Raw genomic sequence first — 51,736 nt, 5'->3', positions numbered from 1 at the left:
TCTCGTTTTTAGATTATATTAATTATTTTAATATATTTCATTGCATCTTTACTTTTTAACGAGTTCCTATTTTTTTAAACGCTCTTACAATGATAGAAGTTTATAATTATTGTGTGATATCTTACATACGAGGGCACATGTGAAGCAGAATCTACATTCGAATCATCTGAAATCCATTCCATCCAGATTTTGTTTTTTATTGGTCAGCTGTGTTGTTCAAGACCCTCATTTAATCCATAACATGCATAAATTACTTTGCTCCTGATAAGAAAGCTTAATCATTAAGGATGTACTCCTCTGAGAAGCCACAAATTTCCAGAATTAAACTTTTTTCTTAATCTATTTTTTGGGTTTATATAACTGTAAAAAAATAATTGGTGAAGAAAAATTATATGGTGGTGCATTTCTTTTTTTGCTCCGACCCTCTAAAAATACCCAATTTTGATGATTTTTCCATTTTTCATCAATTTTTACCTATTTTAGGGTTATTATCGTGAAAAAAAAATCACAGTTCCAGAATTAAACTTTTTTTCATACTTTCAATTAAGATGAGGTGGACCAATCTGAATACATTTAACTTAGGTAGGTGAAAATATGTGAACGTTTTGTCATATTTTGAAGCTTTTTTGTGTCAAATTTAACATGCTGTCAATTTTGTAAATTTGTGATTTTTCTAAGTATTTTAAGAACATTATGCATATTATTTCGATTTTTTTTGTTATAAATGGTTATAATATATCTAAAAAATTTAAAATTTAAAAATTTAAAAAGACCAGAATGATATGGGATGTATACATGATTCTAGTAAAATCATTTTTTGTATCCATCAGCCATTTTCTCAAAATTTTGGTTAAAAAGTCTGACTAGATTGGTCATAAAATTTGAAAACTGGATTACTCAAAAAAACTATTCATTGTAAATACACAATTTTTTCACGGAGTAATGTTTAATTATGATGTTTTTGAAATTCATTGATATTTTTCACTTATATCACATGTTTTTGAAATAATCCCAGGACGAGATTTCAACGAGACTGAAACGTCAGAAGAATACATTCTTAAGTTGTGTAAGTGAGAACATGATAACAATCCCAAATTGAAGGAAACGAGATTCGTAATTGTCACTGTGGTATGGTAAAATCTTTAAATAAGAACATAAAGTTAGTTGATAGTCTTGTCCAATTGGATAAGTCATCAAAAAAAGAGTTGAAAGACATATTAGGGACAATCAAACTCATCAGTTGGAATATAAAGGAATACGTTTTCATGACAAATGATAGACAAGACTGGTATTGGTACAAATATAGAAAAAATAAAAGCACAAAGAACTACATTTAAATCCAAAGCAAGGTCATCACGAAAACATAACTAGGGATGATATCATGTGTACCGTAAGAGGTAAAGCGATCCTAATGCAGGAATGGAGAACATTTGTTTTAACACTAAGACATTTCCTTAAAGCTTTCCATTTTTTCTTAAATCAGCAAAATTATAGATACTAGTAGTAGCATGTACTTAAAATGTTTTAACATCATTCGTTTTTGTTCCATTTCGACTTGGCAGAATGCGAACTGAACTTTCCAACGATTTGGAAAATACAATTAACCACAAAAAGACAAAACTATAACAACCTGTTCAACTTGATGCCTACCTTCTGTTTCAAGTTTTTGAAAGCGCACTGAAAAAAAAATCAGCGATTATGATTTTCAATAAAGGTCAAGAATTTACAGGTAGTTTCCGGACATGCAGTTCAGAACAAATTCGATTTGTTTGTAAATTAATTCAATAATATAAAAAAATATTTGTTGTTCTGTGGGCGTCAGGAACTTGAACCAAAGAGAGACGAAAGGTACCAAAAGGGCTTTTCAACTGTTACTTTGAACAATGTTGAATATAAAATGACAACGTTATGGCTAAACAAGAAAAACACAAACAAACAAACAATAGTACACAAAACACAACATAGAAAATTGAGGACTGCAATTTGAATAGGGATTTTCCGTTCTGAATTTTCTTAGGATCTCTGTATATTTGTTATCCTACTTTTCATGAATTTAATCATCATAAAGTTCTTTAAGATTGAAAAAAAATGAACCGTTAACACTAGATGTAGTTGACGTATTGTGTATTGTGTCAGAGAAAGTAACTTGCCATTAAACGTTCTCAACTTCAAATATGCACGAGATGTTTTTGCAGTTTCTATAATGAGCTGAAAGGGAGTTCAAATAATATGTTCCAGCGGTTACAATTTATTTGTAACCAAACAAGAAAGTAGCCGTTTTATCTGTTGTTCTTATCATGTTTAATTTTCAAAGATCTCTAAGGTGGTAGGATATAATAATATATACCAGTGTTTAAATAGCTTTGTTCATTATTTGCTGCTTCAGTTGTGCTTATTTCAGAGCTGTGTAGCAGCTGCTTACGGAAACGATTAAGGTAATATCGTCATGGTTTTTAGCTGCTTCATGCTCTATTCGCGCCTATTTTTCTACTTTTCATATCATAATACATCTGTAAATAAGATAAGAATCATATAGCCTCTTGTTGGCATATCAAGCGTTTCATATCTCTTATATTTTGCGCAACCGATGCCGGATAAGTACATATTCTCAGGTTGTCTGCATGTTGATATTGTAAAATATCAGCTGCTAGTGACAATATAAAGTTTTTTGTCGAGTAAGCACAGCGAACGAGATCAAGAAGCCTCCATATTAAGTCGATCCGCTGATATTTTACAATAAAGTTGTACAGATAACCTCATAATCGATTTATCAGTCTGTATTTGTGTCTTTTGGAAGTGTTTTCTTAGTTTAACACGCAACCGGATGATGACTTCGAGCCGTGGTATAGAATTTTATTAAGAGCTGAGCAGAGTGATACAGATAGTGGGACGACCGATAATCATATATCGTATAACTAGAGACTTCGTTTTAGCGAGACAGCAAGGGCAATAGTCCATTTGCCAATTTTCGATTTTATTCTGTTATTGCACACTTTTTAAACAAATTACTTTCCTTTGTCAATCTTAGACAGGTTCTATACCGGACAATATTGGATTTTGCCAATTCAAAGTACGATGAATTGAAAATGATGTATGGGCGGTTTAACTAATTTTTCGTGAAAAATAATTTCTGATGTCGTAAGTATTTAGCTAAACATAAAATAATGTAATTAAAAGATTTCAAAACCTTAACGATTACTCACATTACGCACAGGTAAATTTGCTCTTTTTGCGTGCTCTTTATCGTTAATAAAAAAAAATGTTCCTCATTAGGCAGACAACTGACAAAAATATGGTATCTAATTACAGGGTCAATAACGGGAATTGGCAAATGGACTATTGTCACTTTAAATTTCGGACTACCGAGATTTTAGAATATTTTTTTTATTTCAATATATTTTGTCAAAAAAAATTGGATTGAGTAAGTAATAATAATAAGAAGAAAAACACATATTCACATATTTTCATTACAAACGTATTAACTAGTATTCGAGAGGTCTTTATCCCAGTGATCAAGGTGCTATTGTATCAATTCATTTTGAAACGTCATAAAGAAATGCGTCATTTCGGTGGTTCGCAATAAGTATCTGGTTATTTGTTCGATCAAAGGACAAAAGATTGTGGAAAATGAAGACCATCTGTCTTTGACAGCAACAATCTGTGCTTGGTTCCATCTGATGAAATTACAATGACATTGCGAGAAGAATAGCCAGATACATTTACACGACCGTGATTGTCAACTGTAATACCTCGAGCGCATTCAATAAATCCTTCAAGTTCTAATTTCCATTTCAATGTCCCTTGAAGATTAGAACATGATACTGAGTTATCTTTGTTTATGAAATAAAGATTATCTGACCACATGGCAATACTGCTATATTCAGACAATGGACCGTTAACTAACTGAGATACATCTGAAGATCTGAAGCATGCTGTTTTATTTTGTCGAAAGTGGTTTGGCAATCTGCAATATTCTTTTCTTCCTTTTGTATAGATGATATTACATGGTTTATTTTCTTACTTTCTGTTTCCTCAGCAGCATACAACTCTTTCATCAGACTTTCTTGCAGCTTATCAAGATGAGTGTTAATCAATATTCGTGTCTGCTGAACTTCCTTTTCTATTTGTGTCCTGTTCTCCTCCAGATTTCGTATATTTTCTTTCCTATTTATTCTTATCCTCTGCAAATTTTTTGAAAGTTCTGCCAATATCTGTTCTATCTCTAAAAATGCATTTGATGATTTGACATTTTGAATGACGTCATCTAGTGAATCGATCTCTTTGCAATCATTATGGGTTTCAACAACACATCGTCTACAACATGGAGTATCATGCTTCTTGCAAAATATTTGATATTTTTCATTGTGCTTTGGACATATTTGAGTAATTTCCAATATATTGGAAGGTAAGTTCTGGTAATCATAGATTAGAACAATACTATGGTTTCTGCTCCCCTTAGAAGCTGCATGATGCACTTTACATTCCTCACAAAGTCCTTCGTCACATTCTGAACACCAGACTACTGATGCTTTGTTGATGTGCTGATAATCGCATACTCAACAGACAGTATATTTACTTGACATGCTACAAAAAAAGAATTTTAAACAGTTTGCTTTTATGTAAATTTGCTTTTAAAGTTTTACATAGGTCATCATGGTCATACTGTTATTAAATATGATGGTTTTTGTTTTTCAATTTATAAAACATTCACAATGTACAGATAAATAACAGTTTTTCTTGTCCATAACAACTAGAATAATATATTTCTTATAATAGAACAACAAAGGATATGTGTAATCTATCCATGAAGCAAAATCAGTACATGAACACCAAAAAACACGGAGCAAAACAATTGACCTCATTACAAGTTTAAGACGGCCCCTAGCACCGGTTTGAGCGGAATTTCTTTGCAAAAATATTTTGGATAGACTTTGTAAGATGTAACACCACCTAATCGGACCCTGTCAAAAAAGAACATACAGGAAAGTAGAACATATTTAAAACAAAATAGTTCATGCAAATGAAGGTTATTTTAGATATCATGTTTATCAGTCGTTCATGTCTTAAACGAACATGTATTTCCTTGCTACAAATGGGCCGAATAAATTTTCCCTAGACAGTAGACGTTTTCTCCGTTTTAAAGCAAAACTTTTAGGCAAAATTACTAGTGGATTGCCTTCTGGAACTTAGTTTAGTTTAAGAATATTTATTTATAGTGGATTGGGAAACTAGCTATTACAACTTATATTAATCCCTTTCCACTTTGCTGGTGCGAGTGCTGCCTCGAAGTGGCGTTAGCCTGCTCTTTGTCGAAATCTACAAGGGTGTCTTTTATGTGCAAGATATATTTCTGTTTCATAACACGGGTCAGCCATTTATCGCCCCTTCCGACGGACTATCGTCGTTTCTCAAGAGCATGCTAGCAAATAGTGTCAAGGAAGAGCTGAAAATTCAGTCCCTGGTTCGATCCCCGTTCATGATGAAATGTCTCGCATGCTTAACTGATCATGACAAAATTTATGTTGAAAGTCTTACCATTTTAGCTTTACTACACTCTCGAGAGTCCTGCTGTATGCAAAATATAAACACAGCAAAGACTGACAAACTTGACCTTGCTCTGATATTTTTTATAATTTTCCGGACGTATACATTCTAAGCAGGAAGAAAAAACATAACGTCAAACGCTGACAGAAAATATAGGAGTCCTCGACTCAAAATATTTATAATAATTAACTAGTGTGACTACAACATGCATTTATTTGCATATTAGAATTTAATATATTTCCGTTTGGTCCGTACAAAAATACAAGAATGTTATTTAATAAGCTCCATCTGCCCCTTATAGTACGGTGACCAAGTAAGGAAAGTCGCTTATTTAAGGATTTTTAAAAACATCCATAAAGCATCTGTTGAGGATCAATTGAATTGATGGAGGTATGAAATGACAACAAACCTCCAATTTGTTTCAAAGAAACTCATCATATGAGGGCAATAACTTCTTCTAGGAAAATTTATTGTTTCAGTCTTATAACCTTTTTGAAGTTGCTCTGAAAAGTTTCACTAGTCAGTGTTTCTGTGAATTTATTCACAATCTATTTACTATAGAAATGAAATATGTGGGCTTATTTTTGCACTTGGAACTTCAAGAAAAGGACTTTTACATGTATATAGATTGTCCTTAATTTTTTCCAGTTTTTAATAAGGTACATACTGCTCTTGGCAGATGAAATAGACCTTTATCTTAATTAAATAGGATTGCTAGTAGTCCAGCATGTTGATAGGTGGATAGGTCTTTCCCAGTACTCCATTTTTCTCCAACATTGATAAATAGGTGCACAAAGAGAGCAGCAAACAACCATATTGAAATTTTTGCAAATTGAACTGGGAGAGTAAGCAGGTAAGAAGGCATCTAATCAGAAACAAATGAAATTGCTCTGTATAAAACACGCACAAGGACACACTTAGGCATACAAGTGTTGTGTAAGTTAAGACTATGAAGTCCAATAAATTTGAACCAGATGCTCTGCAGGGTGCAGGTTTATACGACTGCAGAGGTCGAAACCCTGAACAGTTGGGGCAAAAATGGACACAACATTCAAGCTTGATACAGCTCTGAATTTGGATTGTGATTAAATAGTTCACACAACATAGGTTTCTGACACAGAATGATTGGAACTTAAAAACTTAAAATTTTCAAATTGGACATTTACCTATTATTGTCCATTATCCAAAATCTAAATACATGGTAAGATTCAGCATATCATAGAACCCCAAGAATTCAATTTTTGAGGAAATCAAATAATGTTCAATTTTGGACCCTACCAATTTGATAGCCGGGCCAAAATATAAAAATCTAAATATATGGTTAGATTCAGCATATTGAAGAACCCATTATATTCAGTTTTTGTTGAAATCAAACAAAGTTTAATTTTGGACCCTGATTTGGACCAACTTGAAAACTGGGTCCATGATAAAAAATCTAAGTACATGTTTAGATTCAGCATATCAAAGAACCCCAAGAAATCAATTTTTGTTAAAATCAAACTAAGTTTAATTTTGGACCCTTTGGACCTTTATGTAGAACAATTTGAAAACGGGACCAAAAATTAAGAATCTTAAAACAGTTAGATTTGGCATATATCAAAGATTCCCAATAATTCAGTTTCTGATGAAATCAAACAAAGTTTAATTTTGGACCCTTTTGGACCCTAATTCCTAAACTGTTGGGACCAAAACTCCCCAAATCAATCCCAACTTTCCTTTTGTGGTCAAAATCCTTGTTTTAAATTTCATAGATTTCTATTTACTTATACTTAAGTTAGAGTGCGAAAAACCAAATGTCTTCGGACAACGCCGCCAATGTCATACCAATATACGACCAAAATTTTTTTAATTTTTGCGGTCGTATAAAAAGCAGAAAATTTCAAATTTAAAATACACTCACCCATCCCAACAAGTGTTATATTTGTAGTAATGTGATCCAATTGTACTACAGCTACTGTATGGCGTTTAAAATAAATAATTTTAATTCAATAACTCTGGAATGACAGTACAAATTTAATTTCATAGAACAGATTGTTGTTTTTTTTCCCCTTTTCTTCAAAACTTTTAATGAATTTCTAGAAGAAAAGAAAGCTTGAGGGCAAATGCAATGTCATTTAGGATCAACTTTTAATTTATTTCCAAGGTTCAAAACTCTTTCAAACATATTTGATCAGCATGCACTTATTTTCCATATTTTCCAAAAGATTGGTGATACAAAACTTTGATAAAAAAAACTTTCAATAACTGCACACGAGAGTTTTTTAGAAATTAATATTTCCTAAGATAACGATGACAGCGGACAATGGAAGCCAAATGATAGAATAAGAAGTCAAGTGAGCTTAAAATGAAAATCCTGTTTTGACCTGACTTACTCATGATATAGTATGAGTTTTGCTCATTTTTGAAGGTCATACAGTGATTTACAGTAGCTTATATCTTAACAGTTTAGTGTCTGGTGGACATTGTCTCATTAGCAATCGCACCACAATTTTTAATTTTTATATTTATATGATATTTATATGTTCATATTAACTTCTATTTATCCAACATATTGGATTGCACTCATATTATCAGTAAGATAAATGCTTTTCATACACTTTTGCTTTTCCACATCACTGATATTAATTATAAACTTTAAGAAGGGGAGTTAAAACTCACAAACAGTTTGTTACATATTTACTTCCAAGAAAATAGCATAACAGGCTACAACAATGAAGTAATACATCTAAACATTACATTAATGTTTTACATTGTTCTTCATTTTCACATTTCGTTTTCAGTTTGGATGATAACAGTTTCAACAAGTGAATAACTTCTTTGAATTACACTGGTATCCTATAACAGATGAAATCAGCAGAGTAAACCTATCTGATAATGATACTGTACTCTGATACAGTCATATTAAAATGAAAAACATGATTCAAAAGTTCATTTTTCTAAAATGAAAAACATGATTTTAAAGTTCATCTTATCTACAATAATGTGGTAGAAAGTTAACTTTGGTCAATTGTTCAATAAATAATTATTACTGACATCAACATGTACAAGTTTCTTCAATAAATAATTATTACTGACATCAACATGTACAAGTTTCACAACTAAGTGTTGATTTCCCTTTCATTTTGTTCAATCTGATCCTGATTCTGATCCTGATCCTTTGTGAGATGACTCTGGTGTTGCTAAGATCTCCTCATCAGACGGCAGCTGTAACAAAATAAAAAAAAACTGTTATTATACAACAAAAATTTTACATTAGATTATTCCAAATAGATGATGGAAAGCTGCTTAATGTCAATTCTAATACGACATGCTTCTATCACTTTGTAAACAACACCGTGATAAAATACTCTATATATCTATATTTAGCGCAGACTCTGAAATCTACATAATAGTATGTTACAAAATACCTCTTACAGATAAAATTAAAATTGAGAATGGAAATGAGGAATGTGCCAAAGAGACAACAACCCGACCATAGAAAAAAAAAACAACAGCAGAAGGTCACCAACAGGTCTTCAATGTAGCGAAAAATTCCTGCACCCGGAGGCGTCCTTCAGCTGGCCCCTAAACAAATATATACTAGTTCAGTGATAATGAACGCCATACTAATTTCCAAATTGTACACAAGAAACTAAAATTAAAATAATACAAGACTAACAAAGGCCAAAACCCATTTGCAAATGCTATGCCTATTTTATCGTTTTAAAAATTGCAATTGAAAACAGACTACATCAATTCTATTTGTATTCAGATGTATAACAAACATAATTAATGCACAAGAACTCGGAGAAATCAACAAAATGAAAATAAAATAAAATTCCCAAAAAATCCATTCATGCTTTTGACGCATTTAAGTAATTTCAAAACATGACGTCAAACAAATGAAAACGCTAAACGCTGAATGTTTTTTTTGTTATGTAAACCATGAAGTTTGTATATTATTGCATTAAAATGAACTTTTGAGGTAGGGTTAGCTTTATTTTCTATCTTTTGCATTAAGTGCATATTTACTGATTTCAGCAAGTCAACATGGCGGCTTCTTATATTAGTTACGAAATGTCACCTTTCATTTGACAATAGATTACGAAAAGAATATGTAAATCAAAGGGGCAAATGTTGAGTTTGAGAATTAAAAGAATTATTTACATTTTTTCTAGCGGTTATTTACAAAATAATTCATGCGAGCTACATATTTTTATAATGTTTTAGCTTTATCTTACAGGGAGTAAAAAGGAACAGCCACATACATGGCAAACCCCAACCTCGCTTCAGTTTTTTTATGACAGTATTTGTCCTTTTAAAATCCAAGAAATCTATAGTTTTCTAAATTATTTCTTAAACATATCTTACATTAAACTATCCTATGTCATATCTCCACTCATTACATATTAAATAGAACATGTAAAGCATTTTAAGGGTGTACTTATAAATTATATGTAACAGAGAAGCGTCTATGTGAACAAAAATTTCCAAGGAGAAACTAATTTTAGAGTGGCATACGGGCCAAAAATTTGCAGAATCTGTAATTCAAAACAGAAGCAGGAAAATCCAAAGAACTAGGAAATCAAATTGGTGTGGCGTCAGATCAAAAATCTAAATCTAATTTGCACAACTTCATGCACTGTAGAAGAATCTGTGCAAGTTTGGTTGAAATCTATCTTTCAGGAGTTGCAAATTAACAGAGCTGCCTAAAATAACTGAAGACCACATAAGTTATCCCTGTGTCGTCCCCCCCTCCAAAATAATAGAAAAAAAAACATTACCTCTCCTGCACTACTAGACTTCTCTTCTTCACTTTCTTTTTTCTTTTGTTCCTTCTTTCCCTTTTCCTTTCCTTTTTTCTTTCCTTCCTTGGGCTTTGATTTTTCTTTCTTTATTTTTTTCTTCAGTGGGGCATCCGAGTCTGAGCTGGAATCACTTGAGATGTATTCTTTGCTCTTATAATTCCCTCCCGCTCCAGCTTTAGTATCAACTGCCTTCTTTGGACTGGATTTCTGAGATTTCTTCTTTTTACTACTACTTGATCTGTTAAAAAAATAGAGGCAGATTTAAAAACAATTTTTGCTTGATTCTCACTCCTAGATATTCATTTCAAGTGTTTTATTGTCCTGTGATGATTTATCTAAATAAAAAAAATGAATTTTTTTTAACTGAATTAAACAGGAATTAACTCAATATCGTAAAAATTAAATCACATTCAACATGTTAAAGTCTAAAATCACAAACGCAATAATAAATGCACGCAATAATTTGGGAATTTACAGTCATTGACAGTAGGTAAGGAATTTATCTTATTTTACAACTTTTTTTACATCGAGTCTATGGGAGAGAAATTCTCACTTTAACAGTGCTTATTGAAAATTGACCAAAAAAACTTTAAGGTAGGCTATTTCTAAGTTTAAAATAAAGGATAGGCAGGGAAATGGGAAACACACATATTTTAATATTTTGCCAGATTGAAATTGTACAGAATGCCCAGTGATGTGGTTTCCATTTGTGAAATGCAACTGACAATTTATCAATTACTTAATACACTTTGGAAACTTTCCCGGAATACTCATATTGTAGAACTTACAGTCTGCTGTCTTCTCCGTCACCACTTTCCTCACCACTGCCTGCTTCAGGTTTATTTTTTAGATATTCCTCCATAGCAACGTTATATTCTTCCTTTGCTTTGAGAAACTTCTGCTCCCATTCCTACAAAATTTCCAACAGTAGCAGATATTAGTTTTACATAGTAATATTCCTCGTCTGTGTGACCAGAAATACCGAACTTCCAACAACTGTTGATGCTTATGTGACCAACCCCTTAGTATTGACACAGTGACTTTTGTGAATGCCAGACAAAAATTTCTTCATTAAACAATTTACATAGAATTATTCTTTATTATTTAAAGGAAATCTGAAATTCACCAGAACTCATCATTATTTAAGATTGAACAGCATTGACATGAAGTGAATTGTACAGGAAATACAAGTGAATGGTTTTTATCAATTGCAGAAATTGAAGGAACAAATGAGAAAGATAGTAATAAAGTGTGTTTCTTGTGTGTATTTCAGAGTTTAGTATGAGTCATTATCACTGAACTAGTATACATTTTTGTTTTTTTCACGCTGTAGACCCATTGTTGGCCTTTGACTGTTGTTTGCTCTTTGGTCGGGTTGTTGTCACTTTGACACATTCCCCATCTCCATTCTTAATTTTAGGCATATGACCACACAGAGAGATAGGATATTATTTGTTATTCAGGTCTCAGACAGGGTATATACTGTGACATTCCCGGCTTAGAGTTTATATCCCCTGAGCCGAAGGCGAAGGGGATATAAGCCCTAAGCCGGGAATGTCACAGTATATACCCTTTCTGAGACCTGAATTACACATATATTACGGATTACCCCTGACTTAATGTTATTTTCCAGTGCAGGTATTTGTTGACAACATGTATATTGAAAAACCCAACCTGATATGTTCGGCATACGTGAAGGATTTTCTAATTTGCTGTGAACATAATTTTATCGTGTATGTAATAATTTATAATAACACTTTTAACATTAAATTTAAGTATTAAAAGTGTAAAATGCGTGATTTTGTATCAAAAATGTATTATTGACTGAAGCACGTCATTATTTTCCCTCTGTGAGCCTCTGACAGTCTGATAGCTTTTGACTACGTCACATAGTAACCGGTGTTATGATGACGTTTTTGAGGTTCCAATTGGGGATTAAAACGTCGTATATACCCCGGCAGTTTCCTGAATATATACTGACATCTCTGTGTTGTTATCCAATCACAAACCTCGACACATTTGTAATCCGTAATATATATACATACAATGCACAAATATATAATGGAGAGCATCAGTGTCTGCGAGGTCTAAGTACTGTAAACATGGTAAATTCAGAAATTATTGCAATATTTTGAAAATTTGTATATCAATGAAACAGGATTTTTTCAATATGTTCAAAACTGCAAAAATTTAAATCATATTTTATACATAAATGACAAAATTGCAAAAAAAGCAAACTTACTCCTCTTTCACTAGCATCCATAGCTCTCCAAAGTTCTCCGCCTTTCTTGGATATATCTGTGATGGAAGCGTCAGGGTTCTTCTCTTTGATATCATTTCTGTTTGTACTGAACCACATCATATAGGATGTCATTGGCCTCTTAGGTTTGTTTGGGTCAACATCTTTCTTCTGCTTCTTCTTCTTTCTTGTTGAACCTTCTTTCTGCAAATGAAGTAAAGAATTCATTAATTTTCATGGGCACCAATTTTAATGCATTAATGAACAATTGTGTTTTTGTTGTTGTATAATTTTGTGGTGTTTTAAAAATCTGCATATAAGCCTTTAGAAAATTGTTCTTAGAATTTAAATTCTTGGTTCATCTGATTCAACGAAATCCACAAAAATTGGTATACCACTTATAATTGTGAATTTAAAGTAATGTTAATTTTAAATTGTTTTCAAAGACTAGGAAGATGTTTAAATATTTTACCACAGTTTTAGCCGTTTTAGACTTCTTTTCCTTCTTTTCCTTTTCTTTCTTCTCTTTCTGTTGTTTCTTTTTCTCTGCCCTTTTTTCTTTGGCTTCTTCGTCTTGCTCCCCGTCTTCACTAGCATTATCTCCCCCTGAATCATACTCGTAGTCCGTTTCACTATCTGATGTTGTTGGGGGATTGCTGTCATATCTATAAAATTATCATGATTTTTACTTTGATATCCACAAAATGTATATATGTGTTTTTGGTTGTTAATGTCAGACAATATTAACACATGGCGACTGAATATTGCAAACACGTAGTCTCGATCTGGCATTAAGAACAATGATGGGGATATCAGTTAACTCTGCAAGATATATACCTACGCAATTCTTTTTGGACAAAAAAAGAAAACAAAATCTTATTACCACAGGAAAGCTACTACAATTCTTTAGTAATTTCTGCCTTGTTCGGATATCCCTCATTTTCAACTTCTATAAGATTTATCTTAATTTTCATGAAGACAATTAAGCAGAATAATTTTTGTAACAGGTTTAAATTACTGAGCTACAGATCAAAAGTTACATTTCAACAAAAAAATAGAAATAAAACATTATGAAGAATATTGAAGTAAAGAAAAGTTGTAAAACCCAAGGAGACATTCATGACTCAGATGTCGAAAAGTATCTGACAACATCATGGCAGAAAAATAAAAAAGTATCTGACAACATCATGGCAGAAAAATAAAAAAGTATCTGACAACATCATGGCAGAAAAATAAAAAAGTATCTGACAACATCATGGCAGAAAAATAAAAGTTAACTGAAGGGCAGACAAGTGCGCAAAACACTTCACAGGAAAAAGAAATTGAAACACAAATGCCACCAAAGTAGATGACTTTTCATAACAAAAACTTGTGTTAAAGCTGTTTCAGGATGCAGCCAATTATTGTGTATTCTTAATTAATATGTGAAAACTCCAAACAAATTAACTATTGGACTTTATAAAATCTGCACTTGGATAATTAACTATGCCACAGACCATCTAATTCATTTATTTTTGGCATTTTCAATGGCGTCGTTGTGACTACAAGAAGATTTCTACTTACTCTTCAGCCACTTCACTACCACTTTCACCAGGGTTGAATGATTCATCTAAAAAACATAATAATATTTTTAAAACCTTTTAATTTAAGATTTCTCATTAATATACAGGCAACACAAATTAAGGCATTAAAATATTTAAACATCATGATCAGTCTCTTATTCTATTAACTTATTACATATTCTAAGACTATAACAAGAATGTGTTCCAAGTACATGGATGCCCCATCCGCACTATCATTTTCTTTGTATAGTGGACCATAAAAATGGGATAAAATCTCTAATTTGGCATTAAAATTAGAAAGATCATATCATAGTGAACATGTTTAATAAGTTTAAAGTTGATTGGACTTCAACTTCATCAAAAACTACCTCTACCAAAACTTTAACCTGAAGCGGGACGGACGAAAAGATGCACAAACCAGAAAACATAATGCCCATAAATGTGGCATGAAAAACGAATGGACTATTGCATTAAATGGATGTGGGAGGGTTGGAAAGCATTCTCTTGCGTTTGTTTGTTCTCTATTCCTGTCACAAGTGTTGTCACTTTAACTGTATTTTTAACATTGACCTAACAGTAGGAGGTTTAGCTAGCCATAACACTAGGCTCAATCCACTATATAACTTTCTTTCCTACATTCTTTTAATGGACTAGTCCTGTAGTAAAAACAAGAATTAACCTGAGCTGTCACTATCGTCATCCTCGTCCCCGCTGAATCTGTCTTTTCCCTCTTGTTTCATACGTTCTAAGTAATGATCAGTGTTTGTTTCTTCATTATCAGAGGCCAAAATATCCTCATCATATTTCTGTTTCTGTAACATAGAAAATAAATGTTCGTTTAACGAAAATATACAACTTTGGAATATTACAGAATATTTCATCAGATTTTATCTATTATGAATTTCAATAGAACAGGAACCTTTACCGTTCCATCATAAACCTTAAATTACTCAAACATGCAGTAAGGCCAAAAAATAATGCGTGTTTCCTATAACATCTTTGAAAAAAATAGAATAGGTGGGTAGGCAATATCATTTTATTTTACATTTTAATTTTAGTTGGTTACTACTAGGGAATCAGTCTGACTTTAACTGTACTTGTTCCAAAATAGCATAAAAAGTTTTAGGGTATATATAGTTAGAGGACACAAATGTTTTTTGTTTTTTTTTGGCCTAAGGACTGTTTCAAATTTACATTTAGATCATTTTGTTATCTGACAATATCAGTTTATTTTAGATCTATGAGTTTGACTGTCCCTCTGGCACTTTTTTAAAGCGTGGTATAATTATGGTGTATTATTAAAGTTCTTTTTTTTAAATTTTATTTTTGACAGTTGTTGATTTAGTCCAAAACATGACTTATTCACCTCCTACAAGACTTCCAATTTAAATTTTGTGATTTCTTACACCAAACATATTTGAGTTTCATTTTTGCAAGCCCTGAATCTGATCGTCTATTAAAATCAATTAACTTGAAGAAATATTTGTATGATTTTTTGTCTTCATCACAAAATTATTGTGGAAATAAATTCCTGTAGAAAATTTCCCCAATTGCAGTATACATGGATGCATCTTACCGATTTGCCTCCAATGTTTTTAACAGACAGTTTCTTCTGTGAAACAAAATCATACAGTTTTCCATATTCATCTCTACAAAATAAAAACATAATACTTATTAACCTTTAAACTTAACAAGTATTATACGAGTATTGCATGGCAAAAAATATATTTGTATTTCTATATTTCAATAGCATATATCTTCATCATTGAAAATTTAACATTTTTAATGCCTCTACAAATTATTTTGTTGTACATGAAACATACGTCCTCGAATAGTGGTGGTTGGAAGGTTTTGACCACTCGAATAGTGGTGGTTGGAAGGTTTTGACCACTCCAATAGTGGTGGTTGGAAGGTTTTGACCACTAGAAGTGGTGGTTGGAAGGTTTTGACCACTAGAATAGTGGTGGTTGGAAGGTTTTGACCACTAAAATAGTGGTGGTTGGAAGGTTTTGACCAATAGAGTAGTGGTGGTTGGAAGGTTTTGACCACTAGAATAGTGGTGGTTGGAAGGTTTTGACCACTCAAGTAGTGGTGGTTGGAAGGTTTTGACCACTAGAATTTAGCAAAGGATCAACACAATTCTGATATTTTGCAATTAAATTAATAGTTAGGACCCCCAGGGTAAAATTGATTTCAAGAACTCTGGTTAATTTTTCCTAGGTTTACTCCTTGACCAGTAAGACTTGTAATGCAAAACATTAATTCAAAATTTAAACAGTACGACCTACTTTTCTATACCAACAAAGTTGTATGTTGTCCCAGATTTAGTCTCTACATCAAAATCAAAAGATCTTGTATTCCCAGCACTTCTGGCAAAGTTAACGTTACCGATTTCATCAAATCTGATATGCATTGGTGGTTTATGTACGAAGATAAAACCTCTTTCTAAGGGATACAGGAAACCAGTCGCAGCCTTGTATGAACAGCCAATAGCCTGGGCACCAGAATTCCTACAAAATATAAAGTATACAACTTTGAAGATACTATTTTATATCCCAATCATAAGTAGCTGTGAATATGTTTTAATCATGTACAATATTTACAATTCAGAACATCTTTACTGTTAAATTAAGCTGACTTTCAAGACTATGATTCAGTGGTTGTCTTTGGTTTAAGTCTGTCACATTATTTTTTGTTTTTGCTATTGTTTATAAATTAGGCTGTAAGTTTTCTTTTTTAACATGTTTAAATTATTTCCCATTTTTAATATTTAAGTATTTTATTGTTGACAATATGGATTCTTTGTTGTAGGCTGTATAGTGACCTATAATTGTGTGTGTCCACATCATTTACTCTGGTTGATAGCTGTCTCATTGGACATCATAGCACATCAAATTACCTTTATTTTAAAAAAACCTTTTTCATATATATCTAATTTTTTTTCTATTAGAGCATATATACAATTGAATAGAAAGAAATTGAACAAGAACATTTTTAAATCATCTCTACCTAAATTCATATCTACTTAAATATACATACGATTTAAACGTCCCTGGTACTGTTATTTTTCTCGTCGTGACAGATTTGAATATTCTGCTGACTAATTCAAACTCTGGTCCAGACATTTCTTTCTGTAACTTTCCATCAAATTTAGTTTCCAACTCTTCTCTAAAATTCAATAACAGTATTTTCACATTTAATAGGACAAGTAATATTATCTAATTGGAATATTTTGCTTATTGGGGATTTTTTAAATTGTATTTCTATGGAATAAAGTATTTTAAAATTTGTTACTGAATCCAAGAACTCTTTTGTTTGGAATTAGTTTTAAATATTTGATTATTTGAGATTTAAAGTTGATCATGTTGATTGTGAGATTTGATAAAAATTGAATTTGCACAAAATAATACAAGCTATATGAAAATTACAATTTCCACAATAACTGATCAGTGCATCACTATGATTTTTTTAGCTAAACACATTATGGCTACTCTATCTCGCTGTTATTTTTACTCTTTTAACATGTTTTAATAATTTAGTATACTGTGCCTTTGCACATATTTCACCTTTCTAAACATTTTGCTGCTATTATACAATAATTAATTGCAAACAAACATTGCTAAAGGTTTTTTCAACAGAATTCGAAATGTTTGAATGTTTCTCTTGCATTTTATCTTAACAAAAATTCACCATCAGGACGGTTAGTATTCCAAACTGCCCAAAATAGGAGAGCAGCCCTCCATTGGTGCCTTTTGCCTTTCAACCCCAAAACAATGCACCCTTCTGCCTTTTCAAATTACATACACATGACATACTTACTCCGTTAAACTTAAATCTATGGTCATTTCATCTTCCTGGTTAAACAACAGGATCAAGAAATGATATCTGGTCTGTCCTTGTTTGATTGGGGGATCTAAACTCACCTGAAATATTCATTAGATATTATAAAGCACTAGAGAAGATGTTTTAAAATATCAACAATTTTTCAGAAATAGAACTAAAATTTTGATTTAGATCCAACAATATCTTAGTGTTGCTTAGTCTTTAGTTTTAAAAGGTTGTGTCTTGTGCACTATTATTTGTCTGTTTGTCTTTTTCCTTTCAGCCATGGCATTGTCAGTTTATTTTCAATTTTTGAGTTTGACTGTCCGTCTAGGATCTTTTGCCCTTCTTCTTCAAATATTATAACAATTATCATGATTATAATAATAACAATACATTGTTTTTAATTATAAAAGGTAAGCACAGTAATTTGCAACAATATCATGAATATTATCTTCCCTAAGGCCCCCAGAATAAATCCTTTCAGCAGAATTGGAGAGAAGGCTTAAAATATGTTAGCAAAGTCCACAATTGTTTTGTATGAACTGCTTCATGAAAAATATGAAGAATATTACCAAAACAAAAGGGGCAAGTGAGAAAAGATATTTAAATAAAAAGCATCCAGTTGTTTCAGTATAATAATATATATAATAAAATAAAGTTTTCATATATAAAGTATACATAAGTGCTAACATTTGACTAGATAATAATACTTACCACAAAGAAAACCTGTCTTCCATCTTTGTGTGGGAGTAAAAACAATCGTAAAACAGTTGTGTATGGTATTTTATAATCAAATGTTTTACCATGGAGCTGTAGGAAAGTGCCATAAATCTTAATATCATAGCGACCTCTGAAAATACAAAAAGGCAGTTTTAGAATATTATATTTACCTTTTATATCAAATTTATGAAATTTCAACCATCTAAACTGGAACATTTTTTTTTAATTTTTGTTGAACACCATAAATCTACTCTAAATGTCTATTGATATTTATTGTTGTTGAGTTTCTCTCTCAAGGCTACTACCCCTACCCTCCAATTTCCCTTTTTATTAATTGTTCTTTGTACACACTTCAAAGGAAGTATCTATACTTTTTGGTAAGTAGCAGACTTTTCTCATAATGACCGTAGAACTGTCCAATATATAAAACTTCTGATGTCATACAACAATCACTTTTAATTTTGACGTCAAATGTTGCAATATTTCACAGGATTTATTTTGTGGTTTTACATAATGGCAGACTATTTCCATACAAGTGTAAATAGTCCATATTTCGACAGTAACCTTACCTTGGTGTTAAGCACTGTACTTCACTGAGATTACAGATAGCATCACCTGTTGCCTGTATAATGTCTGCTTTGTCTACAACTTGGTTGTAAAATTCCTGTAAGAATAATAGAACTTAAGTCACAAATAACAAGGCCAACTACATGTATATTGATAATCGTAAAGAAATATTATATTTAATAAAGTTTTTTTTATCTTACTAAAATTAATAAGATCAGTTATTTATATAATGCAACTTCACTGTATTATATCTGGCTCAGTAAAGAATTTGTCTAAGAAAAATAAGGTTACTTTCTTTTTACTTTTTCTTCTCTTCCATAAAAAAAACTTTTCTTACAATTTCAGACTAACCCTTTGAATAACAGAGTAGTAACCATGGTAACAAATGCAAATTTTATGTGTTATTTTGCTTTTCGATGAAGACATTCGATTTTTCCCCACTCCCACTAAACCGAACTAGATCCTGTTAAGTATTTGAATATAGTCCATACCTGTACAGTGTCTTTTTCTGAATCTTTTGGGTCATTAGGTATATGAAATCTGATTTCTGTTAATGAGACTGCTGCATCATCATTCATGTGAAATTCTAAAGTTACTTCATTCTTTGCTGTCGTTGAATGTGATACATTATTTAAAGGAATTTCAAACGCTAATTTGTTGTCGATATCGAATTCTAAGGAGTTTCCTGAAACAAATCAACTTAATTAGCTATTGGTTTTAATATTCATTAGCTATTGGTTTTAATATTCATTAGCTATTGGTTTTAATATTCATTAGCTATTGGTTTTAATATTCATTAGCTATTGGTTTTAATATTCATTAGCTATTGCTTTTAATATTCATTAGCCATTGGTTTTAATATTCATTAGCTATTGGTTTTAATATTCATTAGCCATTGGTTTTAATATTCATTAGCTATTGGTTTTAATATTCATTAGCTATTGGTTTTAATATCTATTAGCTATTGGTTTTAATATTCAAACTCCAATTGCAATATTTCTGCACACCAAAAAAGAATTCTAGAACGAATAAACTAGAGGCTCTAAAGAGCCTGTGTCGCTCACCTTGGTCTATGTGCATATTAAACAAAGGACACAAATGGATTCATGACAAAATTGTATTTTGGTGATGGTGATGTGTTTTGAAGTTCTTACTTTACTGAACGATTTTGCTTCTTACAATTATATCTATAATGAACTTTGCCCATTAGTAACAGAGAACTATATTTGGTAAAAATTTACATATATTTACCAAATTAATGAAAATTGTTAAAAATTGACTATAAAGGGCAATAACTCCTTAAGGGGTCAATTGACCATTTAGGTCATGTTGACTTATTTGTAGATCTTACTTTGCTGAACATTATTGCTGTTTACAGTTTATCGCTATCTATAATAGTATTCAAGATAACCAAAAACGGCAAAATTTCTTTAAAAATTACCAATTGGAGGGCCGCAACCCAACACCAGTTGTCCAATTCATCTGAAAAATTCAGGGCAGATAGATATTGACTTGATTAACAATTTAACTTCTTGTCAGATTTGCTCTAGATGCTTTGAATTCATAGTTATAAGCCAAAAACTGCATTTTACCCCTATGTTCTATTTTTAGCCGTGGCGGCCATCTTGGTTGAATGGCCAGGTCATCGGACACATTTTTCAAACAAGATACCCCAAAGATGATTGTGGCCTAGTAGTTTCAGTGGAGATTTTGTAAAAGATTACTTAGATTTATGAAAAATGGTTAAAGATTGACTATAAAGGGCAATAACTCCTAAAGGGGTCAACTGACCATTTTGGTCATGTTAACTTATTTGTAGATCTTACTTTGCTGAACATTATTGCTGTTTACAATTTATCTCTATCTATAATAATATTCAAGATAATAACCAAAAACAGCAAAATTTCCTCAAAATTACCAATTCAGGGGCAGCAACCCAACAACCGATTGACCGATTCATCTGAAAATTTCAGGGCAGATAGAACTTGACCTGATAAACATTTTTATCCCATGTCAGATTTCCTCAAAATGCTTTGGTTTTTGAGTTATAAGCCAAAAACTGCATTTTACCCCTATGTTCTATTTTTAGCGGTGGCAGCCATCTTGGTTGGTTGACCGGGTCACGCCACACATTTTTTAAACTAGATACCCCAAAGATGATTGTGGCCAAGTTTGGATTAATTTGGCCCAGTAGTTTCAGAGGAGAAGATTTTTGTAAAAGATTAATTTAATTTATGAAAAATGGTTAAAATTGACTATAAAGGGCAATAACTCCTAAACGGGTCAACTGACCATTTTGGTCATGTTGACTTATTTGTAGATCTTACTTTGCTGAACATTTAAGCTGTATACAGTTTATCTCTATCTATAATAATATTCAAGATAATAACCAAAAACAGCAAAATTTTCTCAAAATTACCAATTCAGGGGCAGCAACCCAACAACCGATTGACTGATTCATCTGAAAATTTCAGGGCAGATAGATCTTGACCTGATAAACATTTTTATCCCGTCAGATTTCCTCAAAATGCTTTGGTTTTTGAGTTATAAGCCAAAAACTGCATTTTACCCCTTTGTTCTATTTTAAGCCGTGGCGGCCATCTTGGTTGGTTGACCAGGTCACGCCACACATTTTTTAAACTAGATACCCTAAAGATGATTGTGGCCAAGTTTGGATTAATTTGGCCCAGTAGTTTCAGAGGAGAAGATTTTTGTAAAAGATTACTTTAATTAACGGAAAATGGTTAAAAATTGACTATAAAGGGCAATAACTCCTAAACGGGTCAACTGACCATTTTGGTCATGTTGACTTATTTGTAGATCTTACTTTGCTGAACATTATTGCTGTTTACAGTTTATCTCTATCTATAATAATATTCAAGATAATAACCAAAAACAGCAAAATTTCCTCAAAATTACCAATTCAGGGGCAGCAACCCAACAACCGATTGACCGATTCATCTGATAATTTCAGGGCAGATAGATCTTGACCTGATAAACATTTTTACCCCATGTCAGATTTCCTCTAAATGCTTTGGTTTTTGAGTTATAAGCCAAAAACTGCATTTTACCCCTATGTTCTATTTTTAGCCGTGGCGGCCATCTTGGTTGGTTGACCGGGTCACGCCACACATTTTTTAAACTAGATACCCCAATGATGATTGTGGCCAAGTTTGGTTTGATTTGGCCCAGTAGTTTCAGAGGAGAAGATTTTTGTAAAAGTTAACGACGACGGACGACGACGACGACGACGGACGACGGACGACGACGGACGACGGACGCCAAGTGATGAGAAAAGCTCACTTGGCCCTTCGGGCCAGGTGAGCTAAAAAAATTAGACAAAAAAAAAAAGATATCATAGATTTTTATTTAAACAAGATTTATCATATTGTCTAGGTCTTCACAATGATCTTTTTACAGCTACAGGGCCAACAATTTTGGGGAGGGATTTTGTAAATTTAGTAGAAGAAATTCCTACAAGACTGGTTGTTATTTCTTATAGCCTAGACTTGTCCCAGGTTAGGAAAGGGTATAGAGCTCACGAAAATGTTTAACAAGCCACATGCTGTAAATGCCTGTCTTGTTTTTGTCCCAACTCAGGAGTCTTTTAATTCAGCAGGTGTCTGTTGATGTCTGATATATGTTTATCCTTTCTTTTGTGAAATGAACATGATCAATTTCTTAAATAAGCATCATTAGCACAACAACTTATTGTTCTTATTATGGTCAAGTAGGAAATCTGTAATGTGTAAATAAATGGAAAAGTAAGTTTATGCGGTATGGGCTTTGATCATTGATGAAGGCCGTACGGTGACCTATAGTTGTTAATGTCTGTGTCATTTTGGTCTTTTGTTGATAGTTGTCTCATTGGTAATCATACCACATCTTCTTTTTTAAATTAACATGATTAACTGAACAATATTAAAATACAGGTATTCAACAGGCACAAGCACTGTTCCTCTAATTATCCACCAAGTACGGTAAATTTAGAAATTACAGTGTGCATTTATTATTGATATTATGTCATTTAAAAAAAGTGATAAAATGTGATGTTAATCTCTGCCAAATTGAAAAAATAATCCTGTTAAATTCATATATAAAAAAAAAATTAAATGTGAGTTTAAATTATTGCAATTATAACCTGGTCCCATTTATCATGTTTATAGCATAAATACAAACATCACAATAATATCTGAATTTACAGTACATGTTATCTTTACCTTCAAATTTGGCCAGACCCCAATTCCATCCTTTGACAGATACGTCTCTTTTCTCTAAACTCACACTATAATATTTTGAAATGAAAGATGCAAGCTTCTCAAAGTCCTGAAAGACAAAAATATCTCAACATACTAAAGTATCTGGGCTTTCTATAAATCTAAAGCAGTTGCACTGGGTGCAAGCTTCTCAAAGTCCTGAAACACAAAAATATCTCAAAATACAAAAGTATCTGGGCTTTCTATAAATCTAAAACAGTTGCACTGGGTGCAAGCTTCTCAAAGTCCTGAAACACAAAAATATCTCAACATACAAAAACATCTGGGCTTTCTATAAATCTAACACATTTATTAATGGTCTCATGTTCATCTTTTTTTTCTGATCTAAGATATAAAAGTAAAACCAACAAATAAGTTATGATAAAATGAATAAACTACCATTATCAAGAAAATATATTTTACACCGAAAAAATTGAACAACAAGCATGACTAGCTTACAGTAACTGTGAGTACTCTCAGATCAGAACTTTGTGTCTTTTTATTGTTGTCCACATCCACCTGCTTTGTGCTTTTGTTAGGTTTATTTCTATTTGTATCTATCTGATGAGTTGAGTCTTTTTTAATTGATTTTTATAGTTTGTTCTTATGATGTACTGTTACACCACTGTCCAAAGCTAGGGGAAGGTTTGGATCCCACTAACATGTTTGTTTTTCCTTATTTTTTTTGTACATTAATTAGGTCGCTTGTTTTCTCACTGAATTGTTTTACACTTATGATTTCAGGGCATTTTATAAAGCTGACTATGCATTATTGAAGACTGTATGGTGACCAGTAGCTTTTAACTTCCGTGTCATTTGGTCTCTTTTAGAGAGTTGTCTCATTGGCAATCATACCAAATCTTTTTTATATCTATAATGAGGGGCCTAATGGGTTAGTTTCGCTATTGTGATCCGTTTTTCTAGATTTTCTTTCCTTTTTTTTATATTTTCGTGATCCATCATCATGGAAATTTGTTTTCTGTGAACCAATCAACTCGTGAATCGTGATGGGACACCCCCACATCAGGCCCCTCTATAATATATCAGGATTATCAACAATATGGTGAGAATATTACAAGGATAGATTTAATAACTACATGTATCATGAATCAACTTTTCTTCCCATTGTACTTACATCATCTTTAAACCCATCAAATCTGTGAACATTTCCATTGTTAAGTCTGAACTTTAAACAGTGACCTCTTGCCCTTTTCAACCACTCTGATGTATTCACCTCCATTCCTGTGAACTGTTCAACTTTTCCTGTTTTATTGTTCTTAAAAATTACACTATTGCTTTGAAGTTTTAATCTTCCTGGGTTCTGAAAAATAAACACAAAGCACATTTATTATGAATAATAATATAACAAAAATGTTCATATGACTCAGTAAATATTTGTATACAATTCCCCGGTGTCTGTATGCCCTGTGATATTGCGCATTAGCTGATTTTGTCATATCAACACAGTAACACAAACAAAATCATTCTTGTTATTGTTTTAGCCTTCGGAACAATGTGGAAGGGATGAAAAAGAATAAAATTGATAAGTTCAAGGGTTAATTAATAACTGCAATCCCGTGATTTGCCATATTTTCCATTAAAAAAAATACATGATCAGATAAAATTTGTTTTAATAAAGTCAAACTTATATAAGATTGAAATAATTTTTGCTTGCATCCTTGGCAGTGTATTTGGTTCAAACTCAGCTATATTTTGTAGTATAAAATCTTTCCTTTATTTAAAATATGCTATTTTTGGAAGGCATGCACGAAATCACCAGACATTGGAGAAACTCTCAGAACAGGGGTTTCCCTAATTTTGGACACACATTGCACAAAATCTAGAGGATGAAACCATACAAACAGAAGATTTTATGAAAAAGTATGTTATGAATTTGTTCACACAATATGATCCAATTATTGGTTTTATCAGTTGAATGCAGTGAAGTCATAAGTTTAGGTGCGCGGATACACCGGACTGCACCGTACATAAATATTAGCCTTTTCATCAAAATTTTGGTTTTTATAATTTTAATGTAAAATTAGAGTAATAGACAGTCAGAGCTCAGACATAAATAAGTCTGAATCTGCTTTTGACTCATAGAGGTCTAAATTTGTAAGTTTTAGGATTTGTCTCCCTTTAATGCAAGACAAAATACGACTTTATTAAGTCAAATATTGTTAAGCAAGAAATAATTGACCAGATTCAAAAAGTTGCAAATATCGACTCCTACAAGTCCATAAGTTACCAAAATTGGTTAACTTCAAGACCCACGCATATTTATAAAAAGGTCATGCATCTAAATCAAATAATGACACCATTGAAAGCCAATTTTTTGTCTTCTAAAGAAAAATATGAATGAGAGTCTAAAAAATCGGAGATAATGTTAATTAACCTTACAATGCAAGCACCTGGAACCACACTTAATGAGGTATAACATCTGTGTTTAGTAAGGATGTTCAATTAGATAATTAAATATAGATTGCTCAAATCCTTGTGAACTCTCAGACAGGTTTTTGCTGTCATAGCCATGATAGGTGGTGTACTTTAGCCCCCAAGTCAAATTAGGTTTTTTCATCAACATAAATAGACCTAAACAAGTCTGTCATTTTGTGACTTAGATAAGTCTAAAATTGAAAACACATTTTTATAATAAATACATGTTTTGACTTCTTTAAGTCAAAAACAGAAATCGACTTGTTTATGTCTGAGCTCTGACTGATAGATGAAAAAGCCTTTGTGAGACCTTGAAATATGAAAGTATTATCCTTTTTCTTAATTTAACTATTGTTAATCAATAAAAAATCACCAAACAAATAATCGTGCTTTGGTACTGGCTGTTATCGAAGGGAGACAATTCAATTTCGATCTCAATGTGTTTAAATCCCAGGAGAGATTAATTTTGTTACATGAGGGGATAGCTCATCAACTATAGTCTATTTTTAAACATCTAGATATTTATATTGCTTACCCATGTTATATAATTGATTCCTCACGTTGGGCTCACAAAGTAACCTTTAATAAAACCCCTTTATATGTATTTCCTATGTAATCTTTGTGGTTTTGTGAAAAGATAGTTTGTTTTGTGTGCGTTGAGGCCATATAGTTGAGAGTAAAAAATACGCATGGGAGTTAAAAACAAGAAGTGTGAAAAAAAAATGGCCATTATTAAAGCAAACAAAACTGACTCGTAATGTTTGCATATAGGAAACAAATCAGGTAACATAATATAATTTGTCGCCGAGTGATGGGTTGTTAATGGGTGCGAGTCATTGCGACACTGATAAGGGGTGGACAATATTATAGGAACTATGTAATGAGAGGAATAGAAATGAGAATTTGATGGATGAAAGCTTGAGGCAGGGTGGTTTTAATCGTGAGAAAAGTGTTGTTAAACAGATAATTCATGTTGATGAAAAAAACAGGAGTGCAGAGGAACAGAATATGGAGTGAAGTAGGAGTTTGGGGAGGGAACTTGATATCAATTCCTCCTGTCCACCAAATAACTTAAAGTCATTCAAGAAATAAGGGAGTGGGGCCCCAACATGTATGTAAACGGATCAATTATGCAGGGGATGCAGACCACAGATTGGTCTAATTTGACAACTGATCAATAAGACTATGGATGCCGAATGTAATAGCACTTTCTAAATTTTAAAAAGTGAAAACAATATATAATTTATTCAATAGTACATTTTTATAATTATGTAGACCAGAAGTAGAGAAATATAGCATTGACTGACTCTTATAATTAAGAATGCATTCGGCAGAGCACAGCTTCCACTGGTCGGATTGAACGTCAGTCCACAGACATCTCAATCATTCAATGATGTCAACAACCATACACAGCTTTAGCCTAGGCAGCCTGTGTAGCGCCACTGAGTGCTTTTAAACAACCATATTTTATCAAACTACTTATATAAAACTATTAAGTCTTTCTACAAAGGTTATACATTTTGTTATAAATGATAATCAACGATGCAAATATTGAACTTTACAACATAAATTATTATCTTTAACAATGAATTCAAAACAGCAATATCTATTCAATTTAACAAATATGTACTGAAAAGTGGCATGTTAATCGTTAAATTTAGAAACACGGAATGTCTATTTTTAAACAAGGGAAATAACAATTACACGACAATCCTGTCTTCCAAATGTATTTAAAAACATTTTCGTAATTAGAAAGAAAGAAAAAAACACACACACTGAAGATAACAATTGTTTTAGTTGCAGCAACGTTATTGTTGATAAACAACTGCCAACCTGTACCAGAAACAAACACTAGTTTGGAACAAACTATACACTACGATCGACAACTCGACCTAGAATGTTACTCACATTTGTTGATAATGTAAACAAACATTGATTTAAAAAAAAAACGGTAATATGTAGCAATTAATAACAATCAGAATGATGGAGTAAAGATCATCAGGAATTTGATCTGGTTTGCCGCCTGGAAATGCAGATAAGTGATATTTTACAAAATCGTGTTTTCGGGGGAAGTGATGAATTGTCCTTGCCAAAATTACAATTGATTCAGGTATCTTACATTACAAACATATATTGATACCACAGTGTTTTCCTTTTTTCACTAAGGGAAGGTGGGTGTTTTAAAAAAATCACTTGCAACCGGGTGGTTTTTTTTTTAAATGTCCACCCGTTGTTTTTTTAATTTACTGTGGGTGCACTCGGGGGTCACAAAAATAAAGATTAGTATAATATTCACATTTAATGGAGTTGAACAAACATAAATAGACGTAGTCACATTAATTGTCAAATATTCTTTGATTTAATTTTTTTCAACAATTTATCTCTTTTCTCTCTTCTTTCATTTACAATTTTATGTCCTATTTCTTGCTTTTGTGCCGTATTTTTGGCCCATAGAACAGTAGTATCCTTCCTCTGTGAGACTAAGACTATAAGCCATTTGAAGTCTTGCTCATATTTGTCTTCACTTGCGTGTCTTTTCCGTTGTTTGGTTGATTTTTGTTCAATTTCCACAACTTCAACATTACTATCAATTTTATTTAACTTATTTGGTCTAGTATTTTCTTTATCATCATCGTCATCTGCCTTTCTTGTACCCCGATTGATAAATGAAAACATTGAAATTTGACGATTGGACGCCATCTTTGTCAATGAAAACAAATCAACGAGGCGCGATTAGTATTCAAATTTTAACGGTACGGAACCGAAAAAAATTCGAAATTTGAAAAAAAAAGCCGACCACCTCCTAAAATCGAAAGGTGGTCGGCACACCAGGCTTAAATGCCGAATGGAAAACACTGTACCACGATAATACATTGATAATACTGCCTTGTTAAAAATACCTTATTGTTAAAGAATGCAGCAAAGGTCTATCGTCGACGGCCAAAGCAAAAATCGTGATGATAACGCATGCAATTCCGAAAATTGACCGTCTCCAAAAATATTAAATTCTAAAACAGGGTTATCGTCCTATTCGCGCCAGACGACTATTGAAAATGCTATAAATATTGCAACATCTATGACTTCTCATTCTCTTTGTGTCTACATTAAAACAATACTGTTAGCCAGTTGGAAATCATCGCTTCGAAAGTCGCGACTTCCGGATAGCGTACAGAATAGTATCTACACTGTGTTTACGGGATTGAAGTGTCAACAATTTGATTTAACTTTTAACAGTCTTGGTTGTTATTAGGCTTATTATTTTGAATTAGATGAAATATTTACGGTTTACAAATACAAATACAAAATAGTTTATTGGCACAAAACTATTGAAATAATTGGCAACACAATATATTGTTAAAAATCGTCTTTATTTCATTTTCAAATTATAAAAAAAAAAAATTATATTTAATTTTAATTTTTATTCTTATATTTAATTTTAATTTTATTTCTTATATTTAATTTTAATTTTAATTCTTTCTCTTTGAATACAAAACAATATTTTACATTTATCTATCCTCCATAAATACTAATATATCTGTACAGGTAAAATTTAATTCTAATCAAGCTGGTACAGATTGATTTACGACCTTCCACTTGGATATTGCACAGCAGGTGTTTATTACACTGGGACAACTGTCCACCAGTCTGACATCTAGACGGATTAAGGCATCCATAAAAATAAGTCCCTACCTGTACTGTAGATGAACACACTTAGGACTTTTAATTATAATAATTGATAAATTGTATAGATGTGCAAGAGCCTTGAACCCCTATTCATAAGAATAAGTAATAGACAGGTCTGTACTCATCAGTATCAGACTCATAAGTGGGACACTTTTATTTATCAGGATTTAACTCTTGTTTCATAAGTGTGGAAATTTAACATGCATGTATTCAGCTGGTTTCAGATGTTTTCAATCAAATTTGATAAGTCGGTAGACATGGTACATGTACATCTACATCATACTATGATCCATCAGCACATTGATGACTATACATCGGCGCATCGCAAACAGACACTTAATAAAATATAATAACTAATTTTGTGCAATAATTCCAAAAAAAATTTGTGCAAAAACAAAACAAAAATTAACGCATTTACATTATTTACAAACAGGTTAGATATCTAAATATACTGTTAAACTGATCCAGGGAGTTAATACTGATGACGTTTTGTGGGAGTGAGTTCCACAGTACAACTGTGAATGGAAAAAAGCTGTACTTGAAGTAGACATGGTAGAAAGCATTGCCAAATTGGCCGATACCAACTCAAACCCACTCATGCCCTTGAATTAAGTCCCGTCATCTCCCTACTTATGTAAACTGCAAGCGCAAAAAGGTCTGAGCTGTAATTTTCATATAAAAGCTCTTAAGAGCCTTTAAATAAGTTTAAAATCTACACAAGTGCGGTGAGTTGCCAGGCCTAAAATATGTCAGAAAATTATTATTTAATTCCATTTTCATAGGTAAACAAGTTTGTCAACAAGCGAGTTGTTTACAATTAGTTAGACAATTTGATAGAAAGTTGGCAGAGTTAGTTGAAAGGGGCGAGTTGGTTGGGGTCTATTTCAGTATTTCAGTATTTGGATGGGGCCAGTGGTCTAACTTTCTATCGTTACACAAAACAGATGTCTCCACATTTTACTGATATTTAAGGTGAAAATACTAACAACTGCTCCTCTTATTTCTTGAACGACGTCACCATATTCCTGAAAGTCGCTCATTGTTAAATAAATTAAGAAATTGCTGATCTATTCATGTGCGTTTTTCCCTCAAAATAATAAAGTGGACCAAGCGGGATAATTTCCGGTTTGAGATTTATATTTGTTTCTGCTTACATTTGATTTATATTCATTAGTTTTTACATTTTCTTATGGAAAATTTCAAAAATAAAAGATAAATGTCAAAAATAATTCAATAAAAAAAAAGTTTGGCACATTTTATACAGGAAAACGGACGAAAAATATGATTCTGACGGTTCTCTAAATAGTAAGAAAAAATAGCGGGAAAAAGGTAGAATAATTGGGTAAAAACCTGTACTGTGTATCCGTACCTGACCCAGGATATACCTGGGTGTACACAAACATGTATTCACAAATATATTTTATAAATACACCCAGTAAAATATAACAGTTGGCCAATTCGATTTAAAACGAAGAAGAGTGTGCGGATTCGATTCGAATTCAATTCAAATTAAATATACGTGTGAACGAGGCATTAGTGTAAATTCTTGTTATAATGAAATTAATTATGATTTTTTTTTCTAGAGGACGTTTATCGCAAAATTTTATTTTCATTGTGATAATGTTGATTTTGAAGTTGTCAAAATCGTTCCATGTTTCGGGTTGACTTTTTCAATGCAAGTACCAAAAAGATATTAGTTAAAAGGCATGTCGTATCGTCGTGTCATATGTTTTCGTATCAACCACATTTCGTCGGTTTCGGCTGCATACGCGTACATTGTGGCATGTTTTTCTGTTTCTATATTTAGAACAACAACACCACTACAACTTGATATATTTAAAACATATTCAACGTCGCTTTTTAAAGACGTTAGAACAAATTAAATAAAACTGACCTATTTAGCCATTTTTATTTAATGTCAAAAATACGCATCACTAGAATAGTTGTGGAAAAAAATTCTGAAGGGTTAAAATAAAGTCCAGATATGTTTTTTGCAAGTCAGACACCGGATCTTCAAGACATATGACTGTCATGTGTTTTTTTGGCCGTTTTAATTACAAACCATCGAGTTAAAATTAGCAGGGTTCTTATATAAAATGGTTGTTCAAAATCCAACTATTCAATATTTCATTGACAATTTTTTTTTATACATCCTTGATACATGAAGATGAAAACAGTCTTAACTTTTTATATTTAATCATAAATTTTGAAAACTGCATTTTATTTTAGAAAAAATAATGTATTTTGTACAAACCAGGTGCCAATCTGAAAATTAATCAAAATCTAAAAATTTCATCACACGAAACACCAACCTTACACTATTTACTAGTAATTTTTAGTACTGAAAAGTATTTAATAACTTTTTTTATGATTCAAGCGATCACCAGAACCACGACTTTAGAAAAAATTTATTTCCGGATTTTGTAGTCATTTCCTGTCCGTGTACTGATCCAATTTTTATTTCATACGAAAACATATGACGCCGTTTTTTTTTACATACAAAAATCGCAAAGTAATCGGAAACAGTAAAAAATCGTAGAAATCATTGACAAAAAAACTAGATACCTAAAATCAATCTACAGGACATGCTTTTTAAATCTGAGTAAACACCTAAATAAAAACTCAACAGTAAAAACCGTAAGCAGTGAAAATTGTTATTAGTACGAAAATACATTACACGATGATATATATATATGCCGACTTTTAAAACCTTGGGAATATATTTTTTTTAAATTAAAAAAAAACCACGTTTATTGTTAAAAAAATAAATGTAAAATAAAAACAAACAACAATTTCAACATCTTTTTGAAAATTCTGTTTGGCTCTTACAAGATCCTTTCGTTGCACATTTGCATTGAAATCCAGGACACAGTACTCTTGGAACTCGTCATTTTCATTAAGGGTTCATTCATTTCTATATATTCATCATCGCTTCTTCCGTTTGCTCCGTCTTCTGTATACCATTAAGTAGTTCTAACATGGTGTCGGCCTCTTCTTTCTTTACTGAGGCATATTCAAAGTAGACCCGACGAAGGGCATCGACAATGGCTATTCTCGGGCGTAAATTGTAGCGTAAACTACAATGTCCGGCTCTCTCCGCTCGGTAATAACGCTCCATCAATAACTGCATCTTTTCGTTAAGCAGGATCATTTGTTTACAAGCTTTGTTGAAACATATCTTCTTGGTCGCTATTTCTTCTTCGATATAGTCTTTTTCCATTGCGTAAATTAAACTGACAGATATTGGAAAGGAGAGACATTTTATATCATCTTCCTACCTTAATAATCTCCTTTGATCTTTATCAGGTAATGATGATTTAATTGATAGTGTAATAAATTGCTTAAGGGGTAATTTAAAGATATATGAGAATTGTGTTTACAGTAATTAAAATTGCTCTATGTACGGCTTGGATCAAATTATTGATTGATAAAAAAGATTATAAAAATAAATGCCAATGGTTATAAAAATTATGCGTTCAGATGATAATATAAAGTATATAAAATTATTTATGATGTCACGCATTCATATCTAATTAGTTTTGAAATATTATTGGAATATTTTCTTTTAAATTTTGTAAATTATGTGCATGTCTACTTTACATTTTTTTTTATTAAATAATTGCTGAAAGTAAAATTGTAGTAATTATAAAAAAAAATGTTTTTTTTTTTAATCTTGTCGAATTATTTTGTTGCGTTTATAATCATTTATAATTATAACAGAGAACTATGATAGAAATACTAGATCCAAGTGATGGCATGATGTCCCGTCCGGGACGAAGAGAATAGCAAGAGAGTACAGTCACTTACTACGCATAATCCAACAAAATATATATAGACAATAATAGTGCATTGACTTGACATATCAACGATATAAGGATGAGGCTTAGAAACGGGGAAATGCGAGGCTGTGCCGAGCTATTTCCCCGTTTCGGGCCGAATCCTTATATCGTTGATATGTCAAGTCAATGCACTATTATTGTCTTTATACTGCAATCTAAAAAAAAAAACATTTTCAATTGTTGTCTAATGCGTTAAGGTTATTTATTTGATTTAAATACTGGGGGAAATCCCCTTTAAAAAGGCCTCATATCATGGTCGCGGAGAAATATACAACACAATGAAATGTACATTTACCTGATGATACCCACACTCGATGGTGAACGAAATCGTTTGAGTATGGACTAAAATATCAACGATAAGCATAAAACATAATGATTTATATGTTGCAAACAAAAAAAATTAACCAATGAAATATGTTTTTCCAATAAATTCAAAATAAACAAGGTTAAGTCGTTCCACGCATCGTTGAATGCATTGGAAACAAAAACAGGTTGAAGAGGTCGTAGGAATAATTAATTATTATTTCGGCAACTTCTATTTAAATATTCATGAGGAAAAGTGATATCGGGTCAGTGACTGTATATGACATAGAAATATACAGTCAACGCATTTTGACTGCTCAAATAGAACGAGTGCAGTATAAAATAAAAGAAGATGTGGAATGATTGCCAATGAAACAACACTTTACAATTAAGAGACCAGATGACACAGACATTTAAAACTGTAGGTCACCAGCTTCAGAACCTCTGGACTGGGTGTGTAATTCTGGTTTTATTGTTTTATAAATTTATTTGAATGCCAGTGACTTGGATTAGGGGGAATGAAAGATTTTCGTAAAATGTCTTGTTAAAAATGATAATTATTTGATTTATTGACTAATTAGTGTATCACTACTAATAAACTTGTTGTTTTCTTGTAATTGTTGTGTACATGTTATTATTTTGTACAGGTTATTACTTGTACAAACATTTTATACAAGTAATAACTTGTTTCAAGCCATCATACAAGTTATTACTTGTACAAATATAATTGTACAAGTAATTACTCATAAAAATTTTACAGAGAAAAAGATAATAACTTGTACGAATCATTATTCTACCTTGACCTATTTAATGTTCCCAACAAATCGTTTCTCCTTAAACAAACTATTTATGACTAAGACCTAAAGGTATAAACTTTCAACATGATTGTACTTTTTGTATAACAAATATATGAGTAAAATTTCCAAAAGTCGAAACTAAAGTGTATAGACGGAAAACAGTGCACATGGTGTAAAAAAAACAAAATATCATGATGAAATAACTGATTTGTTGCATGACAATAAATTTTCTAATAATTTGGTATTCATACACGTAAGATTCACAGAGAATATTAGTAATGTAACGGAAAATACATTAAGTTTTCAAAAGGACAGCATTTCAACGATATGTCTTACGTCTTACGGCAGTATGGTGTTTTGAATGTAGCAGAAATTGTAAACTAATTCGCAAAGGAAACGAAATTATTTGTTACAGTACAGTTTATGAACTTTACCCTTTGATTCAAACGGCACATTCCAAAAAATGATTAATAAATATTCGAATGAAACCAACAAAAGTCAATTTAGGAATACGATATACCAGATAAAAGATAACCCAAATTCGTTGAAGTCCCTCGTAATATTTCCAACGACTCCAGATTACCTTCGTTATACAAATGTAAACAAATTGTAAGACAAACTAATATATGATCATAATAAAAAACAACAATTAGTAAGTTTGAATTTTGGCAATTTTTTGTCATGGATTTATTAGGGCAGTTCAACTATGTATCAACCGGCCAACGAATTTGCATTCATCGAAAATTTCTCATTAATGTCCAAGATAAAAACATTGAAGGGCAACCATCATATGTTTTTTTCCAAATGGCAACTGGGCTACCAGACGCCAACTGTGATAAATTCAGCCCTTCAGTAAAACTATGTATTCAGGTAACATTCTGTCCAATCCATGACGCTTCTTTTGACAATATCTGAAAATATACAACAAACAGCAGAAAAATATTCTAAAGGGTGGGATAGGGTGGGTTTTTGTGTTCCTTCAGAGTTCAAATCACGCAATGAACAAATCAACAAATGGAAGTTTTTAACGACCTTGACTGGCTATACAGCCCTTGCACGGTCGGTAATGAACAAATCACGGAAAGCATGCAATTTTATACCAAATAAAAGCGGGAAAACCGCTTATGGAAAATGTAGGTTAACAAAAGACGCTTAAGTCCGTCAAAATTAAAGAAAAGTTAAATCTAGTTTAGCAGACGATACTCTCAATTTATTAAATTGATTTAATGCTGAATGATTAAATCTTATTAAAAGATTCAGAAATTTAAGACAATGCTATAATACCAGTATAAAGAGTAGACCGAGGTGCGATGGACTGTAGAAATTTCAAAGTAGTTGTGCTGAATACTGCCGAAATGGATACAAAATAGGAACACAATTTTGAATCATGATTGGATTAATGAGTCAAAATCAAATTGAAAGATTCAGAGAATGAAATTGATAATGTTGGACATACCAGAGAACACTGAGGTTAACGCCATGAAAGCAGTACCATTTGCCTTCTTTAATTGGTCACCCATGTTCACTGCAGCTGTCGGGGTGGCTGTAAGACAAGCACATGTACATGCAAAAGATTCAACTTATTGTGTAATTCAAGATGTCATGCTTCCTTGTCTTGTTCAAACAATTAAGTTATTTGATCTTTTAGGCTTTACTTTTGTTTCAAATATATGATACCGGTAATTCAGAAATTATTGCGAAGTTTTTATTTATGCGAATATTGCAATTGGGTATGTATCGCAATAATAAGAACTCGCATTTTGATATCTGATGTATCCTTCTGTATGCAGAATTTCATGAAATCACAACAACTAATCTCGAATGATGGTCAATTCTCCATAAATCACAATAATAAATGCACACAACAATGTTGTCTTTAATTTTCTAACAAATCAAAAATGATACTAAATTATGATACATACTTAAAAAAAGAACAGAAAAACAAACATAATATAGATTTCAAAAATACATACACTGAATTGTAAGAAAGATAAACAAACAGATAAATAAATAAATAATAGAAAATAGTAAAACACAAAACAAATTCCTGACAATTGTCAAACAAATTCCATACTAAAAAGGAGTTTTTGAATAAAAAGTAAAATCACAAAAATACTGAACTATAAACTATAAAACATTTAAAGCAATAGAAGAAATAAATATAACTCAAAGATATTGTGTTGTACAAATTATTATCTTTTTCTCAACAAAAATTGTACAAGTAATTACTCGTACAATGTTTTTGTACAAGTAATAACCTGTACAAAATAATAAATTGTACACGACATATATATATGCTATATTTAGCATTAGGCCAATGAACATGTTTACTAAACCCCTAACGGGAAGGATTGTGCCTGATATTCATATGATGAAGACATAATCTTTCAATCAGTTTTATTGAAGTCTGGAGCTGGCATGTCAGTTAACTGCTAGTGGTCTGTTGTAATTTATGTCTTATTGTCATTTTGTTTATTTTCTTTGGTTACATCTTCTGACATCAGACTGGGACTTCTCTTGAACTGAATTTAAATGTGCTTATTGTTAGGCGTTTACTTTTCTACATTGGCTAGAGGTATAGGGGGAGGGTTGAGCTGTCATAAACATGTTTGACCCCGCCGCATTTTTGCGCCTGTCCCAAGTCAGGAGCCTCTGGCCTTTGTTAGTCTTGTATTATTTTTAATTTTAGTTTCTTGTGTACAATTTGGAGTTTAGTATGGCGTTCATTATCACTGAACTAGTATATATATTTGTTTAGAGGCCAGCTGAAGGACGCCTCCGGGTGCGGAAATTTCTCGCTGCATTGAAGACCTGTTGGTGACCTTCTGCTGTTGTCTGTTCTATGGTCGGGTTGTTGTCTCTTTGACACATTCCCCATTTAAATTCTCAATTTTATTATCATGTTTATACAACGAAAATGTAACCGTTTTATTCCTCGTCGTTATAATACCCATTCGGTTCCTTTCTTGTGGAGGTAAAAATGATAAAAAAAAATCTACATTTTCTTTTTTCAGTTATTGCTATTTATATTCAAAGGTATGAACGTTAACGTTATTGCCTGTGATGTCATATCCAAATGATTTGTCAATCGTTCTTTTCTTGTTGTGACTTAGTTTTTTTACTTCTTATACGTACATTTGTACTTTATCCCCTTTTCTTTATGAAAAACTATTCAACACCAAAACCTGCAGAATCAACGACTCTTATTGATGTACCTACACGACTATGGATCTTGTTCTATCAGAGAAACTGAAACCTAAAAATGTTGCTTGCACTGCCCTTTCCTCGATCTTGATATCTATATCATAAACGGGAAGCTTAATACAAAAATTTATGATAAAAGAGATGATTTTTCATTTCCTATTGTTAATTATCCATTTTTAGATGGTGACGTTCCCTTGTCACCATCTTATGGTGTTTATATATCTCAACTTGTACGATTCGCTCGTGTATGTAACAATGTATTAGATTTTAACGAGAGAAATTTATGTATTACTGAAAAATTATTACACCAGGGTTTTCGATATCACAAACTGGTCAAAACATTTACTAAATTTTATCACCGGTATAAGGAAATAATTCGTAAATATAACTCAACATGCAGACATCTTATACGTTCAGGTATTTCACATCCAAAATTTTATGGAAATATTCTTTATAAAGCACAAAAATGTCAGTATTCTCCTCAGAAACTAACAAAACCTTTAAATAGACTTATTAAAAGGGGATATAGTTACGATACTGTTGTCAGGTCATTAAAGATTGCATATTTTGGCTTTAACATTGATTCACTGATAGGGTCTTTGCATCGGAACTAAACACATTTATTTCTAAAAAACAGTTGTTGGCATGACACGGGTTATGTTCTTCTCATATATTTTATGATAGTATGATACTAAACCCCTAACGGGAGGGATTGTACCTGATATTCATATGATGAAGACATAATCTTTCAATCAGTTTAATTGAGGTCTGGAGCTGGCATGTCAGTTAACTGCTAGTAGTCTGTTGTTATTTATGTATTATTGTCATTTTATTTATTTTCTTTTGTTACATCTTTTGACATCGGACTCGGACTTCTCTTAAACTGAATTTTAATGTGCGTATTGTTATTCTTTTACTTTTCTACATTGGCTAGAGGTATAGGGGGAGGGTTGAGATCTCATAAACATGTTTAACCCCGCCGCAATTTTGCGCCTGTCCCAAGTCAGGAGCCTCTGGCCTTTGTTAGTCTTGTATGATTTTAAATTTTAGTTTCTTGTGTATAATTCGGAGTTTAGTATGACGTCCATTATCACTGTACTATTATGCATATTTTAGGGGCCAACTGAAGGACACCTACGGGTGCGGGAATTCTCGCTACATTGAAGACCCATTGGTTGCCTTCGGCTGTTGTTTGCTCTATGGTCGGATGGTTGTCGCTTTGACATATTCACCATTTCCTTTCTCAATTTTATGAATAAAACTAAACTATTGGTCGAAGTAAGTATGGTATTTTTGATATATACAAAACAACATAATGAAATTTAGAATTACTAAATCTCAAATATTTAGCTAAAGCAAGCAAATTAATCATAAACTTAAAACAAAATAAATTAGGGACCTTCTGCAAGGTTTACTTCTACGTAATGTTGTCTCTTGTGGAGAGTTTTTTCATTGGCAATCCTTCCACATCTTATATTATCATATATCATATATTACTTTCAACGTCTTTTTATTATAATCGTCTTTTAAAAACAAATATAATATAAATTTCAAAGTCCTCCGATTCAGAGGTCGAAAATACATCTAGCTGCGAGTTTTTGGCTTTAGGCGTTCCTTGTGCAGGTAGATTGGTGATTCGACTTCAACAATAATAGAAAAACCATAAATTATAGTCTTCTACAAAAGGCACCCGACAATTGAAAAAATGAACTAACAACAAACACGACAGATATGATCCAACGACAACACAGAACTAAAGGCTCCCGATTTGGAACAGGAACATACAGAATGAGGCGGGGTTAAATATTATGAAGGCGCCACCCTTTTGTCAACCTGAGACAGCGTGGTAATTGTACAACATGAGAACATACTATAAACATCAGTTTAAAAGGTAAAACTGGTTCAACCCTGACACATTCTGTATCTGCATGTTAGGAACCTGTTATTTGGTGGTTGTCGTTTGTTGCTGTGTTACATATTTGTTTTTCGTTCCTTATTTTGTACATGAGTTAGGCCGTTAGTTTTTATGTTGAAATTGTTTAATTTTACATTTGTCATTTCGGGGCCTTTTTAGCTGTCTATGCGATATGGGCGTTGCTCATGGTTGAATGCTGTACATACATTGCCTGTAGTTGTTGATCTCTTTGAACTATTGTGGAGAGTTGTTATATTGACAATTATATCACATCTTCTTTTACATTAACTCATCAGATTAATACAAAGCAGAAAAAGAAAAATCACAAAAATACTGATTTCCTGGGAAATTCAAAACGGAAAGTCTCTAATGAAATGGCAATATCAAATGCTTAAACACACCAACATGCATATGCCTCGAACTTCTTAGAGTTGAAACTGATACAAAACCTAATCCTACCACTCCCTTCACGAGAATTCAATCTGTCCGATATCAAATTGTATTCATACTTGTAACATTCCCAAGTTGTGTCTCTATCAATTGAAACACGAAAATCATACCGGTATATATGAACCAGTACTTAAACAAAACAAAAACGAATTTTAAGTATCTCTTCAAAAGAGGAGTGGTATTTGAAACAGCTGTGTTTACAAAGAGCAACCTATTTGGCTCAACATCACTTTACTAAAAAGAACAATAGTTATCAAAGGTACCAGGATTATAATTTAGTACGCCAGACGCGCGTTTCGTCTACATAAGACTCATCAGTGACGCTCTAATCAAAATATTTATAAAGCCAAACAAGTACAAAGTCGAAGAGCATTGCTTCCCTTAGATTATTATTATTTATTATACCCTTCTGCCTTATTTTAAATAGAGATTAATACATGGCATTTTCCATATCAGCCTGGGTATCATCCCGAGACCCCCATATCAGCCCGAGACGGAGTCGAGGTGCTGATATGGGTCGAGGGATGATACCCAGGCTGATATGGAAAAGGCCATGTATTAATCGCTTTATCATATACTTCCGACAATAGTTTTATGTAAGGCAAATAAATAAATGCAATAACTAAAACAATCAAAAACTTTATAAAGAAGTTAAATTATGAATCAAATATACTATAATTGTTCAACAACAGCATCACTACCTCCTTATATTTGGTAACATTTCCTATAGAGGCATTTTGAAACATTGAAATTTTGGAAGAGTTTTATGATCATTACTACTCCATGTTTGTTGTACTATAAAATGATTCATAATTGTCAATGGCATTTGTTAGCAAGTACTAAACTACCCCACAAAAGTTCCCGTAAATTTTGACGTCGTCATAAAAAATATCTGACGTCACAATGGAAAAGTAAACAACCGATACCGGAAACACCGGAAGTAACTTTCACGAGAGGCACTATTATGGGTTTTGTGCACGAGATGCCCCTGATATGGGTTATCAGCCCGGGTGGGCAATTATGGCTTGTGTACTTCCGCTCATTACACATATGCAAAAGCTATCATATCAATGCTAAGTATATGATAATATGTTTTATAACATGCGCATTAGTTGGCGTTGTTAATATCTGAAGGGGGTCCTTATTTAGAATTGGTTGATTGTTGTTTGCTTCATATCCACTGGCAAATCAAACATACATATTAAAGGGAGTTAAACCTAAAAAGTCAAATGACAAAAATATCGATCTCCAGGGAAAATTCAAAACGAAAAGACCGGACCCTTATTTCAAAATTAAACACTCAGACATATCACTATAAAACAAACAACTATGATCAACAAAGATAAACAAAAGATGGGTAAATTAAAGCGCAGGAACTTTGGAATGGCACATGTTGACATGTTGTAGAAGGGTACACATTTCGCCATGCCATGCTTCAACGATGGATCTCTTGGACCTAAAATCTAATGTTTTTGGACAATCTTCCCATATTTTGTTTTGTTTTATCTTTTGTACCACCGTCAATGGAGTTTCTTGATTTTCTCTTGACTTTGGGTAACCAAATCAAAATGATAAAGCAATTATTTTATGGTTTGCTTATTTTGTTTAACTCATTATCCTTTTTTGTCTTCTGAAAAATCTCATTGAAAATTTATTTGCCGTAACTAGTTGAAAGCTTTATTTTCTGTAACGAAAAAGGAAAGTATGCTAAATACACTGACAGGAAAGGTGAATATATTTTTGAAGCTTTCAATTATCCCCTGGACAACGTATAATAAATACATTTCAACGATAAAGTGATCGACAGGTAGCAGAAATTCCTATGGTCACTAATTGTGCCCCTTTAATTGCAAGTGTTTTTCCTGTATTGCTATGAATCTCATTTTATGATCAAACTCAGTAAGGACACGTCATTATTATATTTGGTTGACAAATTCAACTATCCCTAACGTTATATTGATAATATTTTATCAATAAATCATCTTTTAATATAAGTTTATTTTACTTACTACTGAAATTTACTAAATGGAATACACAGTGCTTTAAATTAATCTAAAATAAACAGCATTAATTTTCCTTTTCCTCATTTTGACATTTCAATAATTAAAGGGAAACTCCCGGATAAACTTTATGACACAAGAAACGATTATTCGTTCCCTATTGTTAATTTTCCTTTTTTAGACGGCGATGTTCATTTGGCTCCATCATACGGATTTTGTATATCGCAATTCGTTTTGCTCGTATGTGTAATGATGTAGTAATGTCATAAATTTAAACGAACTATTTAAATGCATCACTGTTAAATTCTTATCTCAGGGATTTCTTTTCCATAATATGCCTGGTATAAGAAAATCCTTAGTATTTCGAATATTTCATACTTTCACAAAGATTTTATTAGTAAATTGGAAATCACTACTTAATCAGTCGATACCTGTATTTTGGCATTGTGCAATGGCAATCACTTGTTTTTCCAAGACATTGTGAGAGATATATATCAGAGAACGCAGTTAATATCAAAAGAAAAGATTGATATTCGTTTATGCTCAAATGATTATACACGCTAAAAAACAAATTGAAGAATTTCTTATTCTAAAGAATTGAAGTTGGTCCTCTAGTCCGAGTCAATCGTTTCCTTTTAAATTTATTGTGAATTGATTGAAAGTATCTCATTTGTTTACAAGGTATATCGATCCTATATTCCGTCGTCGGTGGTGGCATCGGCAACAATTAGGCTTAGTCTGTTAAAACAAAAAAGGTTGTCTGAAGCAACATTATAAAGTCATGTTTGACTATGATCGTCGTTTATTGCTGTACATTTATGGGAACAAACTGTGCCCCTCTACTCGCCGATTTGTTTCTTTATTATTATGAGGCTGACTTCATGCAGGAACTTCTTAGGAAGAAAGATAAGAAGTTAGCAATATCCTTTAACTCTACTTTCCGCTATATAGATGATGTTCTTTCACTAAACAATTCAAAATTTGGTGACTATGTGGAACGCATCTATCCAATCGAGCTAGAGATAAAGGATACTACAGATACAGTTAAGTCGGCTTCATATCTTGACTTACATCTAGAAATGGACAATGAGGGTCGGTTGAAAACAAAACTTTACGACAAAAGAGATGATTTCAGCTTTCCAAATGTGAACTTTCCATTTTTAAGTAGCAACATTCCAGCAGCACCTGTATACGGGGTATATATCTCCCAATTGATACGATATTCCCGTGCTTGCATTTCCTATCAGGATTTTCTTGATAGAGGTTTGCTGCTCACAAGGAAGCTATTAAACCAAGAGTTCCAAATGGTGAAGTTGAAATCATCCCTTCGTAAATTTTACGGACGCCATCAGGAGTTGGTTGACCGTTATGGAATAACCGTTTCACAAATGATATCGGATATGTTCCTTACGTCGTAACTACAATCCCCTTCCCTTTCATGAATATGACCTACCGAATTAGACTATTTACCGGATTTGTAATCACATAAGCAACACGAAGGGTGTCACATGTGGAGCAGGATCTGCTTACCCTTCCGGAGCACCTGAGATCACCCCTAGTTTTTGGTGGGGTTCGTGTTGTTTATTCTTTAGTTTTCTATGTTGTGTCGTGTGTACTATTGTTTTTCTGTTTGTCTTTTTCATTTTTAGCCATGGCGTTGTCAGTTTGTTTTAGATTTATGAGTTTTACTGTCCCTTTGGTATCTTTCGTCCCTCTTTTAGTTCATTTTTGGAGAAAAAACAGGCAGTTAGTTTTTCGCTTGAATTGTTTACCATTTGATATTTCGGGGCCCTTTATAGATTTCTCAGCTGTGAGTTTTACTTATTTTTGAAGGACGTAAGGTACATGTAACCTTTAGGTTTTAACTTCTACGTGGTTTGATATCTTAAGGGAGAATTGTCTCATTGTCAATCAAACAACAACATTTTATTTTTATATTAGCTTTTTGGCAGTATAACACTACCAAATCAAACTTATTTGACACGATCAATGTTTCAACCTTCATAGATTGTTACAAAAATTGTACATGTTGGATAGAAGGCAGGTAATCTTCAAGACCAAGAAAAACATCTAAAGAAAAAGTTTTATGATAAGTGGACTTTTTACAATCATCATTTATTCTACACTTTTACACTTACAGTGTCAATCAAAGGCAATACACAGTGTTCCGCGAAACCCGTTGTAAATTATTTACTATAATAATGCACCCATTTGAGAGCTATGGATAAAAAAAAACATGTGGTATAACCCTTTTAAGTCCGAAATATTTTTATTTTTATAACTTTTTCTCGTGCTTGTCAGCTGTTTCCCTAAAATGTACTCATGGCCCTCTATCCTTGTGACATATCAAATAACTCTGACCAATAAATCCAATTGTTTTTGAACTTTAACTCGATGTAAAGCTATACTCATCCGAGGCACTCTAAAAAAAAATGACATGAAACTCAATTAAAAATATAACTATTTTTCATTAATTGTCACGTGGTTTTACCTGACCAATTAATGTTATAACTAAGTCAACGAATGAAAGAACAACATCGAATATCAGAACGAATAGATTATGCAGTGTAAAATCATAAAATTCTGAAACATTATTATACAAATATAGTCTTTGCATGAGGTCGATACAAGGATATATTGACCTGAAAGAAGTATATTGACTGAGGACGAAGTCCGAGGTCGATATACTTCTTTGGGTCGATATATCCCGTATTGACCTCATACAAAGGCTATATTTGTTATATTATTAATTTCCGACCATGTTTGTATGAAAATCGTCATTTAGGTTTGTTGGAATTTTATAGATATAACATTGTCTCCTTGACAATAACAACATATTAGTTGTTATTTCATTTACTTTTTTTTTTGACATCTTATGCATTTTAAGATTTTTTTCCGTCAAATAATCGATCACAGATACATGTATCATTTGTTTCAAAACGTTAAACAATATCCTGCAATTCATTACATGACGTCACAAAGTATATCGGTTTTTAGATATTCTAAAAATAACCGTGCAATATGCTTTCTGCTATCCGCCGTTTTCTCTCTACCTTCGGAAATATAGTTTAGCATATGACTATCCCTAAACGAATCAAATTTGTTAAAATATACGAACTAATAATATTATATAATGTTACAGCCATATATATAAAAAATTGCCAAATCATGATTAGGAAATTACAAAGCCACATTATGTAATGCAATCACTACATACCATTAACCCATATACACACCAAGTAATGTTAAAACCAAATTGCTTAATGACACAACCAAATCAAATAATGTTGAAATCATATTTAGTAAATCCAAAATCATATCAAGTCAATACGAAACCATATCATTTAAATTATTATTTATAACTGTTGATGTAAATGTTCTTTGGTTTTGTGAATCTTTGTTAACTGCGGGATTTTGATTATTATTGTCTTTTCCCCACTGGGTTGGTATCTCTGCTGGTGGACAATTTGTCCCCGAGGATACTGATCGCCCAGTAGTTTGTTACCAAACATGAAATCTAAACAAAAAAGGAATTCTACAGTGGCTCTGAGTTCGCCCACTATAAAAAGCTCAGAAACTGGCGTTGCTCCGGACACGGTAACGTCAGATCAGGAAGGTGTCCAAACCAATGTTATTACCTCTACAGAGACACATACACAGTATTCAGATCTTGATTTGTCGAACAAAAACTTCAGTGAATTCAATATAAAGCCTTGCACTTTTAAATTAACAGACGTTTAACATTTCAATGACAACGAACAACACTGTAATATATCTAAGTGTAATTCTAGATAGAATTGTAAAACGTGCGACATGTTAATAACGGACACGTGTTTTACCAGTAGTTTAACTAATAAAAATTATAATACTCGAAGTCATGATGATTTGGATTTTAAGTCCTCTAATCTTGTTTACAGAATTAAGTGTACTTTGTGTGGCTTGATATATTTAGGCGAAACAAAGAGCAGATTAAAAACCAAAATGAATGGACATAGGTCAAGTGTCAACGATATTCATAACCAACAAATCGTTTACCAACATTTCAACCAAATTGACCATTCAGGAAATTCCATTAAAGTTCGCATTTTAGAAAACAATTATCACCACACCAATAATCCAACATTAAGTACACCGTTTCACAGACAAAGAGAAGAGTACTGGATCAGAGAATTAGGTACTGCAACACCTTATGGATGTAACGATAAAATAGATACTGTAGGTAACCTGAGTAGCCCTATCTGTAGTCCAGTGAATGTGATGGATTTATTCAATAGGTCTCTTTGTCGGCCGATCGCGAGGAGCCATAGACATCGTCGTTATAATCCACCTGACATGCATGATGTTTCTATAGATGGCCTTGCCAAACATATCAATAAACCTCTTGGAATTCATCACATTCTCTCTAAACTGTACTCACTTCCGCTTCTAGACTGAACTCTCTTTTGAAAGCGTGCGAAGAATGCCACACTACAGATAGTCGATCTACTAAGTATAAAATAGTTGCCATGGTGATGGATATTGCTAACCATAGGTTATTCAGGCCCGTTTTTTGAACATTCGGAAGAACTACAAAAACGTTCATTCTTCAATTTTGAAGTTCACAAACAATGGTATTGATTCTATAAATATAAGTTATATTCTTCACCATAAAAGAGTAAAAAAAAGCAACTTTCCTTTTTACTTTAAGGATCAATCTTCTCCTATAGTATCGTATTCCTACACCAACCCTGTTGCATCTATAACTTTTAATTACAACAAAGCGTTGCAGAATCTAAATATTTGTGACCTCAAAGCTAAACCATCTGAGTGTGCCTGTTCACATTCCCATTTCGTGTATAATCCTGCTGGCCATGTAATTTCTGGAGACCTAAATAAAGGCAACAGTAGTATACCGCTGTTCAAACTCATAAATCCATGGACAAAAAACAAAATCGGGGTAACAAACTAAAACTGAGGGAAACGCATTAAATATAAGAGGAGAAAAACGACACAACACTACAATGTAACACACACAGAAACGGACCAAGCATCAGACAAAATCCAACGAGAATAACAAATATAATATCAAAACCAAATACATGAATTTGGGATAGACAAGTACCGTGACACGTCTTTTCGCAATGTGAATTTACATTCAAAAATAAGAGAAAACAAACGACGCAACGTTAAAATGTAACACACACGGAAACGAACTATAATATAACAATGGCCATATTCCTGACTTGGTACAGGACATTTTTAAAGGAAAAAATAGCGGGTTGAACCTGGTTTTGTGGCATGCCAAACCTCCCCTTTATAGCCATGTGAAATAAAACATTAAAATGACAACTCAACACCACAAGACTACAATATAAATAAATTGGAGAATACAACTGACAAAGAAACACACGAACAACAGCCAACAAAAGGCAACAAGTTCAAAATTTTAATACGCCAGAAGTGCATTTTATCCACACAAGATCTACTAGTGATGCCCAGATACAAAAGTTTGAAAGCCAAAACAAGCACAAAGTCGAACAGCATCGAGGACCAAAAGATCAAAAAAGTTGTGCCAAAAACGGCCAGGGTTTTCTGTTAGTTACCAGAACATCCTTATTATTTAGAATAATTTATACTTTTGCAAACAGTAAATTTATAAAATTACTAAACAAAAGCTGTACATGATAAAACTGAAATATTAACCAACTACAGGAAACAACTGAAATACATTACATAACCAGACATTTGCAACATAATATGTAGACACATCCGAATAAGTTTAAACCTCAACGCCAAGTGACGTCATATTTGAAATTGTAAAAAATGACAAAAAATTATGACGTAATTTGAATCTGTAAAATATATCATCAAAAAATGAAAAATGACGTCATTTGAATGAATAAGATAGAATTAGGATTGATTTAAGATTATATTTGAACTAAATACTGATATTGCATTTAATAACAATGCACATTTTAATATTTATTAATAGCAAACTAAGGTAGCAATTAACTATATTATAAAGATATGTCCGGTTTGTTTTGAATCTTACTTCAAACGTAAAATATTGTACTGATTACGTTGAACAAAATGAAATCTAATAAATGAATGCGGTGATTAATATTATTTACCATAACACATAAATATAATAGAAAAGACGTCAAAACATTTGACAAAATCCGATGAGAATTATAAATATAACATTAAACATTTAAACTAAATACATGAATTTGGGATAGACAAGTACCATAACACGTCTTATAGGAATGCGAATTCACACTCAGCAAAACAGTCACAATCGGGAATAAGTCACGTTTGGTAATTAAAAGATAAGACAACATGACAAACAACAATCTACCATGTGGTAAAAATGTCCTTAGCTAGTTTGGTCAAAGATACATCGTATGGATCCACCAATTCGTGATGGTGTCCATAAAATTTACGGAGTGCCAATTTTAATCTGTCCTCCTCATAACTTTGTTGGAGCAGTTTCTGCGTAAAGAGCACACTCCTGTATATGAAGTCCGTATAGTGTGAACAAGCACGAGAATAACGTATCAATTTATAGTTTCATAGTTTAAACTAGTTCATAGTTTAAACTAGTCTAAACTACAAATTGAGACAACTTTTGCCCAAGGGTCCGAAACACAGAGAGCCACAGCCAATCAATTGGAAGCAGAACTTCAAACTAATAATCGATTCTGTTGAGGGTTATGTAAAAGACTGGGCAAAAAGAGAAAAGGTTGAGGTTGACACTCTTTCGGAATGGGTAAAATCAGTGAGGTCATTGATTCAGATAAGAGTAAGTAAGCTTAAAGGGTCAATGAGCACCAAAGCTCCTTCTATTTTTAAAGACCCCCAAGTCATAGAGGAGTTGTCTTGCCTCCATGACAAATATGTTGTTGTTCCAGCTGACAAAGCCTCAAACAATATTGTTTTTGTTTGCAAGAAACACTACATGGACTGCCTGATTAAGGAACTGGGAATAAATAACACACTTCTAAATCCTACATATACACTAAGTACGCTTACTAAGCAGAAGATACTGGAAAACCACAAATCGGTTCTAATCTCTTTTGATGTTAATCCAAATGATTAAGTCCAGGATCTTCCATCCTTATATTGGAATCCTAAGCTTCACAAGAATCTTTATAAGGAAAGGTATATTGCAGGTTCTTCCAAGTGTTCCACTAAACCCCTTTCTAAAGTTCTTACTGCCATACTCACCGCAGTCAAAGAAGGACTTCAGAAATATTCCGAAACGGCATATTCAAGAAGTGGTGTTAATCGAATGTGGATACTGAAAAAAATCAAAAGAGTTATTGGTGAATTTACAATCTCAATCATTAAAACATTGTACCAACATTAAAACCTTCTCTTTATACCACTATTCCACATACTAAACTTAAAGCTCGACTGAAAGAACTCGTCAGCTTATGTTTCTTGAACAAAAAGGGCACTAGACGTTTTAAATATCTAGTTTTGGGCTGGAATTCCGCTAACTTTGTGAAAAAAATCATACATAAGAGTCAAGAAGAAAATATACCGACGAGGATATCACTGCCATGCTGGACTTTTTGATTGACAACATATTTGTTGAATTTGGAGGTTTGGTCTTCCAACAGACTATTGGAATCCCATCGGGTACCAATTGCGCTCCTCTACTTGCAGATTTGTTTTTATATTCCTAATACTCTTAATAATAAAAGATTCAGTGATCACTTACATTTAATACATCCAAGTGAACTTGAAATTAAAGATACTATCGACACAGATAAATCTGCTTCATATTTAGACCTTTTCCTCGAAATGACTACTGATGGTAGGTTGAATACCAAAATTTATGACAAACGCGATGATTTTAATTTTCCTATAGTCAACTTTCCATTTCTGTGTAGCAACATCCCAGCGGCACCAGTATATGGAGTATATGTGTCTCAATTGAAACGTTTCTCTAGAGCTAGCTCAAAGTACGTTGATTTTGTTGAACGAGGAATACTGCTTTCTCAAAAGTTGCTAATGAATCAATCAAATTAAGGTCATCACTCAAGAAATTTTACGGTCGCCATTATAAGCTGATTGGCCATTTTGACAACAGTGTGTCAGAAATCATATCTGATATTCTTCCTCAGTATTAATAACCTTCCATCATTACCGAACTGAACAAAGAAATAACACGACGGGTGCCGCATACGGTGCAGGAAATGTTAACCCTTCAGAGGCACCTGATTTCACTCCCGGTTTTTAGTGGAGTTTGTGTTGTTTCTTAATTATTATTTATAACTGTTGATGTACATGTCCTTTGGTTTTGTGAGTCTTTGTTTACTCCTTGGTTTTGATTGTTATTGTCTTAATATTGAAATATCTTTTAACTTTTACCGGTTTTTTAATAACATGAGCGACACGACGGGTGCCGCATGTGGAGCAGGATCTGCTTACCCTATCGGAGCACCTGCGGTCACTACCAGTTTTTGGTGGGGTTTCAAAGGTACCAGGAATATAATTTAGTACGCCAGACGCGCGTTTCGTCTACATAACACTCAATCAGTGACGCTCATATCAAAATATTTGATAAAAAAATCAAAAATTCCAAAAAGTTGTGCCAAATACGGCTAAGGTAATATATACTTGGGATAAGAAAATCCTTATAAGTATATAACTGATCTTTAGTCCGTCTAGTTACCTGTCCAATACTCAAGAATCAGAAATATTGGTGTTTTCATTAAACAAAATGTTTTGGCTTCGAAAGACTAGATAGTTTTTCATCAACTGATAGTTGATAATAATTTTGATTATCAGTAAAATGAAGATTTTTTGTTGTAAATATTTCGAAACCATATCCTTAATTGATTAAAATACAACTGGGTAGCGGTGGTTGGATTATAATCAGTGCATTCATTAAAATCACATAAAACTTTTTGGCTAGAAAGATAGGGTCACCGTATGTTTTTTCCGGCTAAAATACAAAATAGGAAAATTCCATGTAGATTCCTTCAGAAAATGCACTGTTTCAGAGTTACCTCCCCCTAAAAGGTCAATTAAAAAAATTAACCAAAATAATATACACTTGTAAAAATATTAATATTTATAAGTTATATTCTTATAAATTGGTTCTTTTGAATTAAAATTCACATTAGTTATTTGCATTCCTGCATCAATCAGTTTCGTGTCAGTTTATATGACGACTAACCAACTGATAGCGTTCGTAACACATTCTAAGGAATTTTCAACTTATCACATGAACCCCATAACCCCTGTCAAATTAATCCAATATGAAATGCAATCTCTGGATTATCAAAATTACTGGTAGATGGGCTATATCTAAGCGCTGTTGAAAAGTTGTTATAATGAAATTAATGACTACTTTCAGATAATTATTCATTGATAGTTTCCACTTGTATCACATGTTTTTGTAATAATTCCAAAACGAGATTTCGATGAGACTAAATGAGACTGAAACGTCAAAAGAATACATCCTTAACACTGCTTAATTACACAAAAAAAAACATTGTGATCACAACGGGGCATCAGCAAACTAGTCAACGGGGACCTTAAATTCTTTAAAAGGATATACATGTATTATTTTCCTTTACATTAAATATTAAAAAATATAATACTTCATCGATAAG

General features: G+C 32.5%; 1 protein-coding gene across 2 annotated transcripts; it reads right to left on the bottom strand.

Moving 5' to 3' along the window:
- Positions 1 to 8,457: 8,457 nt before the first annotated feature.
- LOC143076457 (FACT complex subunit SSRP1-like) lies at positions 8,458 to 30,761 on the bottom strand. Of its 2 annotated transcripts, XM_076252247.1 has the most exons (18): positions 30,607 to 30,761; positions 24,636 to 24,821; positions 23,465 to 23,570; positions 19,736 to 19,929; positions 19,247 to 19,341; positions 18,672 to 18,807; positions 17,952 to 18,055; positions 17,172 to 17,300; positions 16,421 to 16,642; positions 15,709 to 15,781; positions 14,812 to 14,944; positions 14,134 to 14,179; positions 13,043 to 13,235; positions 12,574 to 12,774; positions 11,120 to 11,241; positions 10,308 to 10,569; positions 8,639 to 8,748; positions 8,458 to 8,596 (listed from the first exon to the last, which is right to left on the bottom strand). In XM_076252247.1, the coding sequence occupies exons 1-17, from the start codon at positions 30,658 to 30,660 to the stop codon at positions 8,671 to 8,673; spliced, it is 2,334 nt and encodes a 777-aa protein (XP_076108362.1). In that variant the 5' UTR covers positions 30,661 to 30,761; the 3' UTR covers positions 8,458 to 8,596; positions 8,639 to 8,670. The 2 variants fall into 2 exon arrangements, with proteins under 2 accessions (XP_076108362.1, XP_076108361.1); XM_076252246.1 differs by having other exon boundaries at positions 8,558 to 8,748.
- Positions 30,762 to 51,736: the final 20,975 nt, after the last annotated feature.

This window comes from Mytilus galloprovincialis, chromosome 5, assembly GCF_965363235.1.
Source record: "Mytilus galloprovincialis chromosome 5, xbMytGall1.hap1.1, whole genome shotgun sequence".
Lineage (NCBI taxonomy): Eukaryota > Metazoa > Mollusca > Bivalvia > Mytilida > Mytilidae > Mytilus > Mytilus galloprovincialis.
This window is presented reverse-complemented; position numbering and strand designations above follow the sequence as displayed.

Excerpts from the sequence above, each read along its gene's own strand:
- LOC143076457 (XM_076252247.1), bottom strand. The coding sequence starts at position 30,660 with ATGAGCGACTTTCAGGAATATGGTGACGTCGTTCAAGAAATAAGAGGA. Across the intron at positions 16,643-17,171 it reads GTACCAGGGACGTTTAAATC|GAATTCTGGTGCCCAGGCTA; the intron begins GTATGTATATTT and ends TATATTTTGTAG. Across the intron at positions 10,570-11,119 it reads GACGGAGAAGACAGCAGACT|ATCAAGTAGTAGTAAAAAGA; the intron begins GTAAGTTCTACA and ends TTTTTTTAACAG.